This window comes from Diadema antillarum, unplaced genomic scaffold (genome assembly GCF_040938485.1).
Source record: "Diadema antillarum isolate AM-2024a unplaced genomic scaffold, OU_Dant_1.0 seq00001496_RagTag, whole genome shotgun sequence".
NCBI lineage: Eukaryota > Metazoa > Echinodermata > Echinoidea > Diadematoida > Diadematidae > Diadema > Diadema antillarum.
Window position 1 is genome coordinate 43,868 of NW_027272233.1, and position 61,797 is coordinate 105,664.

Genomic DNA, 61,797 nt, shown 5'->3' on the forward strand with positions numbered 1-61,797 from the left:
TGACGGCCCCTCTCTAGTTTGTTTGTTTGTTTGTTTGTTTTTTTTGTTTGTTTGTTTGTTTGTTTGTTTGTTTGTGTACAAGATAACAAGAGAACGGGTAAACGGATTTGCACGAAATGTTCAGGGAATGTTTGGATAATGACAGGAAAGAATCGATTAGATTTTGGTGATAATCGGTTGACCCTTGCAAATTCTGTGTGACCTTGAAGTTTTGACCCCATGGTATAGTGACCATTCCGAAAATTTCCCGTTTCTCACTTTGCGATTTTCCGCTACCATACGAAGACATAAACTCCCCAACGATCCGACTTCGCTGCTCAAATGTTCGTAAGAATTCCGAAATTTACGTTTAGGCCTATTTGAGGGACTATGTCCTTCTAGATTTATGAAAGTTCGTTCTCCGTCATCACAAACTGGCCCGTATTTTGATGATTTTTCAAATTAACATTGATTGTTTTTTTCGTTGGAGGAGCATTTTGCTCGGTCGCAGTCACACTGCACGATATGCGTGCTCAATGTCAATGCGTGTGCAAGGCCGCTGAAAATGCATCGCGCTCTACACTGTTGGTGCAAAATTGCAACGGGGACGTTGCGGCGCTCGTTGGTGGCCGAATACTGGTGCAGTAGACATTTGCATTCAACCCTTGCATTGAATAATTCCCGTAGACACTAATCATAGGGGTAATTGCCTAGGGGGTACGTAAATTTTGTTTTTCTTTTTTGCTTTTGTGGATACCATGAAAGATCGTACACTCATACGACCTTTGATATTTGATGATTTTTCAAATTAACATTGATTGTTTTTTTCGTTGGAGGAGCATTTTGCTCGGTCGCAGTCACACTGCACGATATGCGTGCTCAATGTCAATGCGTGTGCAAGGCCGCTGAAAATGCATCGCGCTCTACACTGTTGGTGCAAAATTGCACCGCCGACGTTGCGGCGCTCGTTGGTGGCCGAATACTGGTGCAGTAGACATTTGCATTCAACCCTTGCATTGAATAATTCCCGTAGACACTAATCATAGGGGTAATTGCCTAGGGGGTACGTAAATTTTGTTTTTCTTTTTTGCTTTTGTGGATACCATCAAAGATCGTACACTCATACGACCTTTGATATCATCACACTCTCGGCTTGCTATAATCAAAATATCCCGCAAGAAAACGGCGTATATTTCTCGATTTTTAGCGCTTTTTCCGCGACCCGTCGCGTAGACAATACTCTTAAAACTGGACTTAATTCCCGCGCGCTTGGAAAAGTTCCGATTCTGCACTTTTGACGGTGGAATTTGGGATTTTCGATGGATTTTTGGAGGAGACTTAAGGACTTTCCTGTACGTGAATGAGTGTTAATACCGTATGTGTAATTATGTGATTTGCGTGTGATGTGACTGTAGAACCAAAGATCGTACACTTCAGTGTACGATCTTTGGTAGAACTCACTGGCTGGTGATAGGGCACACTGGCAATTAAGTGGCCGAATTCTGGTAGATGACCGAATGCACATTATGTTTACCCCGACTTTGTACTTAGGCGTGGGTCTGCCGCCTTTGACGGCCCCTCTCTAGTTTGTTTGTTTGTTTGTTTGTATGTTTGTTTGTTTGTTTGTTTGTTTGTTTGTTTGTGTACAAGATAACAAGAGAACGGGTAAACGGATTTGCACGAAATGTTCAGGGAATGTTTGGATAATGACAGGAAAGAATCGATTAGATTTTGACCCTTGCAAATTCTGTGTGACCTTGAAGTTTTGACCCCATGGTATAGTGACCATTCCGAAAATTTCCCGTTTCTCACTTTGCGATTTTCCGCTACCATACGAAAACATAAACTCCCCAACGATCCGACTTCGCTGCTCAAATGTTCGTAAGAATTCCGAAATTTACGTTTAGGCCTATTTGAGGGACTATGTCCTTCTAGATTTATGAAAGTTCGTTCTCCGTCATCACAAACTGGCCCGTATTTTGATGATTTTTCAAATTAACATTGATTGTTTTTTTCGTTGGAGGAGCATTTTGCTCGGTCGCAGTCACACTGCACGATATGCGTGCTCAATGTCAATGCGTGTGCAAGGCCGCTGAAAATGCATCGCGCTCTACACTGTTGGTGCAAAATTGCACTGGGGACGTTGCGGCGCTCGTTGGTGGCCGAATACTGGTGCAGTAGACATTTGCATTCAACCCTTGCATTGAATAATTCCCGTAGACACTAATCATAGGGGTAATAGCCTAGGGGGTACGTAAATTTTGTTTTTCTTTTTTGCTTTTGTGGATACCATCAAAGATCGTACACTCATACGACCTTTGATATCATCACACTCTCGGCTTGCTATAATCAAAATATCCCGCAAGAAAACGGCGTATTTCTCGATTTTTAGCGCTTTTTCCGCGACCCGTCGCGGAGACAATACTCTTAAAACTGGACTTAATTCGCGCGCGCTTGGAAAAGTTCCGATTCTGCACTTTTGACGGTGGAATTTGGGATTTTCGATGGATTTTTGGAGGAGACTTAAGGACTTTCCTGTACGTGAATGAGTGTTAATACCGTATGTGTAATGATGTGATTTGCGTGTGATGTGACTGTAGAACCAAAGATCGTACACTTCAGTGTACGATCTTTGGTAGAACTCACTGGCTGGTGATAAAGCACACTGGCAATTAAGTGGCCGAATTCTGGTAGATGACCGAATACACATTATGTTTACCCCGACTTTGTACTTAGGCGTGGGTCTGCCGCCTTTGACGGCCCCTCTCTAGTTATATAATTTTGTTGTTCTTTATAGCTCAGAGGAAAAATTTGTACCAATTTTATACGCGCTACCACAATGACAATTTCAATCGCCAAAATTAATACCTTCTATCCTGTTTCCTTTCCATGTAATTTAACACGTATGTATAGTAATACAAAGTTATTTGTGTATCTTTTATTTATTTATTTATTTATCTATTTATTTCCAGTTTTATTCAACCAGGGTAGCCTCGTCAGTTATAAAACTGCTTTAAATGAGGGCCCTGCAAATGGGTAAAAACATTCAAATACAACACATGACATTCGAAAACAGAGGTTTACAGATAAAACTGCAACTGACAAAACATAAGTTCAAAAGATAATTACACATTTGATAACAACAAACTTAGAATGTCTTTAAACATAATCATTACTACATCATTAAAAATATAGGTTATATTACACACACATATCTAAAATTATCATATATTAATTTCCATGAGTATGATAAAATGAAATTTTCCTTAAAAAACAATTGCACAATGCATAAACAGATGAAATATTTAATTTCATTTCTTATTCCAAGAATCACTCCTGTCATTACACAGATATCTTAAACGGGCGGAGAATGAAGAAGAAAAGAAGAAGAAGAAGATTTGCAGAGGAAGAAGAAACATGAAGGAAAAGGCAGTAGAAGAAAAGAAAGAGATAACTAATGGAGGGGGTAAGAAGGGAAGGCACTCCGAAAGCATGATAAAGTAAATTTGAACGCCTCTCAAACACACGTCAATACCAACAAAATCTGGTACAATCAAGAAACAAAGCACATAGATCGGATTACACTGTTTTGTACACTGGGCCGCGTGTGTCCTCTCATTGATACTCGTAGTGCACTGATTGTATTTAGTTGCCTTCGCTCAGGTGTGAAGCTGTTCCATTCTTTGGTACCCACGTACTGGAAAGTGCGTTTGCCACTATTGTTCAAAATTTGACAACCACCTTCAGATAAAGATGCATTTGTCTTTGACCTAGTACCCACTATGTGTGAGGGCTTTGCAAAGCGTTGTGACAGATATGGAGGCGCGATGTTGTTAACGCACTTAAATACCTCACACATTCTATGAACATGTCTCCTTTCTTCAAGGTTCTGCCACTTTAGACTCCTGAACATATCAACAATATGTGTTCTAGGGTGAGCACCCAGTATCATCCTCGCCATTCTATTATGCAACAAATCCACCTTTCTCAATAGAGCCAACGAGCAATTTGACCATACAAGATCACAACAATCGAATTGGGACATTATGAGCGCATTGCACAATATCCTAAACACTTTTCATTTCATTTCATTCATTTTATTTTACCACGGATAAAAAGCCCAATCAGCAAATATGCTGTTTTTCAATGGGGCCGTGAATCAGTGTACACAAATCATATTAACATGAAAAGAATGTGTCCCAAACTTCATTTGGAACACATTCTTTAGCTGTCCTTCTCAAAAAACCAATCTTCTTAGATATCTGTTTTTTGCGGTATAACTTACATGTCTTTCATATGTTAAATGTTCATCTAGCAGTACAGCCAAATACATAAACTCTCTTACTCTTTCGATCTCTGTATCGTCAACTGAAAGTTTCATATTAGGAAAGTTTTGAGTGCGTTGCCTTGATCCAAAAAGCATATACTTTGTTTTACCGGCATTCATTGTTAATTCAAATGTCTTCAACCAATCATTGACAGCACTCAAACTTTTCTGCATATCATTCTGTAGTTCCGTTGTTGATGAACCTTCAAATAGTAAAACTGCGTTATCAGCATACATGTGGATTTTACAATTGACTTCTGTCACCGCTTCCGGGAGCGAATTTATATACATGACAAAGAGCAGCGGTCCCAAAATGGAACCATGTGGTACACCGTGCTTAATGATCATACAGTCAGACAAGTCTTTACCAACTTTGGTTTTCTGCTTCCTTTCAGTCAGATAAGAAGAGAACCATTCAAACTCTTTCTCTATTATACCGACATTCTGTAAGACATGTAATAATATGTTGTGGTTCACTGTGTCGAACGCCTTTTTAAGATCGACAAAAAGTGCACCAGTCACCTTTCCTCTGTTCCTATTTGTTAGAATATAATCGGTAACATCTAATACCGTTGACTGTGTGCTATGTTTTGGCCGAAAATCTGATTGCTGATCACACAAAAAATTAATAGTCTGTAAATAAGCATAGAGTTGTTCATGGACCGCTCTTTCTATTACCTTCGACACTAGAGGCATAACAGATATTGGTCTATAATTCTCAATTTCGTCACGATCACCACTTTTATGTATGGGAGTGACTACTGCAGTTTTCCAATTATCAGGAAACTTACCCGTCATCAATGATACATTTATCACGTGAGTTAAAGAGTGTGTAATGGCTGGACGACCTGCTTTTAAAAGTTTGCACGTAATACCATCAACGCCAACAGCCTTTTTACTTGGCATTGCGCGAATCTGCTTATCAACAAATGACACATGAGCACGTTGAAAATGGAAGCGATATTCATGTGAAATTGCTTTTATGTAAAAAGACATATCATTAAAATCAATGTCAAACTTTTCTGCTAATTTATCTGCAACAGACACGAAATATTAATTGAACTCATTGACTAATTTTTCTCTATCATCTGACATGGGCATTGTGTTTCTTTTTTTGTAAATTTCTGGCTTCCCTTGTTACATTCCACAATTTGATTGAATCATTTTTATTTTCAGTGATCTCTTTAGTGTAAAACATTTTCTTCAAATATTTGCCCATGTTATTAACTTTATTTCTCAAATTCTTCGCTTCTCTCCAGTCAGATTCAGCTCGAGCCTTAGAAAACAATAAATCTCGCTTTCTTCCAAGTTCAATCATCTCCCTAGATACCTATGGGGCTGTATAATTCGTGCGTACACGGATAGTCTGGAAAGGAGCATGAATATCACAAACTTCATTAAATAAAGTTGTACACAATTCTAGTGCCTCATCTACGTCTTCACATTCCTCAACTCTGTGTCATGGTTTCCGCAGCAGATCTAGGAGAAATTTTTCTTCATCAAAATTCTTGAAATTACGGATACGAGCATATTTCACTGTATTACTTTTACGACATTTTGTCTTCCTTCTTACAACCACCATTAAATGATCTCTCAGACCAAGAGGAATGACATCCACTTTGTTGATAGATTCGGAGCGAGAAGACAACACCAGGTCAATGCATGTCTTCGAGTTTTCAGTAACTCTTGTTAGAGATGTTACTAGTTGCTTCAGTTGATATTCACAACATAAATCATCTCTTTTAGTATTTTCACTTGCACATAATACGTTATAATTAAAATCTCCAACAACTAGAATATCATTAGATATCATTTCAGTCGAGTCCAATATTTTTCTCAGTTGGTCTAAAAAAATATAATCTTTTCTTGGGAAATATATTACACCCAGTACAAAAGATTTGCTAGATGTCGGCGATATTTTTACCCAGCAAGACTAAAAGTCAATGTCAGTAACATCTGTAATATTGATCACTGTGAATGAAATCTTGTCCGATTTGAAGAGAGGTGTACCTCCATGAGTGTCTTTCCCTGGGCGGTCACATCGCACAAGATTATAGCCATTTATTCGAAGCTCGTTGTCTAATATGCCATCGCGCAACCATGTCTCACTAATGGCCATTACGTCGTACTTAGCCTCAGATAATAAAATGCGTATATACCACATGTTCTATCTTTGGGCAAATACCAGAATACTCCGGGAATTTAAATGAGCTATACAGAGTCCTAATGTCTGGCTTTGAAAATTTATAATGTATTACAGTGAGAATTCGGGCATCCAGTATCAGAAAAAGATTGTCGAGAATCACGACATTGGTTTACGCTGTTTTCTTTCCTAGTTGATTCTATTGGCGTCTTTGGTTGAGGAGCATTCTTGCAGTCTCCAGGCTGTCGATCCAATCCCGTGGAAACACGCGGCCCTGTGGTTGCCTTCGTCGAGGGTTTCGGTGCCCGTGAAAACCCTGTTGTTGCAGCTGTGGTAGCGAAATTCTCCTCAGGTGGCGTATGAAGTTACGGGCAAGTTGTACAACACCGGCTCTGTTCAAGTGAACGCCATCTCTGGCCAGGTGAGCGCGAGGTCGAATACTTCCATTGTCAATCACGGAGTATCCTCGCTGATTGGCGAAATGTTTCAGGTGGGCGTTGATATTCTCGATCATTGTTGATTCATACGGGCTTTCGTCATTGCGATGCACTATGGTTGAAAGCACTATCTCGTCGATTGTCGTTTTGGTTTTGCCCTCGTCGCACAGAGATGTAATTTTCGCCATAATTTCATTTTCATCATCCTCTCTGATATTGTTGCCTCCGACGTGGAGAAGCAGATGCCGTGGTTTTGATCTCTCCTCATGTTGTATTGCGTCGAAAATATCTTAGACGCGCGCACCAGGTAAGCATCTATTTTTCATTGTGAGCACTGAAGACAACTTTGAAGGCTGAATGTATTTTGTTATCGAGTCCCCAACAATGAGGACGTCGACTTTTTCACTTGGTCCTGTTTGATCACACTGTGTTTGATGCCTGTAGATGTAGTCGCCCATTTGCGACTCAAAGGACGGGACAGAGTCTTCTGCGATTTCATGATTCAATCTTTTGTGTGTGCTTACTGGTTTGACGATGGGTTCTGGATTGCGGCTTGGTGATCTTTCTTCCTCCCATTTCGTATGATGTCTGCGGATATAGTCGCTCCTTGGGCTTCAAAGGACGGGACATTATCCTCTGTGAAATCGCTAGTCGATGTTTGTTGTGCTTTTACTGGGCCGAGGGTAGATTCTGGTTTTCTACCTGGTGTTCTTTGTTCATTAAGGCGATTGACCTCCGTTCTCAGGTCTTCGACGTCTATTGTTAGTTGAAACACTGTTTGCGTGAGATTGTTGGCGCATTCAGACGAGAGTTGTTGTTGTTGTTGTTGTTGAGTTTATTGGCGTTTTACAGTCAGACTTGAATACTTACGCCACTCTGTACGGTGCGTTTGCAGCTGTGCTTGTACAGTGGCTAACTGACTGTGCTGAGGCTGGGGGGTGTATGGGTTGGCTTGTCGAGTCCTGGTTCGTGTGTGTCACGTCGTCACTGCTGGTTGAAGTCGTTTGATGGTGCTCTTTATTCTGTGTCCTTGCTGCGCAACAGCTCCCGGCAAATATTTTGTTTCTTGTATTAGCATAAATAACTTTATTTTTGTGGTTAATTAAAACAAATTGCTGTCAACCTGAAACAGATTTTGGTTTTGAGGCATACACACCGGGCACTTTTATCATTATGCATGCTATTCCATAAACAACTAGTGTTAACATATCAATACAAACTATAATATCCAATATTTACCAGTGCATCTAACAAAACATATGATATATTTTTGTTGAGGATGATTCAATATATTACCTATAGTAAGATTACTTACTCCAAGATAACTTTGCAACTGATTTCTGTATTCTTTATAACCCGGACATTCTAGGAGGAAATGTTGCACCGTTTCTAATGTACCGCACTGAGAACATTTACCATCAATTATGTTTTCCTAATTTAAACAATGTTTCATTCAGTAAACAGCTTCCTACTCTTAATCTGTGAAGAATGTTCTCATCACGTCTGCAATACAGATTGCTTTTACATGTTTGCGTTATGTTTGGTTGTATGTGAAATAAAAATCGACCTCTTTCTGAGTTTTCCCATTGTAATTGCCACTGTTTCATATAATGATTGAATATAATAATATTCGTCTCACTTATGCTGCTACAGACTTCCGTTTCCTGAGTGTTTTTTAGCGCGTTTTTTGCTAACGTGTCGAGAGAGGTGTGATCGGTGTGATCGGTGTGATCGGTGTGATTCAGACGAGAGAGGTGTGATCGGTGTTTTGTTCCGCTCATCGGCGTCTGAAGGCATTCTGTACTGAGCTATTGTTCGGAGACGAAGAACTATTATCTATGGATGTGGTCGAGTTGGTCTCGTGGCGGCCATCTTGAATTGCTTGAAGACAGAAATGGCGAGCAATATCACGATTGACATTAGGGTATATGGTATTCAGTTCTGGGGTCAAATGTTCTTCACCGTCAAGTACAGCGAATGAAATATCGTTCTTGGTGATGTGAAATAACGCTGACTGAATACTATTGACAGTTATATGTTTGGGCATTTTGTACTTGAAGTCATTGCAGCCGGGCGTTCAGGCAAAAACAAGTGTTAGTTTTCAGTTTTTGCTTCTGTTTCGATTTTGCCATAGATTAACTGAAGTTGTCATAAATCTGGATACCAATATCATCAATCAATACAGTGTATATCGGCGATAGAATCAACATTACCGTTTCCGTCTGTTGCTCGATTCCGTGTCACCCGATATCCGTTTCACACTGATCGTAATATGTGGGACCACTGTAGGTATATACGCAGTCAGTCGATGCTGATGATGACCAGAGGCTTATGCTCAAAGTTCACTTAGATTCACCTTTAAGCAATTTCGGTGTAGCTGACCATAAAGATGACTATTCTAGGCAACATTCAGGCAACATTCAGGCAATATTCAGGTAATATTCAGGTAATATACTGGGTATATTCAATGTAAAATCCAAGGTCTCACTCAACTTGTAGTTTAGATGGAAAAGTTAACATCTTCCTTCCATGTAAATGATTATCTTTTTTATGTTGTTGAATTAACAGATATCAATGTCATGGATATTTAAATTGGTATACATCTGTATTCAAGTTGATACGTGGTAGGCCCTACTTTTAGAAAATAGGGTATGATATTGTTCATGGGCATATTGGGAATGGTTGGACATACCGATTGCACACATGATGCACAAGCACAATACATGTGTTGGAGTTCAAAAATTATCAGTGTTTTCTTTATTTTTTTCAGGAAGAAGAACTATGAAAACAAGCCGTGGGACATGAGACACTGTTGTCCTTGAGGCATTGCCATTGTATACCATGACTGCACTGTACACATTATGGATTGTTAATCATGCGTGAGTCAGTGGGACAATAAGTTGTATTCCAATGTTCTGTTGGTCGTGTATTAGCAGGAAGGAAAACCTTATAGCGTATGCTGGAAAGAATCACATTAATGATGGAGCTAGGTTTGAAAATATCCGATTTCACCTAAACTGAAGAGTATTACTCAAGCTAAAAACTTCAACTGAACAAGGCAATGCACTCCTGTTGAAGGAGTTATTATTTTTCTCTCATTTGGTTGCAGGGTATTATGTATGAGCCACCTTTTTTCTTCAGATTGTGTATAGAAACACACATACTCAAACAAACACACCAACGGCGTGAATCCGTACTGAGGAGTGGGGGGGGGGGGGGGAGAATGGCGTAACAATTAAATGCGAGCGAGCGAGCTTTGACAAAATTTTGACAATTTACAGTCCCAAAAACTGCCGTTTTTGGCTGTATTTTTTTGCCTTGGAAATTAAGGGGGCGCGCACCGGGCGCAACTGCTAGCAGTTACTGGCAGCAATATCAGGAGAATGGCATAACAATTAAATGCGAGCGAGCGAAGCGAGTGATCTTGATAATTTTGACATCGTACAGTGCCGTTTGTAGCTATATTTTTCGCTTTGGAAATTAAGGGGGGGGGGGGGGCGTACCGGGCACAACTGCTGGCAATTACTGGCAGCATGCAACATCAGGAGAATGGCATAACGATTAAATGCGAGCGAACGAAGCGAGCGAGTTTGAAAATTTTGACATTTTACAGTCCCCACACTGCCGTTTGTGGCTGTATTTTTTCGTTTTGGAAATTAAGGGGGGCGCAACCAGGCGCAACTGCCTGCAATTACTGGCAGCAACATCAGGAGAATGGCATAACGATTAAATGCGAGCGAGCGAAGCGAGTGAGCTTGAAAACGTTGATATTTTACAGTCCCAAAAACTGTCGTTTGTGGCTAAATTTTTCGCTTTGGAAATCAAAGGGGCGCATCGGGGGAAAACTGCTGGCAATTACTGCCAGCAACATCAGGAGAATGGCATAATGATTTAATGCGAGCGAGCGAAGCGAGTGAGCTTGAAAATGTTGACACTTTACAGTCACAAAAAAGTCGTTTGTGGCTAAATTTTTCGCTCTGGAAATTAAGGTCGCACACCGGACGAAAACTGCTGGCAATTTCTGGCAGCAACATCAGGAGAATGGCATAACTATTAAATGCGAGCGAGCGAAGCGAGGGGAGGAGCAAATGCCCCTTTGCCCCCCCCCCCCCCCCCCCCCCCCCGAGGTACTCGTTGTTCAAGGAAGTGGTGCTGTCCTGCACAGGATCCGCAGCTTTAGATATCAACTTGTTAGGCTAAAACCCCTCACCAATCCTGTTGTATTGCATCATACGACAGAAGAAGAAGAAGAAGACTTGAGCAAGGAACGTGCTTACCTCCTTTTGGTTAAAACAGACTCGGGGTACCACAAGCGGATGTTGTATGACCGTTCAGAGAAAGGCAACGCTGCCGTTCCTGTACCCAGATCAGTCCGCATCAGCCTCTCGGTCGATGTGTGAGTTGCAGAACATTTTCACGACGGTTTGTATGCCTCACTAATCACGTGACCTACAGCTTCGATGAATGTACTATCTCATGTTTATTCAAACCGAAATACAATGCACCTCAACGCAACGTATTCACTCGCTCGTAACGAGCTGACTGCTGACTCCAATCTTCCAAACGAGATAGTTGAAATCCAAACAGAACACCCATAGAACCATCCGGATTCTCGTGATAATTAGGTGATCCGAGTATCCTCTCGGATCACCTTCTGTTTTTGTACGGATTCTTTCTTCTTCTTCTTTTTAGGTGATCCGAGTATCCTTCGGATCACCTTCTGTATCTGTACTGATTCTTTCTTTATTTCTCCTCAAAAGTTGTGCAGAGGTTAGCTCAGAAAGTGCATTGCCTATCAATGTCAAACTTATACCATATATGTATCGTGTCGCAAAGACGGTAATCGAACTAAAATCATGGTGATCAGTCGACCGTGACGTCACTATGACGTCATTATATGAAAACACATTCTCAATCATATCTCATTAATGGAATAAATTTTTCAATGAAATTTACGTCACATATATTTCAAGTCAAGCGCATTCTACTCATATTCTCAAAATTCATCTATACCCTAAAACGTGCGCGTACGCGCGCGTTGAAATATTTGTATGCTCAAATTGAGCTCAAACTTTTTTTGCACACGTTTCAGACCATTTAGAGCATTTTTTGAAAAATTGAAAAAAATTTACGGACGCGTACGCGCGCGCATATACGCACGCACAGCTCATATGCAATAGAAATTTCCCGTTTTTTCACACTTATCGCCTGCCTGAAATGTCAGGGAATATGTCTACGAAGTTTCAAGTCAATCCGACTCAATATGACGTCATACGGGCCCGTCAAAGTTGAAATTCCGCGCGCGCGTCAATGGCGATATACAGTGCAACAATGCCAAAAAACTGCCAATTTTAAATCCGATTTTACTCGTCAGGATGGACGATGACCCCCCATTTTCTTTACATATTCTGAAAGCTGATGAGTTGTACATATCATTTCATTGGTTGGCGATGCTGGAAAAATGATTAAAAGATATCAAATTTCTTAATAAAATAAAAAGAGTAAATTTTCAATATGACGTCATCAAATTACAAGTTCACTCGAACGTATCTCACTTATCCTTTGCCAATTTTCACCCAGATTTCAGTATGTTGTAGCTTATTAACTGCTCTTTCATTAATATTCTAACAATATTTTGATTAGATGACGGTATCACCTCGTAATATTGGATTGAAAGTAATCTTGTCAAATTTGACCAGTTTACGTGTTATCTTAATGGGAGTGCAGTTTTTCTGGAAATGAAAATTGACATGACTATCTTTTTCGAGCACTAGCTCACCTATGCTTCGGTGAATTTCTCTAAGATTGTAATATGTTGTAGCTGAGACTTTGGGCTATCGTAAGTGTGCCCTTCATTTTTTCATACGGTATCTGGATCACATCCAAAAACTTGGTTGAAATCAAAGCCTATCTTCGATGTATTTTCATATTTCTTTCTTTTTCCCACTTTCTTTGCAATAACTCAAGAAAAATATACTCTATCACCACCATATTTTGCACATGTGTAGTTCATGTCACGTACATTATTTCATAAAATAACAACTACTTCATCAGACGCCATCTTGGGTATGTAAATTAGGGTCAAAGGTCATAAATGTTTCATCCTGTATCTTGGTGAATACATGTTCTATCTTCCCCATAGTTTGCACACGTAAAGACCGTGTTACAAGGATCATTTCACAAAATAACCACTTTTTGCTCAGATGCCATCTTGTCTGTGCAGATCGGGGTCAAAGGTCATATGTACTTCTTTCTTTACCTCTATGGGAGAGAATTTTTCTAGATGTGAAAATTGACATGATTGTCTTTATCGAGCACTAGCTCACTTACCCTTTGGTGAATTTCTCCCAGATTTTAATATGTTGTAGCTGAGACTTTGCGCTATCGTACGTGTTTTTCATATGGTGTCGGGGTCACGTCCAAAAACGTGGTTGAAATTAAAGGTTATCTTCGATGTATTTTCATATTTCTTTCTTTTTCCAATTTTCTTTGTAATAACTCAAGAAAAATAGCCCCTATCAACTCCATATTTTGCACATATTATTTCATAAAACAACATCTACTTGATCAGACACCATCTTGGGTATGTAAACTAGGGTCAAAGGTCATAAATGTTTCATCCTGTATCTTTGTGAATACATGTCTTATCTTTCCCATATTTTGCACATGCAAAGACCATGTTACAAGAATCATTTCACAAAATAACCACTTTTTGCTCAGATACCATCTTGGGGGTGCAAAGTGGGGTCAAAGGTCAAATATACTTCATTTTGCATCTTTGATAGTGTATACGGAATTCGGTACCCAAGATGGCAGGTCTGACTCCCTTTTCAAAATGAGAATCCAAACATCACACGACCAATGTCCCTAATCTCAGGTGAAAACTCGAATCATTGATATAAAAAAAATCGGATCACCTAATTTGTCAGTCTTGACAAATTCCGGGTCTAGTTATACCTAATTGTTTAACGGGTTCACGGTATTCCACATCTATTATGAATGTCTTCTGCTTTAAAGGGATAGTATAGTTTTGGTTGAGACTTAATTTCAGGTTTCTCACATTTTTGGGTGATCCGAATATCCTTCGGATCACCTTCTGTATCTGTACTGATTGTTTATTTCTGGACAAAAGTTGTGCAGAGGTTAGCTCAGAAAGCGTATTGCCTCTCAATGTCAAACTTATACCATATATGTATCATGGCGCAAAGACGACAGCGCAAGTAAAATCATAGTGATCAGTCGACCGTGACGTCACTATGACGTCATTATATGAAAACACATTTTCATGCATGTCTCATTAATGGAATAGAATATTTCAATGAAATTTACGTCACATATATTTCAAGTCAAGCGGATTCTATTCATATTCTCAAAATTCATTTTTATCTCAAAACGCGCGCGTACGCACGCGTTGAAATATTTGTATGCTCAAATCGAGCTCAATTTTTTTTTGCACACGTTTCAGATCATTTGGAGTATTTTTTGAAAAATTGAAAAAATTGGACGGACGCGTACGCGCGCGCACATATTCGCACGCACAGCTAATATGAAATAGGAATTTTCAATTTTTTCACACGGATAGGATGTCCGAAATGTCAAGGAATATTTCTACCAAGTTTCAAGTCGATCCGATTCAATATGACGTCATACGGGCCCGTCAAATTCAAAATTCCGCGCGTGCGTCAATGGGGATACACAGTGCAACTATGCCAAAAAACCGCCAATTTTAAATCGGATTTTACTCGTCAGGATGGACGGTGACCCCCCATTTTCTTTACATATTCTCAAAGCTGGTGAGTTGTACATATCATTTCATGGGCTGGCTACGCTGACAAAATGATTAAAAGATATCAAATTTCTTAATAAAGTAAAAAAAGTAAATTTTTAAAATGACGTCATCAAATTTCAAGTTTACTCGAGCGTATCTCACTTATCCTTAGCTAATTTTCGCCCAAATTTTAATATGTTGTAGGTTATGTAATGTTCTTTCATTTATGTAATCACACAATTTTGATTAGATGACGACATCACCTCGAAAAAATTGATTGAAGGTAACCTTGTCAAATTTGACCAGTTTACGTGTAATCTCTATGGGAGTGCAATTTTTATGGAAATGAAAATTGACATGACTATCTTTATCGAGCACCAGCTCACTTATGCTTCCGTGAATTTCTCTAAGATTTTAATATGTTGTAGCTGAGACGTAGGGCTATCGTAAGTGTCCCTTCGTTTTTTCATATCATGTCGAGATCACGTGAAAAAACTTGGTTGAAATTAAAGTTTATCTTCGATGTATTGAAATATTTCTTTCTTTTGCAACTTTATGTGCAATAACTCAAGAAAAACATACCCTATCACCACCATATTTCGCACATGTTTAGTTCATGTCACGAACATTATTTCATAAAATAACAACTACTTGATCAGACGCCATCTTGGGTATGTAAATTAGGGTCAAAGGTCATAGATGTTTCATCCTGTATCTTGGTGAATACATGTCCTATTTTTCCCATATTTTGCACATACAAAGACCATGTTACAAGGATCATTTCACAAAATAATCACTTTTTGCTCAGATGCCATCTTGTCTGTGCAAATTGGGGTCAAAGGCCATATGTACTTCTTTCTGTATTTTCGCTATGACGTGTTATCTCTACGGGAGGGAATTTCTCTAGATGTGAAAATTGACATGATTGTCTTTATCGAGCACTAGCTCATTTACCCTTCGGTGACTTTCTCCCAGATTTTAATATGTTGTAGCTAAGACTTTGCGCTATTGCTAATGTGCCCTTCGTTTTTCATACGACGTCGGGATCACGTTAAAAACTTGGTTGAAATCAAAGCTTATCTTCTATTTATTGAGATATTTCTTTCTTTCTGCTACTTTCTTTGCAATAACTCAAGAAAAAAAAAACCCTATCACCCCTATATTTTGCACATGTTTAGTTCATGTCACGTACATTATTTCATAAAATAACAACTACTTAATCGGCCAACATCTTGGGTATGTAAATTAGGGTCAAAGGTCATAAATGTTTCATCTTGTATCTTGGTGAATACCTGTCCTATCTTTCCCATATTTTTCACATGTATAGACGATGTCGCACGAATCGTTTACAAAATAACCACTATTTCATCAGATGCCATCTTGGGAGTGCAAAGGTGGGTCAAAGGTCATATGTACTTGCTGCTGTTTCTTCGTTATAGTGTATACAGAATTTGGTACCAAACATGGCAGATATGACTCCCTTTGCTAAATGAGAATCCAAACATCACACGGCCAATGTCTCTAAACACAGATGAAACTTGTATGGTCATGCCTATTGCGATCAGTACTCGGATCATTGATAAAAAAAATCGGATCACCTTAATTTGTCAGTGATGACAAATTACAATCTCTCGTTTTTCTTTTTTTTTTTTGGTGAGATAATGAGAAACCTCTTATGAAATATGAAAGAGCATGTAATTTCATGAGGAATTCAGGGTTTATTTGATGAAAATTGGTTTTAAAATGGCTGAGATATCCAAAACAGAGTGATTCTAACAAACTGTGGGACCCACCTTTTATTACAATCGCTTTGATTTACTTTGTTTTTGGATGTTTAAGTCATTGCACACCCGATTTTAATCAAATGAACTTTGAATTCCTCTTAAAATGGTATGCTTGGTACTATTTCATATAAGTGTTTTCTTGGTGTCTTGCAAAAAGTTAAAATCCCAATTCTCATCTCCACCATTGCTGTACCATCCCTTTAATTCCTCTATAAGTAGGCCTATACTCAGAGTGTAATCGAATTTTGGAATAAGGGAGTTTACATCCTTTCTCCCTCCCCACCCTCTTCGTGTGTTAAGTGTAGGTGTATGTGTGCGTGGGAGTGCGGACAATGAAACAACCCTCAGTGCCTGAAGTGGACGTGGTTGAGTGGAACGAATCTTGAGAAACAAACGCTCAGGGAAATCCCCGTTACGGATGACCAATACACCTTCTGAGTAAATGACGCCTGACCTATAAAAAAAAACCACAACACTGAGCAGCACAAAAATCCTCAAAAACCTTCCCGGATCTCCCTCTCTCTCTCCCTCTCTAACTCTCTCTCTCTCTCTCTCTGTAACTGCAATTGAAAGCCTGCATAAGATGGGAAACAACATTTACGCATAAAAGACTTATTTGATATACCCAATTGAGTCACATTATTTATGTAAGATGTATTCTGAATATTACAATAATATTACAAGTTTCTGGAACAACCAATAGTAAAACGAGTATTGTTTATCTACGTCCTTTGCAGTGTATTATAATACGCTTATGCTATTCTGAATTGAATAATTGTGTATATTTCTTGCATGTAACGCTGGTCTTCTGGTGGAACACATTTCCACATTCATATTTGCGGATGATAGTAAATTCAATTCAATTAAATTCAATTAAATATTGCATTCCTCCTGACTTGTTTTGTTACACCAGCCTTCAACATTCAATTTTCAATATCATGGTGTAATCAAAGCCAAAGTCTTCTTTATAGTGCATGCGTTTCCTTACGTATTCTTTTTCTTTTTCTTCAGTGGGACACCATACACCACGTGTATTCATCGCCATTTTTCGTGGTACACACGGCGTAATGAAGTGTCCGTACCATTATGCATTATTATGTTATTGTATGTTCATATTTTTGTGCTGTTTATGATCAAATGCTGTATGTCATTAGCATCAGATATCTCAATTCCAAATATTTTAATGGAACATCAATGTTTGATATACGTGTTATTTGAACATTGTTGTTTTTATTTTGGAGTGGTCTACGTTTTCCAAGCTTTAGTTCAAGCAGATGACTCTTTTCCGTTGTTTTATTTATTCTTTGTTCCTATTGCATATTGTAGATTGTTTTCCCGATATATCATTCTTTGTACATATATATTTTGTATCATATTACAAGATCTGTATTTCTTTTTTCTTTCCAGTTGCTCCATAACAATTTGACAAATTCATACTATGTATCATGCATTATTTTGGTAGATGGAAATAAAAGTTGAATTGAATGTGAAGTATAGAGCACACTTGCTGAGTTACTTCCTCTTTGAATGAATTACTGAAGATGAAGAACTGTCTGAAAAGTATTCAAAAATTATGGCAATTTTTTTTTTGCTATTGATATATTTGTATGGAACATTAGAACCTGGACGAGACTGTCACTATTGTATAGCTGACAATGTAAATGGAATTCATGACTCTTCTATCAGTAGAAAGACTTTCATGTGCCTCGTCTTTTAAGTCGTGTCATTTGAATATCAATAGCGGCTTACAATTTTTGTTCCGCATACTGCAACTCCCAGAATTGTATTGTTTACAGCAACGTGAACTTTGGCCTTCCTGTCTTGTATAAGGGATTGAATGAATAATTATGCCTTTTGTCATCAAAGTGTGCTTATTTATAACGACTGAAAGCATAACCTTGTTTAATCTAGACACCATAATTCATCGAAATGTTAAAGTACGTGAAGTCACGCAATCTAAGGGGTTTGCAAAGTGCATTCCTTTCATTGTCCATGCTATCAATGGGGCATCCAGAGGGGATGTACCGGGCGCGCGCCCCCTCTTTTTTTGTTGTTGTTAAAACAAAATAAATAAAAACAAAACAATGGGGGGATTGCGTGCACCTCCCCCCCCCCTTTAATTTTGTAAAGGTGCCTCCCCTTTACGGAATTCCTGGATCCACCCATGATTATGCCAAACGTGTCACGTTGTTTTCTACTTGAATCTTCACAAGTTTGAAGGGACTGTACAATACTGGTTGAGATGAGGATTCAGCGTTTTGCGAGATACTTAAAAACGGCTCTATGAAATGTAAAAGAGCATACAATTCCAAGGGGAATCAAAAGTTTATGTGATGAAAATCGGTTTTGAAATGATTGAAATATCTAAAAACAATGAAAAACAAAGAGATCCCAACAAAAGTCATGGCCAGTCAATTTTATTAGGATCGCTTTTTTTGATATCTCAGCCATCCCATGGCCAATTTTCATCAAATAAACATTGAATCCTTCTTGAAATTACATGATCTTTCATATTTTGTAAAGGGTTTCTCATTATCTCACAAAAAATGTATATAAACCTGAATCCTCACCTCAACCAGTACTGTACAGTCCCTTTAATATGAAGCTACATTTTCTGCCTCGGTAGGTTTAACATTCACCTTATATGGCCACCCGACATAGTCAACTACAAAGCATCCTTCCGGTTATGCATCTTGATGACATGACTGATTGTGACGTCAGTAAGTAAAGTTAACCGTATCTTCTGGGGTCTCACAAGATTAAGCTTTAGATTTCTTTCCTGACAAAACTATCCATGTCAAACTACAACTTACCTGTTCTCTGGATAGGTATAAAGTTTGCTCGTTTGCTAAATGTCTGACCCATGGTTTTTGTTTACCTAATATGATTATGGTGTCAAGCAAGTGGGTAGTATGACTCGTGGGTGTCAGACTCGTGACGTGCACCCCGTTTTAGTGGTGTACGTCGCACTACAGGCATCACATTCGTTAGAGTAGCACCCATGCAAATGGCTCAGTTTTTATTAATTATCCTTGTTTGTGTATTTTGTACTTTACCATAATCATCCAGTGCAGACTGGATGCAATTTGTTGAAGAAGCGTCTATAGTTTTCAGTTCTAAGGTATAATCATCGGTGAATCTCAGTCATTGGACTGAGCAAACATAATATCTTTACCAACAGTACGATTAAAGGGATGGTATTGTATTGGTTGAGGTCAGAATTGCAGCTTTTATCTTTTTGCGAGATATTCAGAAACCACTTTATGAAATCTTAAGAAGCCTCAAACTCTAAGAGAAATTCCACATTTGTTTGATGAAAATCGGTTTTGAAATGGCTGAGGTATCCAAAAACAAAGTAAAACAAAGTGATCCTCCCAAAAGGTGGGTTAAATCTTTAGAATGGCTTTACTTTGGCTATCTCAGCCATTTCAAAACTAATGTTCACCAAATCAACACTGAATCTCGCTTGTAATAAAATGATCTTTCATATTTTGTGAGAGGTTTCTCATTATCTCAAAGGATAGGATAGTCATCAAAAAAGGGTGGAAATCTCAAACTCCATCTCAACCGATACTGTACCATCCCTTCAACGAAAGTCTGTTATCTTAATAAAGGTAAATTACCAAAGATGAAATCAGACAAAGTTTGGTACCTTGATGTGCACCATCAACAGTGGCACTCCATTCGAACGACTTTCCTCAGACCCTCACACACTACACACCCTATCCACAGATAATCATGATTCACGGATGTAGACGAGGTCCCACATCCATACAGTAGACCGTTTATGATTGAAATGTTGCGATCAATATGACGAGAGTTAAAGGTAGGGGATACCTTTTACAGACCTCCCAAAATGCAGCAAAACATTAAATATGAACCTCAGGGGACTTGCTTAGGCCACTGCTTAGAAATTTGGAAGTCAACAGCTATCTAAAATTTGAATAATGCACAAAACTCAACTACTCAGTAGTTCTGTGTGTCAGCCACACTTAAGCCTTTTTGTTGCATTCTTCTGTATTTGTGATCTATAAACACAAATCTAAAAGTACAAGAGCTGATGTAATAACATATAGAGTGTGTGGTAAGAATGTATATAGAAATGTTTGTAAGTGTTGATGAACTTTCTTCACAAAATATACATGATGGACACACATGCAGTACATGGGTCTGCAAAGGTAGCCTATAGTAATGTACTGGAATTTACGGTGAGCTCCGAAAACAATTCAATTCAAAATCTAACCGTCAAAAAATGTACTAAATGTTACCTTCCACTTTCAATACTTTATGGGAGTTTCTAAAATGATATTCTCTTCAACATACCACTGTATTTATACAACTCTTCATTTAAGGCGTGCAAATGGGATTCCCTACCTTTAAGATGTAATGTCATTCCTATCACACATCATAAATGAATACCTACTTACTTACTGCCCACTATGCCATTTTGTAGGCATGTAGGACAGCATCATATTACATAACCGATTCATTGAAAAATAGCGAGGTAAGTTAATTATGTGAGGACCCTTTCCTATTTTGATCGGAGTGTGTTTTGCCATGCCTTCTCCTCTCCATGTGTGATATGGCAACTATATTGCTTCAGCGAAAAAGTTTGGCAAAATTTGTGATTTACACTTCGTAGTCCATGGGCCAAGACCAGAAAAATGGGTTGTTGGTACCACCTGAGGTGGCAAAACCTTTTTGGTGTCAGTTTGTTTGTCGGGCATAGATATGCTTATCAAGCTATGATAGCATTTCCAAATGAGTAGCTTAGTCATAATAAATGATTTTTTTAACCAATTTGGTCTCGTTTTTATATCCCTATACTTCTGAATCGAAACTAACCGCTGTACAAAGAAGAGCACTGTCTTCCGTATGTCCACAGGTGTTCTGTTGTAAACGCGGTGCGCTTAGTCTTTATTCAAGGCAGCGAAGGGAATATCCAAAGGGTTATGATGTCCACAGCTGTCACGCGGTGCGCTTAGTCTTTATTTAGACCAATGTACCGTTATCATATCTAAAGTTCCTCATAAAAGGGATTATCTATACGTATACTACCCTCTCAACAAATACATCAGTTTTAGCACTCTGTTTATTTACAATATTATTCATTATAATGTATTGTAGTGTACCGGTACATTGTTTTTGCATTATCATTTATTGTTGGATGAAAATAAAGCGACATTGGCGTCGTGTTAGTGTTTTCACCGTAGCGTTTTTGCCGGAAGATGATAAATAATTGATAAATACGGTAAAATTCACGAGAAATTGCTTTTGTTTTGTTGTTGTTTTTAGATAAAAGGATATACACTGTATCATAAGCTTTGGATATTCCCTTCGCCGTCTAGAATAAAGACTAAGCGCTGTGGACATCATAACCTTTGGATATTCCCTTCGCTGCCTTGAATAAAGACTAAGCGCACCGCGTTTACAACAGAACACCTGTGAACATACCATAGAGCTGCATTTTACAGCTCTATGGAACATACAGAAAACAGTACTCTTCTTTGTATAGCGGTTAGTTTCGATGCAGAAGTATAGGGATATAACAACAAGACCAAATTGTTAAAAATTCATTTATTTTGACTAAGCTACTCATTTGGAAATGCTATCATAGCTTGACAAGCATATCTATGCCCGACAAACAAAATGACACCAAAAAGGTTTTGCCACCTCAGGTGGTACCAATATCTGGCCTTGCCCATGGACTATCGGATTAGATGGGTTTAGAAGAACATTAATTCAACCTAATTTATCCAATGATGTTATATAAATAGCCTTGAAAATTCTCTGCACTCCACACTTTGTCTCATAAGGAATTAAATAATTGGCATCTTCCTTTGTATGTATCTATAGGAAAGCTGGTATTTGATTGTTACTTGTATCTTTGTTTGTTTGCAGTTGTTCTTTGGACGTCAAGCGTGGCGGTGCATGGGGGGGGGGGGTAAGGGGAAGGAGATTAAAAAAATGTAATGGCTGATAAAAGTCAGTCTGAAATTTGGTTAGTCATCAATACATCAATATCAGATTCAAAGAGTGGAATCTTACAATGAGAATTGTCTCGTGGTTGTCCGTGGGTGCTGAATCTCTGATTCTTTATTACCATGCCGCTGATGGATCTCTTGTCTTCAAATAGATAATCATTCTCTTGTATAATATGTTGTAAATCTAAATATTCTTTCTTTTTAGCTTTTGCTTCGTTCACATTTCATAACGTCAGACATCTGCCACGTTTGGCTCTGACTGTAAACAGTAAATGCAGCCTGAAAAGACAAAGTTAACACTTTATGTGAGCTGTCACCCACGTTTTTTGCGATCCAGGCCTAAATTCGAACGAATATTTGAGATGAAAGGCAAGTATCCAGAGAAGACTGGATTATTCCTAGCATTTGACTTGTTTCAGATACAGTTTATTCGCTTACTATATTTCTATGGTATTGGGAGTAATCTGGCTATTAAAGATCTCAGTCCACAATTCTCTGTAAGGATTACACACCGGCGTTAAGTTGTTTCTCCTGGTTTCATGAGGTCCAAAAAGGATAGTTAGGGTCACTGTACACGCCAGAAGCAATGAATGAATTCATTTAAACAAGGAGTGTATGCTCACTTCGTTTAAGCACAGTTCTTCGTCTAGTAGGTCCATCATAAACAATGCAAACTGGTTGCTACTAAAAATTGAGTCTATATTATTATGATATATTATATTTCTCGATTCGCCCATGATTGTTTCTTCTCCTTCTGGATATTGAGCGTAGGTGCGATGTGATTCCAGCATTCAGATCTCTGAGAGGGTTACAAAAACACATGTCAAACTTGGAACGTGTGGGATCTAAAACTGGGAAATCTTTATTGTTGTTGACAATGCTTAAATCTTTTCTAGTACGCATACTTGAACAAGTAGTATAATTGCTAGTTCAGACGTAGTCTGGTATAATTGCTCCCAAACATCCAGACTGACAGGAGAAATTAAGAATAGAAAAAAAAAAATGGTCAGGCATACAGGCATAAAAGCTATACTCTGGTGATTTTCCCTTATAGGAATGGTATAGTTCTGGTTGAGATATAGGGGCTTTTGATTTACATTTTTCTCCCACGATATTTAGAAGGCACTTTATGTTAAAGAGCATAAAAAGAGGGATATGTTATTCAAAGTTTATTTGACGAAAATCCGTATTGAAAGAGCTGAGATATGAAAACAGTAAACAAATTGGTCCTACTTAAAGGTTGGTCCCATCTTTTATTAGGACCTCTTGTTTTTGGATATCTCAATCATTTCAAAGCCGATTTTTATTGAATAAACTTTGAATTCCTCTTAAAATTATGTTTTCATATCTTATAAAGGGAATCTTATTACATTGTATGTCATAAAAAAGTTGAAAACCTGAAGCCCCATCTCAACCAATGCTATACTATACATTTAAGAGTCCCCTTCTCACATAACACGTGACGCGAACTTGACACAGATATAAGTTTGAAAAATGACAGGAAATGACTGATACACGACAAGACACTCGCAAACAAAGGAAACAAATGGCAATAAGAGAGCACCAAATGTTAAAGGAGGCAAATATACAACCGAGTGGAATCAATGGGAGGTACAATTCAGTATATCATGCATGAACAAAAAATAAATTGTCGATGCGGTGCGGTATATAACTGACTTTTAAAGCCGATTTCTAAAGTTGCGCCGAAACTATGAAAAGCTGTTACATTCCTTCGCGTAACTTTCATTGACAATGCCTTTAGACTCCATTGTCGATCAACATGAATCATTCTTTGATAGGTATACATTCGGATTAGAGACTTATCCTCATGAAAAAAAACCCTAACAAATATTTGCAATCATCAAGGACTCAATGAACTGAATGTGAAGGCGACGTGGTATGAAATTGATAAAATTCCCCAAATTCAATTGACATTATTCTGCACCTCGCACATAAGCGGAAGAGGCAAATTACGAACTGAGACAATCACGTGTCTCAAGAGATCTTGTCCTGCCAAGCAAAATAATATTTTTCAATGCGTCTAGCCAGAGATCATGTATGCAAATAAACAGTCTAATTTCTTTCTTTGTCTTGCGAAGTGGAGCGATGTGCTTGACTTGTTCCTTTAAAGTTTTTATTACAACGCAGTCTTAGGAATTAGAAGTGTAGGGTAGAATTGGGCCTTTTTTTACTCATAAGGGTTTTTAAACAAATCTAAAATAATGCACTGAACATGTTTGTCTTCCGTTGTAACACAAAGAAAAATATCGAGGCGCCGGATGTTTGTGACTTTTGTTACGAAACCTGAGCTACCAAAGACAAGTGAGGAATTTGATCCCCCCCCCCCCCCGAAAAAAAGAAAAGAAAAGAAAAGAAAAATAACTCCATTTTTTTTAAATGTAAGACCATTGCAATTAAATCTGCTTTAAAAAAACAAAGAAAATAATAAGAAAAAAACATTGGATATTTTTCTTCACTAACTTCAAAGATATTCCTTGTTATGCAACAAACGAAAATGAGTGAGGTATCATTAGAAAAGTTTTGTTTTGCTGTATCCGATGATGGACTTACTTTTGAAACCTTTTAAACTGGCGTTTAACCTGTATTGAAATCAAAATCTGCAAGGTGTAACTATTAAAAACTATATTCAATACAGGCAAAAGGTGACAGGTTTTTTTTTTTTATTAACTGGTGTCAGAGACGAGTTGTCGTTCCCATGGGTGGAATTAAGATGGCTGACACTGGGCGAAACTTCCTGTGTGTAGAATAAAATAATATTTGAAGTACAATGCACCCTTCATTAATCGTACGATAATGGGCGTCAGCTCAGGAGATGGCAGTCAGTGCGTGGGATGGCCGATGATACGGCCGATAATACGGCCGATGATATGGTCGATCTCTGTCCTATCTAGGACCAACTGGTAGAACAAGCCTTGCGTTTGGAGTGCTCGTGAGCTAAAAAAATTAATAACTTTAGCAAAATATGGTGATAACTGACTGCATGTTTGTGTATTATACCAACCGACCCATTTTCATTACGCTGATTTGAACTGCTGGCAATTATATAATGTGGCCATGCAGACAAGCCAAGTAGATGGTTAGATTCCCAAAAAAAGCCCAATGAATTTCCACATTGGTCAGGGTGCTCCATAAGGCTTCCTGTGCGTCATCGTACTGTGATCGTTTGGGAGTAGGCTTTATACCGAGATTAGATGAAGGGAGGGGGATATCATTAAGACCTTTCAAATCGTCGTTATGAAAAGGGCTTTGATTGCAGTCTGTATCCACTTCTTTAGCATTCTATCACTCATTCTTTGTTCCTCCTGAATCCCACACGAACAGATACGTACCTACGAGCTCCATTCAGCAGAGGATTTGGTTTTTGACTTTACATAATTATGTCCTATATGAATCCATAGTCGATCCATTTCAAATCTGCAGATGCACTCAGTTGTCATCCCGCATATCTTTAAATCTTTAAGCATCCATGGGGACCATCTCTCACAAGCGTCTGCTTTAATGGGATACGTGCACACAATGTTATTCATCCGTCCTGATAATAGGCCTACTTGAGATTGATTTCAATTGATTTTATGTTTATTTCAAGTTTATTTCAAGTTTCAAGTTTATTTCATATTTCTCAGTGATGGGATCACAAAATGATTGACAATAAAACAAAAGTACAAAACATATACAACCATATCTTATGTTTGAAGAAAAAAAGACAAACTAACATTACACACAAATATAAATGGTCATTTTCATCTGAGGATATCACAAATAAATGTCAGAAATATGATGGGGCCTACATAAAAGCAATGACGCTTGTAAAAACTGTAGGTTCCCGAATTTATAGGCGTGAAATTATACGGAGAACGGACATGTTTATCTCGACCAACTTAAATTGTACCAGTGCAAAATCAGTATTAAAAACGAACTAACGAACCACATGAATACTTTAGTATCGCTTAAACGAGACTGTACATATTTCGCCGTGTTTACACACACACACACACAAAGTGCTATAACGGTATCGTGAAGTAACTTGGAGCTGCAGACAAAGACAAAAGACTGGGGGTATTAAAAAAGAGAATGTTGCTAAGAGCCGGGTAGTGTGTATCCACTAAGTAATAGCCGTTTTAGTTTGCGTTTGAAGGTGAATAAGGATAAGGAAGAAGTAATATCTTGAGGGAGGTCATTCCAGTATCTGGGTCCAGTAAACATAATTGTTTTCTTTGCAAAAATAGTGCGAGTACGGGGAAGGTGATAGGCGTCACTCTGACGAGTGGGGTAGCAATGAATAGAGCGATTTCTTTTGAACATGTGAATAAAAACGGATGGTAATTCATTAGTTGTTAGTTTATACATGAAAATTCCAAGATTATAATAAAATAGGTCTGGAATTTTCAGAATTCTGTTTTGATGAAAAAAACAGTTGGTATGAGCAAAATATCCGGCGTGGTTTATAATTCTTATTGCTCGCTTTTGAATGCGAAGAAGGGAATCTAATAGTAAATTGATTGCGTTTCCCCACGCCAAAATTCCATAATTAAAGTGTGGAGATATTAAAGAAGAATATATACTCTGCAAAATATAAACAGGGAACAAATGTTTAAGCTTGTTTAAAATTCCAATATTTCTGGACAAAATTTTACTTACAAAATTAATATGAGTTTTCCAGGATAATTCTCGGTCAATCCAAAGCCCTAAAAACTTCGCGTTATTGACCTGCGTTAAACATATATCATTTATTTTGATCTCATGTGGGACAACATTCAAAGAATTACTGAATACCATATAATAAGTTTTTTCTATATTCAGGGATAATTTGTTGGCATAAATCCAGGATTGCACAGACCTAAGCTCAATATTCATCATATCAATTAATGTATTAGGGTCTCGATGAGAACAAAACAAACTTGTGTCATCAGCAAAACAAATAAATGATAAAATTGGCGATGATTTTTGAAGGTCATTTATGTATAAAATAAATAAAAGTGGGCCCAAGAGGGAGCCCTGTGGGACTCCACATGAGATAAGTTTTAACTGCGAATCATAGCCGTTAATGTTAACAAATTGCTTTCTATCAGTTAAGTAACTCTTAAACCATTCGAGAGGTGGCCCGCGAATTCCATAATGATACAGTTTAGAAAATAAAATTTCGTGATCTATCGTATCAAAAGCTTTAGAGAAATCAAGAAAAACTCCAATTGTATGCTCAAAATTATCTATAGCATGAGCTACCTTGTCTATAAAAGTGAGTAAAGCATGGGTTGTATTATAATGTTTTCTGAAACCAAACTGAGAATCTGATAAAATATTATGATTTGTGAGAAATTTCAATAATCGCGTGTAAACTAACCTTTCAAGGATTTTAGAGATCGAAGTCAATAGAGATATTGGTCGGTAATTATTCACCAAATCTTTCTGTCCCTTCTTAAAGATAGGGACAACTTTTGCAACTTTCATTTTATTGGGGACTTTACCATTAAGTAGAGATTGATTAAAAATGTATGTTAAAGGAGAAATGATTTGATTCAGAACATTTTTTAAAAGAAAATTTGTAATTCCATCATATCCTGAACTTTTTTTATCGTTTAGATTCTTGACGATATCAACAATTTCTTCTTTAACAATAGGTTCGAAAAATATTGATTGAGGATTCCTATTACCTAAGTATCTATGATATTCAGTTGAGGATTTCGGGATTTTACTGGCAAGATGTGGACCAAGACTTGCGAAATAATTATTAAAAGATTCCGCCATGCTAACCGGATCGTTAATCTGCCGGCCGTCCGCCAAAATATATTTGGGAAGATCAGTATTGGTTTTGTATTTGAGTGTCTCGTTAATCACCTTCCACGTACTCTTCACATCATGTCATGTAAATGTTATCATAAGTCTTTATATACCGGTACTGAACTTATAATAATTTATGAGTTACTTTACGTTGTCATGGACAGATGCTGCAAATACAACACTGTATATAAATCTGTGGGGAAACTTAATATTGTTGGGGAGGTAAAAAGACTTCTGCGGCAGCAAGCTTAGAAAGGATCAACAATCTACTTGTTATGCTGCAATCCACTCAGTTAAAATCATCCTGTAGATGATTAGGTGCTTCTCAGCATTCAAGACATCATCACATCATGAAAAACAGGACATAAATAAGGCGAAACTAGACAATGACGGTACAATATCTGGCTTATAGAGAGTACAGAAATGGAAGGAACCATTGGAGCAGTGTTTTATTCCTTTTGATTTAAACGTGTTTACATTTTTGCAGTTTTACATCTCTTTTGAAAACAAACAAACAAACGTCATAAGAAAATCTACAAGAATATCCATACCTGCGCACATAATATTTCAGTGACAATGCATAACGACGATTTGCTGCATTCTGTGCACGTTTAAGACCCAGTAGGCAAAGGTTGGCCCGACTTGGATATATATAGACTACAGTGCACTCCCGTTACAACAAACACGCTTAAAACGAAATTCTGATTACAACCAAGTAAAAATTCAGGCCCCAAAATTATCTGCTCTTTGTTGGACGTGGATACATACAGTGCATTCCCGTTATAACGAACAAGATTAAAACAAAATTCTGGTTACAATGAAGTAAAAATTCAGGCTGCAAAATATCCGCTCTCTGTTTTTTGTTTATTTGTTCAGTTATAACCAAATATCGATATAACAAAAGAAAATTGCCGATTTTGAGGACTTCGTTATAACGGGAGTCCACTGTAACCGAGAATCCCTGTAAATAAGTTGTGTACACCTTTATGAGCAGCACACTCGCAGTTGAAGAATTTCGACTGGAGAAGAACGCTGCCAATGAGGGTACGCTTCGGTGCACATTCTTATTCGGACAGATCTGTTCTAGCAGGTCTGTGCTCTTCGCATTTCCCGTTGGCAAGGAATAAAGATCATTGATGTAATCGGGCAATACAGTCTCAGCCTGACGCTAAAGAGTTTTTAACATTTGCTTTTATTGGTGGGTTTCTCCTGAATAAGCATACATGCAGACAAGAAACAAATACATGTACTGCAAAGTATCATTTGATCACAAGGAATACAGCACTACATGTATTATGCACAATTCATGTAACAATATGAGATACGCTGAAGCAATAGATACAAATAGAAGGGCTACTACAGCTTTACCAAAGCTTGATGTGAATGATGTAATAATATGATACATAAAGTGGTACATAGAAACAGACACCAAACAAACATACTGAGGTATATATCATCGGCCCATATTCTTTACGGCAACAAGAAATCAAAGTACAATCACAGTGGCAAATTTAGGGTACATTACATAAGTCTCTCTTTTTTTATTTTATTTACAGCTATTAAACAGTTCAACTTTACTCGTACCTTCCATGCTTCCAGACCACTCCTTACAGTAATATGGAACCATTAACCTACCACTAATACATTATGCCAGACCCTGTTTGTACAGTACACCCTGCAACAATATCGAGTTAAACAGACTCCTTTAAGTGCATAAAGGAAAAATCCAACATAACGGAAGATGGGATATCAAACAGACATTTGGGCAGCTGATTCAATCTGTGCGTGTGTGTGTTTGTTTGTTTTACAAGTCCTTGTAGCACACACACACACACAAAAAGCCTGCAACAAAGCTCTGTAAGATGGGGACACTCACAGAATTGACGTTTCCATCATTTTGGAATCCATACCCCCATCCCCTACCCTAAGTTCTGACAGCATGTAGTCTGTAGGAACTTGATAATGTGCATACTTTAAATGGTAAAAGACTGGTTAGGATCATCAATATTTAAAAAAAAAATGATAATAATAATAGATAAAAAAATAAACTGTAGGCAAGTAGAAAAGAAAAGTAAACAGATAAACATCAGAGGTAATAATTATTTCAGGCATATTTCAGGCAAGTATCTCTCCCGGCAGCACACAACTCTTCAGGTTCATGCCTCATCTCCATCCATTCTCACCCTGACAGCAGACTGATTCATCTTTGTGCACCCACTACCCGGGATAGGGGCACTTTGACAAAGGGGTTGCCACACCTACAATCTGGAACTTTGAGGATAGCACATTGGAGGGAACTTTGACTTTCTGTCCTGGTTGCTGCCCCCCTACATAAACTTCTACAGTGCAGGGCTCCAGAACCCATTCATCAGTGTACACCGCCATGACCCTTGGGATGATCTTGAATTCTGCAGCAATGCTCTTCCCTGCTTGAATCTCCCTCCTGGCGAAATCAACCAGCTGGATCTTGGGTGTCGGAACGCTGATGCCCTGCCAGCTGATGTACACCTGTATCACCTGGAGGAAAATAACAGAGAAAGAATAGTCTAGCAGCCAGAAAGGGTCCCCGTGCACCCCCCCCCCCCCCCCAAAAAAAAAAAAAAAAAACCAAACAAAAAAAATTCTACGATATAAGTTCGAAGATCGTCAGAACCTGTATTTTCCGAATCCGGTTGTCGCCAGCGGAAAAAAAGGTTGTGCGCGCGTCTAATTTGCATATTTCTAAGATGGCCGCCGCCCGTTGCTAGGTAATGGATTTTTTTTTTGAATAACTTTAGTTAGGAATGACAAATCACCATAAAAATGGTATCATTTTGAAGAGAATTAAATTTCCTACAAGTTGATACCCCATTTGATGGAATGAATAGTTGTTGTTATGAAATATTAAGGAAGGAATAATGCTTTTTTACATTTTTCTAAAAAAATACGGAATTTGGTTACAATGTTCTTTTCCATATAGTTAATATGCATTTACAAATAACATTTGCATTTTCCTAAAACTATCCCCCAAACATAGCTATTATCATGTGAAAACGGCTTTCCAAAACACCAATTCCTTTATAAGTTACACGACATTAAAGAGGATAATGGTTCAATAGGTTTTACAGCAATATTTAAGGGTTATAATGTCTCCGCGCGCAATTGCGTAGGTTCTGTATGTGGGGTTTGTTGTAGATCACTGCTATCTATTGATCAAATCTCATCGAAATCGGCGAAGAAAGAAAGAAAAATTACACTTTCTATTCCTTATAATAATATGAAATAAAAATGTTTTTTTTTTCTATTCTGTGTTACCAAACTCAATCCATTCAGCTTCCCATATCAACAGTTTCTTGTATTTTTGGATTCCCTCCAAGAACGTGGAATTAATCACAACTTATCTGATATTAAAAAGTTAAAGAAAAAAAATAAGACATGACACTTTCCTCTTACTGGAAGATTAAAGTGAAAAAAAAAATAAGAAGAATCTTATGCTAAAAGCGCTAAGAAATAAAGATCTTGTTAAATGGCCTTTCAGAGTTTAAAATGAAACATGGCTATCTTATTTCATAACAGAATGAAGGGAAGTATCTGTGTAGTTCATGTCGGCCCATACTGGGTTACATCATAAATTCTTCAGAAATGGTCCCCGTGCACCAGGCCCCCCCCCCCCCCCCCCCTGAGCTGAGAACCTGTATCGTGCGAATCTGGTTGTCGCCAGCGGAAAAAAGGGTTACGCGTACGTCTAATTTGCATTCTTCTAAGATGGCCGCCGCCCGTTGCTATATAGGAGACGGATTATTTTTAAATAACTTATGGATAAGAATATCAAATTACCATAAAGATGGTATCATATCAAAGAGAATTAATTTTCCTACAGGTTAATACCCCGTTTTATGTAATAAATAGTTGATGTCATGAAATACTAAGGAAGAATTTTTTTTAAAAACATTTTGCCCAAGACATACGGATTTCAGTAATGTTTTTTCCATACATAAATTCCATAGAGCGCATGTAAGTTCGGCTGGAATAACAACTCATGCATGAATTGAATACACCATCCAATGTTTTCAGATATCCATGCCCTTTTTAGATAGAGTAAATATAAATGTGCATGATCCATACCCAAAAGATTATTGACATTGCACGTTAAACACTTTGACTATAGTAGGTTCCCATTGTCGCGCGTCTCGATATGCTAATACATGTATATACTATCTACCACAAATCGATTCTTAGTCTACGAGTGATCGTGGTGATCTTATCATGGCTTATCACATCTTGAGGTCTATGGTGGTAATCGTGTTGATCATAAAATAATTATTGGACTGTTCGAAAAATTACTATGATCAGCACAATGTATTTGACTGACATCAAGATTTGATTATCTGATGATCAGCACGATTAGTCCCCGAGTAAGACCACGATTTCGGGCGCATCGAGAAAGTGGAACCAGCTTAATAGTGAATTCCACGAGAGTGGTAACGTACCATAAAGGATAATCAATACGACAGTTTCAATACCGTGCATATCAATATTTAAATATTTTCAAAGATTATTTCACCTATGTAATCTAGATTCTTTTTTATGCCTCCGCCACGAAGTGGTGCCGGAGGCATTATGTTTTCGGGTTGTCCGTCCTTCCGTCCGTCCGTAATGAATCTTGTGGACAGTGTAACTAAAAAACCTTTTGAGGTATCCTCATGAAACTTGGCATGTATGTGCATTGGGGGTGAAATTGTGCCTATCAACTTTTGGGTGCACATCCTCAAGGTCAAAAGTCAAAAGGTCGAGGTCAAATGCTTAAAATTTCACTATTTTCCCCATATTTCTGCAATGCCTGAAGATATTTTCGTGAAACTTAGTGTATACAGGTATTACCCAATTAAAATTCACTGGTAAAAGTTTGGGGTCATGAGGTTAAGGTCAAATGTGAAAAGGTCAAGTGAAAATATTACAATTTTATTTCTTTTTCTCTTTATCTTGGATATTGTTCAAGGTATCTTCATGGAACATAATATATAAGCATGTACTGACTGCAAGTGATTATCTAGGGAATTTGTGGTTCATGGGGTCAAAGGTCAAGGGCAACACTTCAAATTTTACTATTTCCCTCATATTTATGCAATGCCAGCAGGACTTTTTTTAAAACTTGGTGTATGCATGTATAACCCAAAAAAGAGATTCTCTGGCAATTTTTTTTTTGTCAAAAAGGTCAAAGGTCAAAGATCAAGTGAAAGTGCTGAACTTACTTCTTCCTCCATGTCTCGGAAGTGGCTCATGGTATCTTGAAACTTAGTACATATTTATGCATGTTCTGCCTGACAGTGAATCTCTTATGAATTTTAGGGTCAAAGGCCAGATGAAAATGGTAAAAATTTTCTACTCAATACAGAAATTGCACTTTTTCTCCATACCTTGAAAATTACTCAATGCATAAACTTATGAAAGGGTCAAAGTCAATTAAGTTAAAGTCCTAAAATCCCCAAATACATGCTCTCCTATTCATCCTATTAAACCTAGGTCAAGGAAGGTGAACATTCAACACATTTGTGACAAACATGCCATTATAATATTTTTCTAATTTTGTGAAAATGTAATCACACATTGTCCACATGTACTATAGACGGGTGCACGTCACGAGACCGACACCCACGAGTCATACAGCCCACAAGTTATACAGCTCACAAGTCATACAGCCCACGAGTCATACAGCTCACAAGTCATACAGCCCACCAGTTATACAGCCCACGAGTTCGACACTGAGTAAATAAAGCCCACGAGTTCGACATCAAGTAAAATAAGCCCGGGAGTTATACGGCTCACGAGACCGACAATACGCACAAAAGGCTCATGAGACCGACAGTAAGCAAACAAAGCCCACGAGACCTACACTACACTTAAAAGGTCCACGAGACCGACGCTACGCATACAAGGCTCATGAGACCGACATGACGCAAAAGAGGTTCACCAGACCGACACTAAGCAAAGAAGGCCTACGAGACCGACAGGATGAACAACGCCACATATAGACCAATAAATTGTATAGGGTGTCCTGATAATAGCATAAGAAGATATGAGAGAGGGAAAAGAAGAGTTGCCATCTCCGGCAGGGTGTTACCCCATCAGTTGCCCCCCCCCCCCCCCCCCCCTGAAATGATCAGGATCTTTAATTGTGTTTGCATGGGTGTGTGTTTGTGAAAAAAAAAATGAACACAAAGTACAGTAAAAGTGTGTAACAGATCTTTCCACAATAAACCTGCGAGGGTGTTGATTTAGTATTAATGAAAAATAAAAAAATAACGGAATCGTCTATTAAGGTAGCGTTAGGGTTCGGAAAAAAACAGATGCATCCATGAAAACAGCTATTGTATTTCATGACAGAATGTACTGTTCGGAGGAGAATAACACAAGCCACAAAATTGAGGTGAATCCCTGCGATATAAAACGTTTTAATCAGTAGAATTACATTATAGTTACAGAGAAAATTACACATAGATCTTACTGCAAAACGTCAAAGCAGGAGGGTAGAATATCTAAAATAGAATAAGCAACTAGTGAATCGGGAAAGAGAAGAGGTAAAATTTATAGTTTGTCCATCTTGTAGCTAAAAACTGGGAAAGCCTATCAAAAATAGCACGATGGCATTAGCAAAGCTCTAAAATTAATCCATACTTCGTTATTGTCCTCTTTTAAATTCATTTTTGTTTTTTGTCTCTTTCTTGGGGGGATGAAGAATACTAATTCTTCTATTTTTTTTTTTTGGGAGGGGGGGGGGGGGGGGCGGGGGCATGAAGAATACTATTCAATTTTTCTACTTGATAACAATGTCGCTCCCTGACACACTTGCCCCCCTCCCCAGAAGTATTTAGAAATACATATTTGATGACGTTCATAATTATGTAGATGGTCACCATCTTTCAATTGATAGCGTTACGAAATTACACCCGCCAGTATGTTATTTTTCCGTTCATGGAACATCCTGTACAGGTGATTGAGATGTAGATGGCGCTGTTTATCCTGTCGGTCTCGTGGGCCTTCTTTGCCTACTGTCGGTCTCGTGGGCTTTCTTTGCTTAGTGTCGGTCTCGTGAGCCTTTTTAGCTTAGTGTCGGTCTCGTGGGCCTTTTTTGCCTACTGTCGGTCTCGTGGGCTTTCTTTGCTTAGTGTCGGTCTCATGAGCCTTTATTGCTTAGTGTCGGTCTCGTGGGCTGTGTTTGCTTAGTGTCGGTCTCATGAGCCTTTTGTGCGTAGTGTCGAACTCATGGGCTGTATGACTCCTGAGCCGTATAACTCGTGGGCTGTATGACTCATGGACCTAATATTGATGTCGGTCTCGTGGACCGTATGACTCGTGGGTGTCGGTCTCGTGGGATGCCCCCCTATAGACCTATTAGGAGAATCATGCATTTTGGCGGAGGCATACCAGTCGTCATAACGACATTTCTAGTTTAATATTACAACGAAGATTAAGACTATTATTAGCAATTGGTCATGAAGTGGTGTACAAAGACTAACTCAAACAATACATCAATTGTCAGCTATGGAGAGCTCAATGTTTTAAGTCTAATGATATCACAAGCCATCGAAAGCTATGCTGCCGGCTGAAAGCAATAACAAATTTATTTCCTGTATATTATAGAAAGAAAGGCCACGCGAAAGTAACAAGATTAAATGCCCTGTTACTGGGAATTTGAAAACGATAATGACATTGTTTCCATTCCTGTTGTGTCGTTGGTTGTCGGCGTGTTTCCCTTCAAAGAGTGCGATTAGTAAGTTAATAGATGTCGGCGTTAAAGCTTGTATAATATATCAATATTGGTCACAGTTTATTATTCCGAAGGTTCATTTTTTTCCCCCAAAGGTTCGTTATTCCGGAGGTTCGTCATGATATAGATAAACGGGCCCAACGACACAACACGAATGGAAACAATGTCATTATCGTTTTCAAATTATATATTCAAGTTATATTTTGGGTTATACATGCATACACCAAGTTAAAAAAAAAGTTTAAAAAAAAAGTCCTGCTGGCATTGCATAAATATGAGGGAAATAGTGAAATTCTGAAGTGTTGCCCTTGACCTTTGACCCCATGAACCCCAAATTCCCTAGATAATCACTTCCAGTCAGTACATGCATATATACAACGTTCCATGAAGATACCTTAAAGGCAGCCGATCGCCATCCCTAATGGTACGTAAACTCCGAACGACCGAAGTTTGTGTAATGCTACCACTGACACAAGTGTGTGTGTGTGCGTGTGTGTGTACGCATCATACACAAACATTGTCACCGCGAGCTGCTGGAGGAGAGAGGCCAGAAGACGCTGCGGCGTGTCTGTGTGTGTGTGTATGTGTGTGTGTGTGCGTGTGTGTGTACGCATCATACACAAATATTGTCACCGCGAGCTGCGGTGATTGGAGGAGAGAGGCCAGAAGACGCGTGGCTCTTTTGGCCTCTCTTCATGCGCATGCGCACTGAGAGTGAGCGTCCATTCGGAAGCTCTCGTGGCTCGCTGGGACAGCCATTTTGGGTTAGGAGATAAGCAAAGGGAGCTCTCTTGTAGCCTACCGTATTTTCGCTGACCCATTGAGCCAGCGCTATTCTCATTCGGGGGTCACTACATTTGATACAGAATGGGGGAGGCAGCGTGTTGCGTTCGTCTCCGTGCCGCACAAACCACTCGCCACGACTGAGTGTCTTTAAACAATATCCAAGATACAGAGAAAAAAAATAAAATTTTATCATTTTCACTTGACCTTTTCACATTTGACCTTAACCTCATGACCCCAAACTTTTACCAGTGAATTTTAATTGGGTAATACCTGTATACACTAAGTTTCAAGAAAATATCTTAAGGCATTGCAAAAATATGGGGGAAATAGTAAAATTTTAAGCATTTGACCTCGACCTTTTGACTTTTGACCTTGAGCATGTGCACCCAAAACTTGATAGGCACAATTTCACCCCCAATACACATACATGCCAAGTTTCATGAGGATACCTGAAAAGGTTTTTGAGTTACGCTGTCCACAAAATTCATTACGGACGGACAGAAGGACGGACGGAAGGACGGACAACCCGAAAACATAATGCCTCCGGCACCACTTCGTGGCGGAGGCATAAAAAAGGATCTAGATTACATAGGTGAAGTAATTTTTGAAAATATGTAAATATTGATATGTACGGTATTGAAACTGTCGTGTTGATTATCCTTTATGGTACGTTACCACTCTCGTGGAATTCACTAAGCTGGTTCCACTTTCTCGATGCGCCCGAAATCGTGGTCTTACTCGGGGACTAATCGTGCTGATCATCAGATAATCAAATCTTGATGTCAGTCAAATACATTGTGTTGATCGTAGTAATTTTTCGAATAATCCAATAATTCTTCTACGATCAACACGATTACCACCATAGACCTCAAGATGTGATAAGCCATGATAAGATCACCACGATCACTCGTAGACTAAGAATCGATTTGTGGTAGATAGTATACATACATGTAGGTAGCATATCGAGACGCGCAACAATGGGAACCTAGTCAAAGTGTTTAACGTGCAATGTCAATAATCTTTTGGGCATCGATCATGCACATTTGTATGTACTCTATCTAAAAAGGATCGGCGGACGAGTAGGGCATGGACATCTGAAAAGATTGGATGGTGTATTTAATTCATGCATGAGTTGTTATTCCAGCGGAACTTACATGCGCTCTATAAAGTGAATTGCACGTCAGATGCGCTTATAGCAGATACACTTCAAATCATTTTAACAAATTTATCTAAATTATATGTCTAATTTCTGTGGAAAACATGAAAATATTGCATTCGTTGTGTTTAAACATTTACACTCTGAAATATCTAATGTTTAACACATTAGTCATACACATACATCCTTGAACACAAACACACACAACACAAACGTATACAAACCTGCATAAATATAAACGTGATATATATATATATATATATATATATATATATATATACATAGTTATAGTATGCACACATACATACACGCATGCATGGTTAATGTTCCCTCTGACATTTCCCTCATGTTTTATAGATCCATACATTAAGGTTTACTTAACCAAAACATTCTCTCTCTCTCTCTCTCTCTCTCTCTCATTTTTGTATAATATTGATTATTAGTCACTCCTAACGGATTTAACAACCAAGTTTACATTGTATTGCATTTAAATCAACCCATGTAATAAAGTGAAATCATTTTGTATTAAAAAAAGACAGAATTTGAAAGCGACTGGATTTGACTTGCAACTATTCGTTATCATTGCCATTCCTTGGTATTTGTAATCTATCTATTAGTTTCTTGGCAATAATAAACGTATGAGCAATATGTTTAAAAACCACCAGGTGAACCACCAAAGAATGAGAACACGTATGTGCGATCTTATCATATGAAAATAAATTGATTTCATGCTAGAGCATGGTGAGAATTATTTCGCTTGTGCGGTATACATGTATCTCTTATTTCGACATCTAAATAAAGCATTCGAGTTTGATGTTCCATGAATGCAATAATGGCGTATTCAATAAATTCACGAAATTCACGACTGAACTCATTTCCCCTGCATGAATGCCTGTGTGTGATACTGGAGGTGTGAGTATGTGTGTGAAGATGATCAGAAGAATAAGAGTTGATGAAGAGAAGTTTGATTAATATCAATATGTTGAAAACCCCTATCCAGGTAAGCCCGTTTCAGCCGTCATGAAATTACACCTCTCGTAAGGCCTTCACCCTACTTGATGAAAAAAGACGTAAACTAAAAGTGAAGCTGAGTAGATCAAAGGTGATAGTGAATAGAAAATTTAATTTTCTTTCATATTCCACAAGATTTAATGATATTTAATCAATAATTTGGATGTAAGAAGTGATAGGGTCTCATACTTGCAATAATTATTATAGTATTACACGCGTTACGCAAGTGCGGCCGTCGACATTACCCTTAAATTTCTGTATAACCGTATTGAACCTTTTCCCTTTAATGTTGTGTAACTTTTAAAGGAATTGGTGTATTGAATAGCCGCTTTTACATAATAATACTTATTTATGGGGTTAACTTAAGGAAAATTCCAATGTTATTTGTAAACATAAATTAAATGTATGGAAAAAACATTACTGAAATCCGTATTTCTTGGGAAAAATGTGAAAAAAAATCCTTCCTTAGTATTTCATGACATCATCTATTTATTACATAAAACGGGGTATTAACCTGTAGGAAAATTAATTCTCTTTAATATGATACCATCTTTATGGTAATTTGATATTCTTATCTATAAGTTCTTCAAAAATAATCCGTCTCCTATATAGCAACGGGCGGCGGCCATCTTAGAAGTATGCAAATTAGACGCACGCGTACCCCCTTTTTCCGCTGGTGACAACCAGATTCGCAAAATACAGGTTCTGACGATCTTCGAACATATCGTACATTTTTTTTTTTCGGGGGGGGGGGGGTGCACGGGGACCATTTCTGAAGAATTTATGATGTAACCCAGTATAGGCCGACATGAACTGCACAGATACTTCCCTTCATTTCGTTATGAAAAAATAAGATAGCCATGTTTCGTTTTACACTCTGAAAGGCCATGTAACAAGTTCTTTATTTCTTAGCGCTTTTAGCATAAGATTCTTCTTTTTTTTTCACTTTAATCTTCCAATAAGAGGAAACTGTCATGTCTAATTTTTTTCTTTAACTTTTTAATATCAGATACGTTGTGATTAATTCCACGTTCTTGGAGGGAATCCAAAAAGACAAGAAACTGTTGATATGGGAATCTGAATGGATTGAGTTTGGTAACACAGAATAGAAAAAAAAACATTTTTATTTCATATAAGGAATAGAAAGTGTAATTTTTCTTTCTTTCTTCGCCGATTTCGATGAGATTTGATCAATACATAGCAGTGATCTACAACAAACCCCACATACAGAACCTACGCAATTGCACGCGGAGACATTATAACCTTTAAATATTGCTGTAAAACCTATTGAACCATGTCCCCTTTAATGTCGTGTAACTTTTAAAGGAATTGGTGTATTGGAAAGCAGTTTTCACATGATAATAGCTATGTTTGGGGGATAATTTTAGGAAAATTCAAATGTTATTTGTAAATGCATATTAACTGTGTGGAAAAGAACATCATAACCAAATTCCGTATCTTTTTAGAAAAATGTTAAAAAACATAATTCCTTCCTTAATATTTCACGACAAGAATTATTTATCCCATGAAATGGGGTATCAACTTGTAGGAAATTTAATTCTCTTCATAATGATACCATTTTTATGGTAATTTGTTATTCCTAACTAAAGTTATTCAAAAATAATCCGTTTCCTAGCAACGGGCGGCGGCCATCTTAGAAATATGCAAATTAGACGCGCGCAACCTTTTTTTCTGCTGGCAACAACCGGATTCGGAAAATACAGGTTCTCTCGATCTTCGAACATATCGTAGAATTTTTTTGTGGGGTGGGGGGGGGGGGGTGCACGGGGACCCTTTCTGGCTGCTAGACTAGAGAGTTATCAGATAAGAGGCACCAGAGTATCCCAGGATACAAGAGTATCCCAAGGTACTACAGCATCCCAGGGTACTAGAGTGTCCCAGGGTACAAGAGTATCCCAGGGTACTAGTGTGTCCCAGGGACTAGAATAGAATATCTCATGGACTAAAATATCCCAGGGTACTAGAGTATCCCAAGGTACTACAGTATCCCAGGGTACTAGAGTATCCCAGGGCACTAGAGTGTCCCAGGGTACTAGAGTGTCCCAGGGACTAGAGGGTTCCAGGGACTAGAGTATCCCAGGGTACTTGAGTATCCATGGGTACCAGCGTGTCTCAGGGTAGAAGAGTCTCCCATGATACTAGAATATCCCAGGGTACCAGGGTATCCCAGGGACTAGAGTAGCCCAGGGTACTGGAGTATCCCAGGGACTACAGTAGCCCAGGGTACCATTACATATCCTATAGGGTACTAGAGTATCCCAGGGCACCAGAGTGTTTCAGGGTACTAGAGTCTCCTGGGATACTAGAATATATCCCAGGGTACTAGAGTATCCCAGGGTACCATCAAGTATCCTATGGTACTAGAGTATCCGAAGGTACTAGAGTATACCATGGTGCCCTGAGTATCCCAGGGTACTGCATATGGAGTATCCAGGGGCGTCACCAGCATTTTTTCAAGGGGGGTGCGTTTTGACACTAAAATGTTTACGAGATTTTTTGGACAGACATTTGGAATATAGGAAGCTCTCAATCCCTAGACTTTTACTGTGTTTTTTTAGGGAAACCAAGCGGGGAAAGGGCACCGGCGTAGCTAGGATTTCATCTTGGGGGGGGGGGGGGGGAGGGGGAGGGGGGTTAGTATGCGAGGGAGCGAGCAACGGTGGGGGAGGGTGGAGAGGGTGTGGAAGTGCCGGAGGGGGTTGTACCCCCTATAAATGGATTATGGAATGACGGTGTGAAACGACAAATTACTGGCAACGATATCACTGAGTAGAATGGCATAACGACTACATGCGAGCGAGCGGTGAGTGAGCTTGAAAATTTTGACATTTTACAGTCCCAAAACTGCCGTTTGTAGCCATATTTTTGTGCTTTGTAAATTAAGGGGGGGGGGGGCGTACCGGGCGCAACTGCTGGCAATTACTGGCAGCAACATCAGGAGAATGGCATAATGATTAAATGCGAGCGAGCAAAGAGAGCGAGCTTGGAAATTTTGACATTTTACAGTCCAAAAACTGCCATTTGGAGCCATATTTTTTCGCTTTGGAAATAAAGGAGGGGTGGGGGGGGGGGGCGTAACGGGCGCAACTGCCGGTAATTACTGGCAGCAACATCAGGAGAATTGCATAACAATTGAATGAGAGCTTGAAAATTTTGACATTTTACAGTCCAAAAACTGCCGTTTGTATAGCCATATTTTTTTTTTTGCTTTGGAAATTAAGGGGGGGGGGCGCAACTGCTGGCAATTACTGGCAGCAACATCAGGTGAATGGCATAACAATTAAATGCGAGCGGGCGAAGAGAGCGAGCTTGAAAATTTTGACATTTTACAGTCCCAAAACTGCCATTTGGAGCCATATTTTTTGGCTTTGGAAATAAAGGAGGGGTGGGGGGCGCAACGGGCGTAACTGCCGGTAATTACTGGCAGCAACATCAGGAAAATTGCATAATAATCAAATGCGAGCGAGCGAGCGAGCGAGCGAGCTTGAAAATTTTGACATTTTACAGTCCAAAAACTGCCGTTTGTATAGCCATATTTTTTTGCTTTGGAAATTAAGGGGGGCTCACCGGGCGCAACTGCTGGCAATTACTGGCAGCAACATCAGGTGAATGGCATAACAATTAAATGCGAGCGGGAGAAGAGAGCGAGCTTGAAAATTTTGACATTTTACAGTCCCAAAACTGCCATTTGGAGCCATATTTTTTCGCTTTGGAAATAAAGGAGGGGTGGGGGCGCAACGGGCGAAACTGCCGGTAATTACTGGCAGCAACATCAGGAGAATTGCATAACAATTAAATGCAAGCTTGAAAATTTTGACATTTTACAGTCCAAAAACTGCCGTTTGTAGCCATATTTTTTTTTGCTTTTGAAATTAAGGGGGGGGGCGCACCGTTCGCAACTGCTGGCAATTTTTACTGGCAGCAACATCAGGTGAATAAATGCGAGCGAGCGAAGAAAGCGAGCTTGAAAATTTTGACATTTTACAGTCCCAAAACTGCCATTTGTAGCCATATTTTTTCGCTTTGGAAATAAAGGAGGGGGGGGGGCGCACCGGGCCTAACTACTGGCAATTACTGGCAGCAACATCAGGAGAATTGCGTAACAATTAAATGCGAGCGAGCGAGCGAGCTTGAAAATTTTGACATTTTACAGTAAAAAACAAACAAACTGCCGTTTGTAGCTATAATTCTTCGTTTTAGAATTTAAGGGGGCGCATCGGGCGCAACTGCTGGCAAATAATGGCAGTAATATCAAGAGAGCATAATGATTACATTCGAGCGAGCGGAACGAGCGAGCTTGAAAATTTTACATTTTACAGTCCAAAAACTGCCGTTCTTAGCCATATTTTTTCGTCTTGGAAATTAAGGGGGGAGGGGCACCGGGCGGAACTGCTGGCAATTACTGGCAGCAACATCAGGTGAATTACATAACGATTAAATGCGAGCGAGCGAAGAGAGCGAGCTTGAAAATTTTACATTTTACAGTCCAAAAACTGCCGTTCTTAGCCATATTTTTTCGCTTTGGAAATTAAGGGGGGGGGGGCGCACCGGGCGCAACTGCAGGCAATTACTGGCAGCAACATCAGAAGAATGGCATAAACATTAAATGCGAGCGAACGGAGCGAGCGAGCTTGAAAACTTTGACATTTTACAGTCCCCAAACTGCCGTTTGTAGCTATATTTTTTTTTCGCTTTGGAAATTAAAGGGGGGGGGGGGGGAATGCCCGGTGCGCCCCTCCCCCCCGGATCCGCCACTGTAGTCAAGGGTGTGGGTTTATGTTCGTGACTTCATGACTAGGGGAGCTATGACCAGCGACGTGGCGTCGTGGAAAGGATGTCCAAAATCTGCACTTTAGAGCATTCCCTAAACTAATTGTTCGTGTTTGTTTGTGTGTGTGTATTATATACATGGAAAAGTTAGGAATTAGCCCAGGTCAAGTCTTTTTATTGGCAATGCAAGACATTTAGTATGTAAAGCAACACTGCAAAATCAATGATCTAGCTTTGATGTAACGAAGCGTGAGGTACAAAGGTGTACATTCTACATCACATTGCGCAACATTGTAGCAACTCTTCGTTCGGATGTACTGAGTACACTGCGCACATCCTGCTTATAATATGCAGAATGCCAACCAGGAATCATGCTAAATCACGATCTTTTGTCGGGTTCGGGTTTTTTGAACAATGTTTCACACTATATACCTATTTAATTATGGTTAAAAGAAATCATAGAAAAAATATCTTATTTCTTGATCACCCTTTCATTCAAAAACCAGTTTACTAACACTTAAACTACTATTTCGGTAGGTTGTTTGTTTGTTTGTTTTTTTAACCAGCGGATTGGGAGGGGGCGCACCCCCCCCCCCCCTCCGTAGTTACGCCACTGCTTTGGGGTGAAATAATTGGACAGATTTCTTAAATTCTAACAAAAAAGCAAGAAAATCTTTTCATCGCGGGAATTATGATTATGTGGGGTGGGGCAAATGGTGTGCTTGCCTTCCAATATTTTTATGGGGGCAACATTTTTGTTTTCTTTCAAAAGCAAGAAAATCTCATTACGGGAATTATCAATTATGGGGGGGGGGGCAAAATTAAAATATGCTTGCCCCTCCAATATTTTTTGGGGGGTAACATTTTGTTTTTCTGTCAAAAAAAAAGAAAATCTTCTCGTCTCTGGAATTATGGAGGGGGGGGGGGGATGGGCAAAATGATATGCTTGCCCCTCCATTTTTTTTTTTTCATTTTTTTTTTTAATGAGGCTAAGGCTCGCTCTTGGGCTGGCAATATGGATTGGTCAGAAGTAACGTATACATATACCCTACATACTTGTAAGTAGCACACGTACGTGCAAACGTGTATAAGTGCTCCGTATCGCACGGATGTACAGTACGGTCGATAAATAGTAAACACTGTAGAATACTAATAGATATGTATAAAATCAGTGCTGCCAGAACCAGGGGTGCGAATTGTTTTTGCCGACGATTTTCTTTTTTTTTTGTGTGTGTGTGTGTGTGTGTGTCCCTGGTGTCAAATATAAAAAAAAAGAATAGAAAAGAATAATTATTTAGCGTCCGGCGTTGAGGTCGTTCGCAGACTGATTTTTTTTTCTTTTTTCTTTTTTAAGGATCTGAAGGGGGGTGCGTTCGCACCCAACGCACCCCCCCTGGTGACGCCCATGGTATCCTAGGGTACCTAGGGTATAGCAGGGTACTATAGTACCCCAGGGCACTACAATATCCCAGGATACTGGGGTTCACAGGGACTAGAGTATCCCAGAGTACTTGAGTGTCCAAGGTACCAGCATGTCTCAGGGTACTTGAGTTTCCCAGGGTACTAGAATATCCCAGGGTACCAGGGTATCCAAGGGACTTGAGTATTCTGGGGTACTGGAGTATCCCAGGGACTAGAGTATCCCAGGGTACTGGAGTATCCCAGGGACTAGAGTATTTCATGATACTGGAGTATCCCAGGGACTAGAGTATCTCAGGTTACTAGAATATTCCAGGGTACCAGAGTGTCTTACGGTACGAGAGTTTCCCAGGGTAATAGAATATGAAAGGGTACTAGAGTATCATTACGTATCCTATAGGGTATATAGAGTATCCCTGAGACTAGAGTATCCCAGGGTACTGGAGTATCCCAGGGACTAGAGTACCTCTGGTTACTAGAATATCCCAGGGTGCCAGAGTGTCTCAGAGTACCAGTACTAGAGTCTCCTGCTGTACTAGAATATCCCAAGGTGCTGGAGTATCCCAGGGACTAGAGTATCCCAGTTTACTGAGTATCCCAGTTTACTGAGTATCCCAGGGTACCAGAGTGTCCCAGGGTACTAGAGTGTCCCAGGGTACTAGAATATCAAAGGGTATTAGAGTATCCCAGGGTAGGGGAGAGCGGGGTGAGTTGGGACGCGGGTCAAGTGGGACACGTTCTCTGAATCAAAAACTGTTCAACCAATCAGCGATTGGCTAATATCTACAATAAGTCCCTAGCAACCATACATCACATTAAGAAAGCCATGCAGTTCGGCAAATTCTAAGTGTGCATAAATTGCTATTGAAAATTTTCCCCCAAATATGATTTTTTTTTTAAATCAGGTTAATTAACCTGTTGTCTTTGTATTCACGATTTCAAGGGCACAATTGAAGCTGGTGGTGAGCCTTATTGATATGCAACTAATATAACTTGTTTTTGACAAATGCCTGCATGGTTACTGAGCAGTTGTACATATCTATGTATATGCCATGTGAGGGACAGTTGGGACAACGTGTCCCATTTGTCCCTCATAATAGCATTACATGTAAAACAGTTCAGATTTTCAAACATGTTGTTCAAACTTGTTTTGTTGAAATAAAGATCATTTTAAAGCATGTTTGACTGTTTTCATTACCAATATTTCATTACGCCTTCAAACTTTGACTTTTCCGACATGTTTATAGGATGTCACACTTTACCCCACTTTACCAACACCGTCCCATTTCTCCCTTGCCGTTGTCCCACTTTGCCCACGGGTGGGTCAACTTCTCCCCCAAAATAAGGTTTTTTCTTTTCATTAACTGCAGAAAATTGAGAACAGTGCCACCCCCAGTTTATAGCTCTTTATGTAACCTACCATATGAACCTTCATGCAAGCCCGCAAGGAAATGTAATCGTCTCTTTTATAAAAAGATATCAGAAGAAAATCGGCGAACTTGAAATAATGTCCCACTTCTCCCCGCTCTCCCCTACTAGAATATCAAAGGGCATTAGAGTATCCCAGAGTACCATTCAGTATCCTAGGGTACTAGAGTATCCCAGGGTACTCAAGTATTCCATGGTACCCTGAGTATCCGACGGTACTAGAATATCCCAGGGTACCAGGGTATCTCAGAGACTTGAGTATCATAGGGTACTGGAGTATCCCAGGGTACAAGAGTGTCCAAGGGTACTAGAGTACGTCTCCCATGGTACTAGAATATCCCAGGGACTAGAGTATCCCACGGTACTGGAGTATCCCAGGGACTAGAGTATCGTAGGGTACCAGAGTGTCTCACGGTACAAGAGTTTTACTAGAATATCTTTATCAAAGTAACAGAAGAATGTTAGCACTCAGGAACTCTCCATTTCCAGCCAGAGGAGATAATAGAAATCATGGAGCATGTAGTGGGATAAATGTGAACAAGATTGCCCATCACGTACTAAAAGGTAATTAATAGATACAGTATGGCTACAGTGATCCCCATGCTTCAAAGTCTATAATACATATAAGTACTCTAATGTTTATTCTTTAAGTGAATAATTTTACCTACTAACCACCCTCCCGCATCATTTGTGCACAAGAAGCAATTGCATGTACAAAGTACACAGCATTATGTGATAATGGCATAACTGAATGGAGTAATACATTAAAATAGCTTTGTATAACATGCCCACATTCTCAAACCCAGTACATTTCTATAAATGTCTAATGGTTATTTGTTGAAATCCTGTGCACCTAGAAAAACACTTATTAAATGTTAGGTATCAAAATGGGGGGTAGGTGGATGACAAGCTTTGCTCTATAAACTGGGCTTGAGCCAAACGAGTAGTCAGTTATTGCGCTACTGAAAAGCTTGTATGCTGTGAAACAACAAAAACCAATACCAGCATTGTTCAATGCATGAGACACATGCATACATGTACACATAGGGCCTACTGTAGTCCCACATGTACAAGTACTTCAATAAAAACATTGCCTACGTGTGCATTATCACTATATAATATACAGTGATAATGCACACGTAGGCAATGCACTCAACGTCTGGTAACCTGTTTAAAGTGGCCCCCTGTCTATAACGGCAATTCTTTTCATTTCCCTTTGGTGGTCGCTACAGACAGGTTTGACTATACATCTTTGAGTGGATATTTCCAGGAGAAACATTAATCTTTACATGCTCAATGCTGAGAAAGTCTAACAGAGGAGAATTCAAACATTTCCAAAATGCCTCATGTCAACTCATTAGATATTGTGTTGTGTTTTAAAGAAAGAAGAGGAAAAAAATAGGGCCCTATACAAGAAATAATAGGCCCCAAAAGTTGAATATAGTTGTATATTGTGCAGCCTTATACAAAATTGGATAAAATAAAACATGCAAAAGAATTCTGACGAAACTTCTTAGGATTTAACGAAGCAAAAGGAATCACAAAGTCAGAAAAGCATAATTCAAGTCCAAGAAGAGGATCAGGGGGGTTTATCATCAATTTAGTCGGCACTGACAAGTTGTGAGTCTCTGACAATTTCAGCAAAATCTGTGGATTTGATTGACTGAAAAGCTCTGATTGCCGACTGTTACCATGGTGATTGTCAGAGATTGACAACTTGTCAGGGATGACAACTTTCATGAAATGGTCCCTAGGTATGTCTTAGAGGCACCTTTTCATTTCTTGAAAATCCTCTGCACACTCTTCACTTTCAACTCTTATAACTTATGAAAGGATAATTCTAACTGCTTTGAAAGTTGGCATTCACCACTGACAGAATGCATTTACCTATAGATCAGTTTCAGCTTAATCAGATAATCTATTCATTCAAATTCATGAAATTCTTCCGTTGAGATGTTTTCATTGCAACTGATTGACAAATGGCCCTACATCGACGTAAATAAGTACCAAATTGATCAGTGTTTTAGTAGTAGCCATGATAAAAAATTATAGGCATACATACTTTTTTTATCATGGCTACTACTGGCTGTGTCGATTTAGGGCATTTTGTCAATTAGTTGTTATCTCTTCATTGTTGTTGCCACTTTGCTTTACATCCTGTTTTTTTGTCCTATTCATCACACAGCTAGCACGGTTTGGTAAAGATCAAGTGCTTGAAAAGACCCTGTGCTTTAGAGCCTCTTTTCTCAGTTCACACTTTTCCAGACTGTCTGCTTTCTTTCCAATATTTAGATAGGTTAGGAGAGTCCATTTGAATTGAGTTATATATCATTTTAAAGCTTACAGTTTGCTCTTTCAGAATCTGCCCTAAACTTAAAATTCCATGCCTGGCGACTTTTTGATGGCTTCATGATGCAGGGTCACAAATAAATCAAATTAAATCAAATCTCACCTCATCCCCTGTGTAGTTTCCTACATTCGTCACAGTGACGTTCAATGTTACATTTTGGCATGGATGAATGCTGGCTGGGGCGACGACGAGCTTGGAGTAGCTGAACTTTGTGTAGGACAACCCATACCCAAACAGAAGCAGTGGGTCTCCATGAAAGTATCGATATGTGCGCCCATCCATGGAATAGTTCTCCATCGGTGGTATCTTGAAATTTGAAATAAGAATTAGGACTGAGTTTAATTCCTGCTGCATATCATGGAAGAATGAAAGCAGTGACATCAAAAAGGAGTCATATGAAGAGTGATATGCATATGATATCATTTAAGGATTTAAGGTATTTCAGGATTTAATTTTGTCATCAACCATTAGCACACATATTCATAAAACGACCTCTTTAAATGTATTCAAATGTAAACTTAAGGAGAATTTTATACAAGATTATCATTTATAACTTCATTATTTCATGTAATGATTATAATTCACTTTATCTTTTGTACTGTCTCTGTAATGTAAATGTAGTGTTAAAGTACTACTGCTGTACATTTTTTTTTTTGTTCTGTTCTTACTTCTGTATATTTGTCATCTCTTTGTTTAAAATATGAAAATGATTACCAATAATGCATTCTTTTCTTAATTGTTTCTCTGGGTGGGCCAGATTTTAAGGAAACTTTTAATTCCTCGTTGGCTGCTTCCCTTCAGCTTTATGTATTCCATAGATCCGTCTTTCCTCTGTGCTTTGTCATGATTGTTTATTATTGTTGTTCTTTGATGTTTGTCCTTTTTTTTTATGCTGAACAATAAATTCAATTCATTTCAATACCTTTGTATACAGTATATGTCCAGTCAGCATTTGACACTTTTCCAACTGCAATCAGTGGCGTATCTAGGGAAAACGGCGCCCGGGGCAAGAAAATTGTGCCCCTAATTTCTGACAAAGACCAGTGTTCAACCCCAACCCCATCCTGGTTATAGAGACTTTAAGCAAAGTCTACATGATATGCTTTTCAAGCCCTTAAAAGGGGTCTTTTGAGGGTGATTTAAATGTAATGAATTTCGATAAATTTTGGCAAGCGAGCGTAGCGAGCGAGCCAAAAACTTTTGTATTTCAGCTGACAAAACATAGAATTCTTGTAATTTTTTGCTTATCAAATCTTACAATTCTAATCAAGATAGTGACGGCCTTATAGATAACGATTTATCATACTAACAAACTGAGTACTTTAAAAAATATTCTAAATCAGGAAGGCATTTCATGAAGCATTTTGTGCGACAACTTGTTGGACAAAATTTGCTTTCAGCCAATCAGAAGCAAGGATTTCAGTAGCTTTTAACAGTTTGTCAGACAAAATATCTCACAAATTGCTTCATGAAATACCCCCATGGACGTGCCAGTGAGCCGAAATTTGTATATTTCCGCGTCATCACTACGTTTTGTTCTTATCTCCTTTTTGTTTTGATAAATTTTGGCGAGCGAGCGCAGCGAGCGAGCCGAAAACTGTTGTATTTCAGCTTACAAAACATGGAACTCTTGTCATTTTTTGCTTATCAAATCTTACAACTGTAATCAAGATATAGTGACGGCCTTATAGATAACGATTTTTACCAACAAACTGAGGACTTGAAGAAATACTCTAAATTAGTACGAGCGAGTGAGCCGAAATTTGTATATTTACACGTCATCAGTACGTTTTGTTCTTATCTTGTTCGATTTTTTTGGCGCCCCCCCCCCCCCCCCCATGTTCGAAACCGTTGGCGCCTTCTTTAATTTGATCCAATTGGCGATCGCTTCGGAACGAAAGAAATTGCAGCCACTGCTCCGTGAAACATTTTGCCTGCTAAATATAAAATGACATGTGTGAACACAATATACATTGTCATTTTGTCCGCGTCATCATCACATTTTGTTCTTACCTTCTTTCTCTATATAAAATTTAGAGAGCGAGTGCAGCGAGCGAGCCGAAAATTGTTGTATTTCAGCTTACATAACATGGAATTCTTGTGTGAACACAATAAACACTGTCATTTCGTCCGAGTCATCATTATGTTTTGTTTTTATTTTTTTTTCATTTCGTTTTCTTCCCCCCCCCCCCCCACCCCTTCCGGTGAGTTTCGTCTTCTTCTTCTTCTTTTCTTTTCTTTTTCTTTTTTTCTTCGTTTTTTCTTTTTTTTCTTCTTCTTCGTTTCTTTTTTTTTGCGCCCCCAAGGAGTGGCGCCCGGGGCACGTGCCCCCCTTGCCCCCCCCCCCCCCCCCTAGATACGCCACTGACTGCAATGAATATCTATAAACACTCATTAGGTTGTTTCTATCAGTATTTCATTGTTTCATATATTTCATTTCACACATAGATATCAAATTCACATATAAAACCTTATTAAGCTCATTTACCATAAACACAAAATATTGACATTTACAATACTTAATTCAATACTGCCTCTCAATGAAACCAATCAATGAATACAGCAGAGTTCTACTGTTCAACCAGTCCATCATGAAAACGTGGAATAGATGAGTTCACCTGTTCTTCAGTGGCAGGCCATGTATAGGGAAGCCTGCCCCCAGGGTTGGCTCCCGGAGAGTTTTGGAACATTTGTCGGAGAGCGACCCCAGTGGCCTGGGCAGGAAAGAAGCACTCCACTATTGCGTGTACAGAAGGACTGGCGAGAGCCCAGGTAATATTGACGGGACCAGCATTGAAGAGAAGTAGAACAACCGGCTTGCCAGCAGCTACATACATGTACGACACAGATATCACAGATACAGAAAGGCTCAATGATACTTAAACGATATCAATGATTTCACATATATAACGTAGGTCTTCCACTCTACATGCAGAATTTGGTTACCATAATATTCAAATTGACTTCATAATAAACAGATAAAACTTCAGTCCAAAGAAAGAAAAGAGAAACAGCATTAAAACTTTGAATCCATTAAATACACAGCTCATTTTTTCTTCTCCATTTCAATTCTCTATTACACATTCTAACACTTTCAGAGAAATGCGGTATACTGTAAGAGCAGGAAAATTTTGCAATGCGGGAATTTTTGCACTTTTTGCGCAACACGAAACTCGCATGAAGATTAAACATCTGAACATTTTGCTTGTAATTATGATATGTAATACTATCTCATACTTTGATTCCCCTGAATTAAAAATACATAATTCATCTTACCTAGCTGAGCACAAAAAATACTCACATGCAAATGTACAATTTTACAGCATCTATATTGCATAGCTTGCACAAAAACAAAAGCAAAATCATGGAATCTTGGGATAAGGTTGAATGACAGGTGCATGCAAGTTATGTCTAGGATTGAGGTCATCACGTCGGTGACACAACATTCGCCCCTGTGACAATTGCTTCAGTCTTATTTTCTCCAAGGACTTAGGGTTAGGGTTGCAACGGGGTTTTAGGTTTAGATTGATGTGAGGATTAGGATTTGGGTTAGAGTTGTGTGTGGGGGAGGAATTTATGTTTGACTTAGCGTGCAAATATTTCATGAAAGCAATTGTCGCAGGAGTAAGTGTCATGGAACCCATGCGCATCAAACACTTCATGATCAATCTGTTAGGCATGCAGTGTCTAGGAGAAGCAAAGAAAACACAAAAACCACATTTTACCAGTTTTGACAGCTTCTTGAAGTAGCTGCAGTTGTTTGCCAGGTAGCAGCATGTCTTTCCTGTCGTTTGACTCGGCTTCAATCCCAATACCTGTCAAGAAGAATGTACACTCACACTTTGTGAATCATGCCTTCTCAGTTGACCGATAAATATTTAGACTCTCTTTGTTTCCATTAAAAAACTCTCTTGATGAATGCATCTGCTCCTGTCCCTTTCTTTTTCTTGTGACTTTACTTAAAGACATGCACATCTCCTGTTGCTGTCCCAGTCTTGTCTCATGCTCATTACTTTGTTTGTTGTTGACTTGTGTGTAACTGTTTGTCCGTCTGTCTCTTGGTGGGCTGCCAAACTTTTTGTGCCAAACTTTTTGTGCTGCTTCGTTGCTGTTTTCAATTCATTTTTTGCATCAAGCTTTTAATACAAGAGGGGCCCACACTCTACAAGCATTGTCTTTTTAGTGGGTCCCTCCCATTTTTTTTTTCACACAGTGCATATATTGCTATTGACAATTATTCCACATTCGTTACCTCAGCAACTATTGCAATGTATCACTACTGTTAGTTTTTTTCTATTATTGTTGTTTTCTCTGCACAAATTTGCAAGCATTGTTTCTGTCACTTTGAGAAAGTGAGATTAATGTTTATATATTGTGGAAAAACAAATAAACTTGAACTTGAACTTGAACTTGAACCCCCCCCCCCCTTCATAATAATTTTTACATTATTACAGGTATGCCCACTGTTTACTCGGGATAGTTCCAAATGCTGGAGGTCAGCTTATGTAACAGTGACATGCTTCATATCATGGTCATGTATTTCAATGTATGTCCAATACAAAGTTAGAAAATTAAATACATACATCAGGGTATAACCCTGACATAAGAACAGTAATAGACATGTAGCAATATAGTGTTGACATCAGCTCTCTCTCAAAAAAAAAAATTGAAATAAAATAAAGAATCAAACCTCAATGTGTATTGCAATAAATGAGGAAAACAATAATATTTCATTGCCGGAATAAATTTGTTTCAAATTTTCATGTGTCTTTATTAGTACAACTTGTACTTTGGTATCTTAGGTTTCAAAAAGGAAATGTATTTGCATAACCACCAGGAAATATGAATATGTCATGGTAGATAATACAGTGTTTGTTCATTCTCACCTGTTCCCAAGCATACCACCACCAAATCTGCCCCATCAACAGCAGCTGAGATGGACGTCTGATTGTAGGACGGACACTTCGGATACTCGCATCCAGCGGCAAATCTGGTCTCAGTTGCTAAGGGCGACAGTCCACTCAGAACATTGGTGATGTAGGTGTGGTCAGTGTAGGCATGGAAATTTCCAAACAGTAGGTCAGTGGCATTTGCAAATGGGCCGACAACCTATGATGACAAAAAATATCATGTTCCAATTTAAGTAGGAATGAAATGAATAACCATCTTTCTATCTTGAGGTATAAATGTCTCTTATACTGTATCTGCAGATTCATGAGAGAGTTTTTCTCTCATATTATTCTCCATTAAAACTTCAAAAAAAAAAAAGCAATGTATGACATACCGCACTGCTTGGCAAAGCTATTATTGAAGATTTTTCTATTCATGGTTGTCTTTTTTTGTCTGTATATGGAGTAAAAAGGAATGACATTGTCCTCGATGAGGAATGCATGACATTAAATGTATACAAGCACTAGAAATGTGTCAGCAAAAAGCAGTTTGGAACATAACAGAAAAATGTATCAAAGAGCTTGCATGTACCACTGGATGTACCTTTTATCACAAGATTTTTCTACCACAAATCCAAAGTGTAAAATGTTGTAGCTCCTAATTTGTTGGTTTCATAATGTTGTGTTTAGTATCTTGATGAAAACAAACCAAATACAATATGCAATGCTTACATGTTTTAAGGACTGGCTATGTTACACAAGCAGTTCATTAGAGGCTAATGTCTGGAGCCTAATGTCTTTAACAGGTCTCAGGATGCTTTGAAATTCCACACTGGAAATGAGATCTCACCGCAAGAGTCTTAACACTGCCCCCTACTGGCAAGGTGTCTTTCTCATTCTTGAGCAGCACAAAACTCTTGAGGGCAGCCTTCACCGCTAGATCCTGGTGGTAGGGAGACTCAACCACTTCCTCCACTGTCAGTGCCTTGTAAGGATTTCGGTGGTCTGGGTCAAACTCCCCTAGACGTAGACGAGTATAGAACAAGGGACGCAAACTCTCCTGTAGATCTTGAGGTGTCAGCATTCCCAGTTGAACCTATAAACATATCAGAGAGAACCAAAAGATGATGTTAACTATGACACATTTTCTCTTCATAAATTTCATAGTCTGTTCTCAGATAGAGGAATGGTTTTATTCGCTACATTTACTCTGCATGTGTAAAACATTCTCATTTCTATTCACTATGAAAAGATCGAATAATGCAGTACAAAATTCCGTCTACAATATTATAATCATAAGAGAGAGAGAGAGAGAGAGAGAGAGAGAGAGGGAGGGAGAGAGGAAAAGAGAGAGATCGAAACATCCTATATGCAAAAATGAATACCCGTAAAGTTCACACAATTCCTTGGTGGTATGGTATATGTAGTATTGCAAGTTGATAGAGAGTGATGCTGTACCTTTTTGTTACAATCTGTATTTGTCGAAATTCTCTTTCATTTCAGTCCTTTGTTATTCAAATATTGTTTGAATCAGTTACCAAATGTTTCAAAACCTCTAAAGTGCAGAATTCAAAACTGACATTTAAATAAGCAATACAAGTTCAATGATAACAGTTCTTATTTCTGTTTATACAGCACCTATTTAGAATGTAGCTATCCGCTTGGTCGATTGCCCATCACGTGACATTTAGTGAAAAGTTCCATTGCATGCTCTGGTTGTCAGCCGTGCAATTTTGTTTGAGCAAAATGTTGCATTGCACGGCTCTGATGTCACAATAAACAAACATATGCCGCGCACACTCAACAATTACAAGAGCGCTTACAAGCGCTCATTCATTTTTGTAAACAACTTCGTTTTGCATACGTACGTACATGGTGACTGCGACTGTGAGGCTACTCATTCGTCTTTCACAGAAAATGGTTGCTATTTCTGTGCTAAATTCAAGAATCTGTGAGTACCAAATCTGTTGACATTTGAGGTGTTGTATAAAACAAATAGTTTATGGTCTTTACTCGTGCAATGGAACCAGATTTCGCACTTGGTGAAAGATGAGGCGCACTATTCAACTCGGCTTCCCCTCGTTGAATAGAGCGCCTCTATCTTTCACCTTGTGCGAAATCTTGTACCACTGCACTCGTGACCATTCACTATTTGTATACTAGTATCTGCTTTTTCTTTTAATTTCCCTCTGATTTTGTGCATATATTTTGCCCAAGGACTTGATGAGTTTATGGCTGTACAAAACAATCTGGGAGAAACAAAATTTGTTGCTTACAGCTTCCGTGAGGTGCGCATACACTGGAGGTAAGGAGGTAAGCTCCAGGTTACATCCTGCCTTCAGACTCGTCACAGCTGTCTCCAGGGGTGATGAGGTGTAGTTATGAGATATCTGGACTCGTTCGAGAGCTTGCTCATCACTGACGATGTATCCCTTGAAGCCCCACTCCTTGCGTAGGATGTTGGTAAGGAGGTGTGTGTTGGCACAGGCTGGAATACCATTCACACTGTACAGTTTGTTAATGTAAACATTATAATCACTTGTAAATGTGTCACCACAAGGTTGGCAAATATTTGACATACCGCGGTATGTATATCTCATCCTTCATTCACTAATTCATTCTTTCTTTCGTATATACTGACTAGAGTTTGCTTCAATTGACCGATTCTGTGACGCGCTATGTGTATTTTTGGCACTGGGCGCAGCCATAGTGGGTGTCTCAGCCGACCCCCCCCCCCCCTTCCCACTCCCCACCCCTCTCCCTACATTAGCACGCGCGCAGAATGAAAAACTGCTTTAGCCAATGGGCGTCTCGTACTGAGTGCGCGAATGCTTGCTTAGTGCGCGAACCTTTGTTACAAGTGCGTGATAAACATGTTGCCCGGGGTGGGGGAGAACAGGGGGGGTCGGCTGAGACACCCACTATGGCTGCGCCCAGTGCCATGAAATGTCTGCTGCCCTCAACGAACCCGAATCGGTCAATACACAGTCCATGAAAACAGATGACTCATGAGAAGACAAAGAGAACAAAAGACCCTGTTGGTCTAGCACTTAGCGAGTATGGTTACACAAATTCACATTCCAAGCATTCTTGTGCTATTAAAGCTTTTTAAAGAACTTAGCAAACTTTGGCGGTCTTTGGGGTCTCCAGTGGGACATTTTGTCCATTTTCGTTACAATTTATCACACAGACAATAATATCAATAACCAATAAAGGTCATACAATGTAGAAGATTCAAATAGAGGAACAAAATAACAATATAAAAACTGGCCCCCAACTTGGTCCCTGCGCCAATAGGGGCCATCCCTGAATGTGCCATAGAAAACTAGAAAGGATACTTATTAACGCATAAAGGTGAAGCATTTCTGGTCTTAATGCAGACTTTTATTGAGATTCTCTATGATTGAAGGGCTCTCGGGTCCCTTTGTGGTATGGGGTACTTGGTGCCCTTTGTACAAATATACATCATATCATCCTAGCAATATTGTGTTTTCAAGAAGAAGTTAAACATTTGAAATTTGTGCCATTGTTTGTTATGCAAAACAAAAATGGTGTACAGAGGCACAGAATGTGAAAAAGTTATCTAAAGATTTTGCTAAATGAAAGGAAAAAAGCTATGAAAGTAAGGGTTTAAGAAAGTATTCTTCAAAATAGGAGGATGTACCATTTCAAGGTCTCTTGAAAGTGCAAGCAGAACTCATAAAATGGCATCCCTATCCTGATGAGAATTAAACCTATGTATGACAGATAGAAGAAGGTACTGTAAATCAATCAAGGCAGACCATTCTGCATAACCATAATGATCTTTCTCACACCAAGTGCATCCTGCACACCATGGAAATTCACTGAGACCTCTTCAGCTTTTACAAAAAAAAAAAAGTATCAATAGGCACGGTCAGACTGGCAAAAGATCGAGAAGTTTAAGATAGCAAAGTTTTTGCGATCTTTTGTCGTGCGGTCACACTGGCAGCCAAACTTGGATCAAGAAGTTTGGGTCATTGGTACGTGCGCGTAAGGAAGAAGAAAGAGCGCCCCATCCGATGGCTAGTGATTGTGATATAACAATGCACATCTGTACATGACAATGGCCTCGCGCTTCGGAGACATCGCCCGCAAACAGATCGACAAGTTTGGTGGGGATGAGTGAAATATCCCTAGTTGGAGTGGGAAGTTTCGCAAGAAGTTTTGTGAGAAGTTTCGTGGGAAGTTTGCCGTCACACTGGCAAAACTTCAAGATCTTAAAGATTGCGATCTTAAACTTCTCCATCTTTAGCCAGTCTGACCATGCCTTTTATTACCTCCCCCAAGGGAAGAGGTTATGTTTTCATTAGGACCATTGGTTTGTTGGTTTGTTTGTTTGTTTGTCCATGTGCAAAATATCTCAAAAAGTTGTAAATGATTTGGATAAACTTACTAGAAAGGCTGAGAATGACACCAGTAACAGATCAATGATGAAATTTTGGTAGTGATCTGTGAATTTTTAGGGACTTTATGAAGGATTCTCTAGTTTCTGCTTTAATAGGCAAGGTGCACCACGCAGCTGGAAGTTGATAACGTAACCCTAGGCTTCTATCTTGGGAAATCAGGCGACTTTCAGCACGCATACATATGAGTGGAAATCACTGATCTCAATGGAAGAACAAGATCAGTGGTGGAAATGAGCTACATGCTTGGCGGAGGTCTGTGCTCTCAGAGTGCTTCTCTAGTTTGTCAAATGTTTGCCTCTATTTGCTCATACCTATTATAGCTGCACATGATGCTGTAGGTTCCTGCTTTGACACATTCTTTGAATGCTGCTATGTATGTTGCCTGCAGATCTCTTTCACTAACCTGTAGAGATATAGAATGGGTGTACATGCATTTTTCATAGGCAAACAAACTGAACACCTGCACTGCCTGGTAACTTGGGACATTACATTTGTATACATTATAAGTGCTTTATAAATGTAAAGGTTATGATCACAATGTTTATCATCATTAGCTATGCTGCATTATCATTACACTTGTTTCTATTCATATTATCATTATCATTAGTAGTAGTAATGGTAGTAGTACAATTACTTTGACTATTATTTCCATTATCATCATACTATAATCATTATCATTATTATCATCATTGTTAACATCTATGTAATTATTACTCATATTAGCAATATCATCACCACCATCAACAAATATATCACCCTCTCCATCCCCTACCCCCCCCAGAAAAAAAAGAAAGAAAGAAATAAAGAAAGAAAGAAAGAAAGAAAGAAAGAAAGAAAGAAAAGAAAAGAAAAGAAAAAAAGAACTGAGTGCTATTCTTCAAGTATGGCTTTAAGAGCAAACTTAAGATGGTTTGGCCAAATACTATGCCATATGCAAACTTTCTGCGTATTCATATTCCGGCACCAGATGTTTTAGGGAAATTATACCTTTGCATCAAAGGCAAATCTGGAGGAAGGGATGTTTTCTGGTCCCGAGTAAGCGGCGAAGTGCTTGCATCCTGCATTGGCTAGGATGTATCGAGGGTGGCTTCCCTGTAGACCCCAGACAAAATTTTTGACCAGTTCCCCTGTGAGATACGGATCCTCTCCATATGTTTCCTGTAACATAGTCAACATGAATATATCAACAAAAATTTAACAAACAAGTTATGATAGTCAGATTACATTTTGTTTTTGTTTTTTTACAGACTAATCATAATTTTTGGGGAAGCCTCTGCATGTAACAAGAATTAATTATCTTCTAGTTATCTTGACGTACATTCCGCAAGGTTAAACATTTTAAATCAAATGTTGACTACTCAAGACAATAGACTGGAAATGCCAGGTAATTTGTAAGAAGATATCTCAGGATCCTCTTTCAGTTGTGCACTTTGATTTTTCTTGATACCAAATACCGACTGAAAATAGCAACAACAAATAAACAGATATAAGTCATCTTCATAACATGCCATGATGAGTCATAATTTCTTAGTCCAAAACATAGAATCTGAATAAAGAATCCTTCAAAGTCTCGACTTATTTTTTGTTCTTCTGTTAGAATGATTTACATACGAGACCACAAAATTCATCAAAAAGCATTTATGCATTTTTGGCCAATAAAGCCCGAGTTTATTCGACTAAAACTATCCGGCATCCTATGCCTTCTCCAGGAGTCTTGGGAAATCTCAACATCATAAGATATTTAGTTTTTACATCATAATACTGTGATTGAAAAGTGAACTTTTTCCCCCACTGTGCATGCCCTGAATGACAAGGGATAACTAACCTGATTTCTTCCCCAGTAGGGGTGCCTCATAATGTTGATGACGGGACTGAAGCAGCTTAGGCCTTGATGGTCAGAAAACTCTGCATGCTCCATGTAGTAGTTATTCTTTGCTCTCACTTCATAGCCTGTTGCATTTGCAACCTCGTGCACAAGCTCCTGGCTGTAATGCAAAATTAAGTATTAACAAAAATCCAGGGGTCACTCATAGTGCAATTAGTATTGTTTTCAGGCCCGTAGCCAGGGGGGGGGGGGGGGGGGGGGGGTGCGTCGGGTGCGTACGCACCCCCCAAAATTCTGAAAGGTCCACTTTTTCATAATAACGGTTTTTAGCAATTCTCAAGATAACAATCCAAATAAATATAAAGACACATTATATGCTACGTAAATGTGGAAGAGTACGTTTAACAATGTTAAAAATAATTGTACGAAACCCTTTTGTTGTATGAACCATCGGATCGTCCCCATCTACACAAACACAAATGTTATGTATCAATTTGTGCGAGCTATTACATATTGAAAACTTTCGGTCATCTGCGAAGCCGCGCTTCCGCGCGAACGCTACAACACGTAAAACGGGTCAAAAATCGACGCATTTTCCACAAAATCTGCCATAACTTTTCAACTGTTTAAGAAGCAAACTTGGGGCGCCCGGATTCTAAAAGTGGACACTTTAGGGATTATTTATGTGTATATATCTTTATTTTAACATTTGTAGCAGTGACGCAAATTAGATCAGAAAAGTACCTTATGCGTAGAATTGTCTATGGCGAACAGTCCAAATTTGACGAATTTGAGCATATTTTGCCGTCTTGCCATTCTTCCAGATGGGATATCTTGAGAACGGAAGATCGCACAAACTTGGGGCGCACGGTTTCAGAATGTAGAGGTTCTGCCCATTTTTGTGACATAAGAATCTTGTCCATTGGTTGAGCAGTCCTGACGCAAATTTGCAGTAAAGCTAGACTACCCATTCACAATTGCTGTCATAGGGAACGTGTACAATCCATACAGAACTATCACGTGACGAGACTACCAACGAAAATTTGAGCCGTTGACCTTCACTGTCTGCCGTTGTCAGCAGTGTGAATTCCTGTGATTTCAAGCTTTTGTTTCTCGCCAAATATCATTTTCAACGCAATATCCAGATAGAGTTGTATGTGAGACATTATCTAGATACGTAGCAGCCTTATAGACAACATAACTATTAAGTTTGGGAGCAAAAACGACCAAATACATTCCACATTCCATCTCATTTTTCGATGATGGCTGTATAGTCGGACTGGTGCATTTCCTTCGGAGGTGGTAATAATGTAAGTAGTTGCAACGGTCACCTTGCCACCTGCTGTCTGCAATCGGGCGCTTATATACACGTGTTTTACACAGGTAATCAACTGAAATAATGTTGTAAAGGAATGATAAGGTCATAGACTATATCATTTCAACTGTAGATTTAACCCGATTTCTGTCGCCTACACACACACTATGCCATCAGCGGAAGTGTTTCCGCAGGAGTTGTTCCGATGGAAGCACAAGTACCAAACAAATCCCCCAATGAACGTCCGTCTACTGCAGCGGAAACAATAAAACAGTGTGATGCAGACATGTTTCCAAATGTTTTTACATTGCTAAAAATATGCTGCACCATCCCCACAACCAGCTGCGAATGCGAGAGAAGCGCCAGTGCCTTACGCAGACTGCACACCTATCTGAGGGCCAGCATGACACAAGACAGGCTGTCTGCTTTGGC

At 38.9% G+C, this 61,797-nt stretch overlaps 1 protein-coding gene across 1 annotated transcript; it reads right to left on the bottom strand.

Annotated features, from left to right (window-relative positions):
• Positions 1–30,438: 30,438 nt before the first annotated feature.
• On the bottom strand, positions 30,439–60,210 carry LOC139710066 (uncharacterized; the record flags this gene model as incomplete). The annotated part of the gene is made up of 10 exons (XM_071622011.1): positions 30,439–30,738; positions 49,012–49,215; positions 51,528–51,736; positions 52,635–52,724; positions 53,796–54,018; positions 54,649–54,894; positions 56,075–56,303; positions 58,537–58,628; positions 59,213–59,383; positions 60,051–60,210. Coding segments are annotated over 10 exons (1,924 nt in total), but the record flags the coding sequence as incomplete, so codon positions are not given.
• Positions 60,211–61,797: the final 1,587 nt, after the last annotated feature.